This window comes from Cucurbita moschata, unplaced genomic scaffold (assembly GCF_002738365.1).
Source record: "Cucurbita moschata cultivar Rifu unplaced genomic scaffold, Cmos_1.0 Cmo_Scf00029, whole genome shotgun sequence".
NCBI lineage: Eukaryota > Viridiplantae > Streptophyta > Magnoliopsida > Cucurbitales > Cucurbitaceae > Cucurbita > Cucurbita moschata.
In genome coordinates, this window is record NW_019268545.1 from 688,299 (window position 1) to 757,948 (window position 69,650).

General features: G+C 36.9%; 11 protein-coding genes across 13 annotated transcripts in view; 5 read left to right on the forward strand and 6 right to left on the reverse strand.

Moving 5' to 3' along the window:
• The window catches only part of LOC111464011 (7-deoxyloganetin glucosyltransferase-like), a 3,009-nt gene extending 1,998 nt beyond the window's left edge, over positions 1–1,011 (reverse strand). The window contains exon 1 of the mRNA XM_023108059.1: positions 464–1,011. Within this exon, the coding sequence (XP_022963827.1) occupies positions 464–989 (526 nt within the window). The 5' untranslated portion in view covers positions 990–1,011. The remainder of the gene's footprint in view (positions 1–463) is intronic.
• A 4,499-nt stretch (positions 1,012–5,510) lies between these two features.
• LOC111464010 (beta-xylosidase/alpha-L-arabinofuranosidase 2-like) lies at positions 5,511–10,353 on the forward strand. The gene is made up of 7 exons (XM_023108057.1): positions 5,511–6,003; positions 6,622–6,909; positions 7,104–7,273; positions 7,352–7,449; positions 8,039–8,389; positions 8,477–8,887; positions 9,595–10,353. Exons 1-7 carry the CDS (start codon positions 5,515–5,517, stop codon positions 10,164–10,166), a joined length of 2,379 nt encoding a protein of 792 aa, XP_022963825.1. The 5' UTR covers positions 5,511–5,514; the 3' UTR covers positions 10,167–10,353.
• Positions 10,354–10,564: 211 nt separating this feature from the next.
• Positions 10,565–13,252, reverse strand: LOC111464015 (glycine-rich RNA-binding protein RZ1A-like). 2 transcript variants are annotated; one of them, XR_002713968.1, is made up of 4 exons: positions 13,101–13,252; positions 12,706–12,824; positions 11,381–12,404; positions 10,565–11,293 (listed from the first exon to the last, which is right to left on the reverse strand). XR_002713968.1 is itself a non-coding variant. In XM_023108063.1 (3 exons), exons 2-3 carry the CDS (start codon positions 12,814–12,816, stop codon positions 11,898–11,900), a joined length of 618 nt encoding a protein of 205 aa, XP_022963831.1. In that variant the 5' UTR covers positions 12,817–12,824; positions 13,101–13,252; the 3' UTR covers positions 10,565–11,897. The 2 variants fall into 2 exon arrangements, 1 of the variants encoding a protein (XP_022963831.1); XM_023108063.1 differs by having other exon boundaries at positions 10,565–12,404.
• A 1,093-nt stretch (positions 13,253–14,345) lies between these two features.
• On the reverse strand, positions 14,346–19,902 carry LOC111464012 (F-box/kelch-repeat protein At1g22040). 2 transcript variants are annotated; one of them, XM_023108061.1, is made up of 2 exons: positions 19,737–19,902; positions 14,346–16,016 (listed from the first exon to the last, which is right to left on the reverse strand). In XM_023108061.1, exon 2 carries the CDS (start codon positions 15,925–15,927, stop codon positions 14,494–14,496), a length of 1,434 nt encoding a protein of 477 aa, XP_022963829.1. In that variant the 5' UTR covers positions 15,928–16,016; positions 19,737–19,902; the 3' UTR covers positions 14,346–14,493. The 2 variants fall into 2 exon arrangements, with proteins under 2 accessions (XP_022963829.1, XP_022963828.1); XM_023108060.1 differs by having other exon boundaries at positions 14,346–16,239; positions 19,737–19,901.
• Positions 19,903–23,095: 3,193 nt separating this feature from the next.
• On the forward strand, positions 23,096–24,275 carry LOC111464027 (protein SODIUM POTASSIUM ROOT DEFECTIVE 1-like). Its single transcript, XM_023108072.1, has 2 exons — positions 23,096–23,442; positions 23,978–24,275. Exons 1-2 carry the CDS (start codon positions 23,109–23,111, stop codon positions 24,094–24,096), a joined length of 453 nt encoding a protein of 150 aa, XP_022963840.1. The 5' UTR covers positions 23,096–23,108; the 3' UTR covers positions 24,097–24,275.
• Positions 24,276–25,327: 1,052 nt separating this feature from the next.
• LOC111463994 (BAG family molecular chaperone regulator 7-like) lies at positions 25,328–30,864 on the reverse strand. The gene is made up of 3 exons (XM_023108036.1): positions 30,003–30,864; positions 28,363–28,653; positions 25,328–25,801 (listed from the first exon to the last, which is right to left on the reverse strand). Exons 1-3 carry the CDS (start codon positions 30,720–30,722, stop codon positions 25,571–25,573), a joined length of 1,242 nt encoding a protein of 413 aa, XP_022963804.1. The 5' UTR covers positions 30,723–30,864; the 3' UTR covers positions 25,328–25,570.
• Positions 30,865–34,842: 3,978 nt separating this feature from the next.
• Positions 34,843–35,802, reverse strand: LOC111463787 (thaumatin-like protein 1b). Its single transcript, XM_023107691.1, has 2 exons — positions 35,705–35,802; positions 34,843–35,604 (listed from the first exon to the last, which is right to left on the reverse strand). Exons 1-2 carry the CDS (start codon positions 35,754–35,756, stop codon positions 34,925–34,927), a joined length of 732 nt encoding a protein of 243 aa, XP_022963459.1. The 5' UTR covers positions 35,757–35,802; the 3' UTR covers positions 34,843–34,924.
• A 2,496-nt stretch (positions 35,803–38,298) lies between these two features.
• On the forward strand, positions 38,299–39,262 carry LOC111463786 (thaumatin-like protein 1b). Its single transcript, XM_023107690.1, has 2 exons — positions 38,299–38,399; positions 38,502–39,262. Exons 1-2 carry the CDS (start codon positions 38,348–38,350, stop codon positions 39,179–39,181), a joined length of 732 nt encoding a protein of 243 aa, XP_022963458.1. The 5' UTR covers positions 38,299–38,347; the 3' UTR covers positions 39,182–39,262.
• Positions 39,263–39,981: 719 nt separating this feature from the next.
• Positions 39,982–40,957, reverse strand: LOC111463785 (thaumatin-like protein 1b). The gene is made up of 2 exons (XM_023107689.1): positions 40,865–40,957; positions 39,982–40,785 (listed from the first exon to the last, which is right to left on the reverse strand). The coding sequence occupies exons 1-2, from the start codon at positions 40,914–40,916 to the stop codon at positions 40,106–40,108; spliced, it is 732 nt and encodes a 243-aa protein (XP_022963457.1). The 5' UTR covers positions 40,917–40,957; the 3' UTR covers positions 39,982–40,105.
• Positions 40,958–50,723: 9,766 nt separating this feature from the next.
• Positions 50,724–56,414, forward strand: LOC111463784 (thaumatin-like protein 1b). Its single transcript, XM_023107687.1, has 3 exons — positions 50,724–50,802; positions 50,907–51,601; positions 56,288–56,414. The coding sequence occupies exons 1-2, from the start codon at positions 50,751–50,753 to the stop codon at positions 51,584–51,586; spliced, it is 732 nt and encodes a 243-aa protein (XP_022963455.1). The 5' UTR covers positions 50,724–50,750; the 3' UTR covers positions 51,587–51,601; positions 56,288–56,414.
• On the forward strand, positions 55,421–56,368 carry LOC111463783 (thaumatin-like protein 1b). Its single transcript, XM_023107686.1, has 2 exons — positions 55,421–55,513; positions 55,593–56,368. Exons 1-2 carry the CDS (start codon positions 55,462–55,464, stop codon positions 56,270–56,272), a joined length of 732 nt encoding a protein of 243 aa, XP_022963454.1. The 5' UTR covers positions 55,421–55,461; the 3' UTR covers positions 56,273–56,368.
• Positions 56,415–69,650: the final 13,236 nt, after the last annotated feature.

The window sequence follows — 69,650 nt, forward strand, 5'->3', positions numbered from 1 at the left end:
CATGACTACTAAGGTAACGAATATTTTATTTAATTCTTAAATTTTACCATTAAAAAATTGTTTCAACTGAGGAATATTTTAGTAAAAAATTAATTAAAATATTATTATAATCTTTGTGTACTTCGAATCAAATTCCATTCTATTTTAAATTCAGTTATGATTAACACTTCCCTTTTTTAATTTAATTTTTGTTCTTTCCTCAAGTAAAATACTCTAAACATAGATTCCAAAAATATATATATATATATAGTGTTGGATGATGAAAGTCCACGTGAACTAGTTTAGAGAATGATCATGAATTTATAATTAAAGAATATTCTCTCTACTATTGGTGTGAAGCCTTCCGAAAAAGCCCAAAACCAAAACTATGAGAGGTTAGGTTCAAAGTGGACAACATCATACCATTGTGGAGAGTCGTGTTCATCTAACATATATATCTATATATGTATATGATTTTTCATACCTTTGAAAGGCACCAAGCCGAGTTGAACAAGCTTGTCATACTGCATATATCCAAGGAAGCTGCAAGCGCTGGCGGTCCAAAACGAGGCGATAGGAATCCGAAAGCGACGAGCAGCAACAACGGTGAAAGTCATGATCCCATCACCAATAATACAAGAAACCTTGGGAAGGTCATGGCTAGAATTTGAGTTGATATCTAAAATGAGATCGCAGAGTGGAGCCAAGCAGTTGTGGGAGATGGAATAGCAGAGTGAGGGCACATCTTGGGCAGCGTCGTCGCTATCAGACGATGGCATGCCATCAGGGATGGCTCTGAACTGAAAGTGGGGCAAGCGGTCTAAGGAGTTGGCGCCTTGGGATTTGAGGAGGCGGCTGTGGTTATGTTGTGTGTTGACGAAGGTTATGTGGAAGCCTTTGTGGTGAAGGAGCTTTGCGAGCTTGAGCATTGGAGTTATGTGGCCTTGGCTTGGATGTGGGACCAACATTGCATGAGGTTTTTGATTCTCTACCATACCAAATGAGCTCATCTCTCTCCTCTTCTAATTTTTTTCTTTTACTAGTTTGGGTTGAGTTTGTTTTGTTTGCATTCTTTTATAGGAGAAATTGTTCGACATGATATACGGGAGGAATTTTGTATCGTTAATGACACGACACCAAAAAGTTAAAATATGGGTAACAGTTATATATAGGTAGAGATATCTATTTAACCTGTAGACTCGGGATGGGAAACTCTATCTTAAACATGTTGAGAATTATTGGGAGGGAGTCTTACGTTCGCTAATTTAGAGGATGGTCATGGGTTTATAAATAAGTAATGCATCTCTATTGGTATGAGGCTTTTTGGAGATCCGTGATTTTTAACATGATATCAGAGTCGTGCCCTAAATCTAACCATATCAATAGAGTCCTCAAATTTCGAACAAGCTAGCCTCGAAAGAATAATTAAAATTTACTCATGTATCGAATAAAGGGTGTACTCTGTTTCAAGGTATACTCTCTGTCATTAAGTCGTTATATTCTTAAAAAGGCTTTGGAATAGAATATGGGCTACAAATGGCTCTTTTTTTTATACTCCTTCAAAAGTGAGAATTTTCTACTTCCCTTGTCTCTCCTCGCACACTTTCAAGTTTAAGTTAATATAAATAACTATAAAATTAAATTAATATGTAGGCTCCACTTCAAATCATATCGGAAATTCCCAAATAGAGATGTCTATTTAAAATCTCGGAGCAGGATAAGAAATCACAGTTTCAACTTCTCCCGGTTAGCTAATCAAGGCTGATTCTACCAAAAAGAAATTTTGATATTTAAGAACATCAAGATCGGTGCTCTCCTTGAATCACTTAAGAGGTTTATGCAGATGCACTAATCTAAACATCAAGTTCTTGATTTTATTATTGAGAGGGAAAATATTGATGATTTGCGGTGCGCAATCAGGGACAATCGCAATAGAGACCAGAAATTAAAACTTTCGAGACGTGGGCTTACAAGAATGATATACCTAGTAGAAGGTGATCCAAATTCATCCATCGTCCTATGTTCCGGATCTCTATCACTTTTCTTATGTTCTTCCTCTTCCTCGTGCTCTGACTCACTCTTCTTCTATTCTTCCTTTCTTCCTACTCAAATACCATGTTAAGAATTATGCTCTATACTATGAGAAGCTCTGATACCAGGTTAAGAATGAGAAACAAAAGTGGGATTGAAAGTTTAATCTTCATTAATCTTCACAACGTTTAAATAGAATACAAGCTACAAACTAAATCCTAGAAATAAGAAAAATCCAAACGAATTACTACTTTCTAAGCTTCTCCTCAAGGTTTTAAAACGCGTATGCTAAGGAAAGATTTTCACACCTTATAAGAAATGTTTCGTTCTCCTCTCCAACCGATGTAGGATCAGACAAACACCCTCGAGTACGTCTGATTAAGTTGACTACATGCTCCTCAAAACTCCGATAGGAACGGTGGATCTAACTAAGTTCTTTTTTAAGATTTCTTCAATTGTACAATTTAATTTGTTGATATCAACCTAACATGTTGGACCTTCATCCTATAATCATTTATCCATTCATAATATAATTTTTCTTTTATAGATCCATTCATTTAATCTTATCAAGAACATCGAATTTATCGGAATATAACATATAAAGTTTCATCGGATTATATTATTAAATTAGTATGTTTCCTTATTTCCAAAAGAATATTTATATAAAAAAAAAATTTATTTATTTATTTATTTTTTTGACATCAAACAACAGTGAGACTCACAAGATTCATCTCACCTATCCACTTTCTCCAAACATAACACACAAAAAAGGTCACATTTTTACAAGCTGTGTGACTCAACCCCCAACCTCTAACTTAAAAACTCCCTTTAATTATATGAAAATAAAAGATTTAAATGTCTATATAAATTTATAATTTAAATAATTACATTACATCGTAATATATATCACTAGTGAATACATGAACGTCAATTACTGATGTAATAATCAATTGATTTATATTTAAATTTATAATATTAACTACAATAAATGTAGTCGTATATTTTAGAGATGTTCATATGAGTCGATAGTTCGACCAATTTGGAGTACCCAATCCAAACCATAAGAATGGGTTGATTGTTTAAAAAACTAAAAATTTATTCAATTTGCAAGTTAACATTTTTTAGGTCAGGTTAATCCGACCAACCCAAAATAGGGTTGTAATCCAACTCTTTCCTACTATTTAAAAGATTAAAACTTGTCACATTCCCACTTTAATGACAGCTGACTTGCGATTGTGCAACACTCACTTCCCAGCAACAAGTGAGTTAAGTCTATTCGTTCTTGCGTCGCCTACAGCCAAGCGACATATGCTCGAGCCTCTGGCACCGATTCAAGAAGAAAGTTTTAAAAAATGGGGGCAGAGAGATTTCGAAATAGAGTTTTGAAAGCAAGATTTGAGAAATTGAAATTGGTGTTATATGTGAATGTAAGCAAAAGGCAACAACAACGGGTTACTGCATATAACTATCGGGTAGTAGGGATGAGATTTTAATTATTAATGTAACATGGGTTACGAAAAAGTATAATTTTTTTAAATGATTGGAAAAAAAAATATCAACCTAACAACCGTATGCGAAAATAGAAGATTGGGTTGCAGACTCTATTTGAGTTGATGGAGTAGCTAACTCAACCCACTCAAAAAAAAATTGATCCACCAGATTATTCCAATTCAACCCAACCCATGTACACCCTTTACATTCGGACGAATCTCATCTATTATGTCGTCTAAGTCAAGCCCATTTAAAATAAGTTTATCCAGTGATCCGTACATAGCAAATATACCTAGATGACTCAGTCGCATAGACAATAATAGCTTCACATCAATGCCTTAACTACGTGATTGAGACTTATACACCCCACTCTTCCGTATGATTTACACTTCCAGTCCTTGAGTAGGGGGGACCATTCTAAAAGGTTCTTCTTCTACCACGGAGCCCACCAAACGATGAAGAAGTTGAAACACTTGAAAAAAAAGAGCGCCTAGACGTTGAGAGCGTATGTTGTGATCGTAAAGCAAATCCCGAGTAGGGTTTAGATGGTTTGCAAGTGGCATCAGTGGGGTTGGCTTGGGTGTGCAAGTTGGAAAGCACAGCCCAAACATCTGTCCTTAAAATCTGTCACGTGAACTTTCCCTAAGTCAGGAAAACAGCTCATATCAACCAAAGTTCTTACATTGCTGCCTAATCTTTTAACTTTATCCTCAACCTCTCCTCCAATCATTCTCTCCCTCTATATATTTTTTTTATTTTATTTTATTTTATTTTATACTATTATTAAATATTTCTAAAATAATTAATAAAGAAAACCCAGCCCTAAACCCACCGACTTTTTCTTTTTTTTCATTCTTCCGATAAATTACATTTTAATCCCCGACTCGGGTCGGGTCAATTTTAATCTCGTTTATGGAGCTCTAAACATTCCATCGAGTTCTTTTTTTAATAAAAAAAAATTATATATATATATATATATTTTTTGCCTATAAATTTAGTAGTATGTGCACGTACCTTTTTATTCTGTTTAAAAATTACGAGGTTTCGTGAGTTTTTTTTTTTTTTTTTTGCTATGTAAAATATTTATAAATTTTGTACTTTCGTTTAAGAAATACTCTAAACTTTAAATTTTTAATAACACATGTAAGTTCAAATAAGACACGGTTAGATTTTGTTTTAGTTATTTTTTATTAAAAATTTTAATATTTTTTGAAAAATTAAAGAAAGTATAATTAAGTACATGGTTAAAAAATATTTTCCAACTTTTAAAACTTGCCTACTTTTCTATTTTTCATTTATAAACTAATAAATATCATTTATAAACTAATAAAGGAGGGAGTTGATTTATCAGTTATAAATAAATGATTATTGTCTGCATACTAATAGTAAAAGCATTTTAAAACTATTACCGTAAAAGTAAAGAGTATTAATGCAACTTTTATAAGTTTGCTTTGAAACCGGTATCAAATGGTTTTCGTCCATATACCCATGTTTAAAAATATCAAGAATATTAATAAGGTACACAATACTCTGTTGACATCTAAGAATTTGTCGATCTATTGGCATGACTCTGATATCATGTTAGATGAATAGACTCTCCAGTACGATATTGTCCACTTTGAGCATAAGCTTTTATGGGTTTACTTTGAGCTTCCCCAAAAGACCACTTTGAGCGTAAGCTCTCGTGACTTTGCTTTGGGCTTCCCCAAAAGACCTCAATAGAGATAGTACTTCTTGATTATAAACCTAGGATCATTTCCTAAATGAACCGAGGGGACGAAATCTGACGCTCTTCATCTTTTTCTTTAAAAAATGGAGATTTGCTTGAAGAAATTTGGTTTATTTTAATGGAAGTTGTTAATCTATAAAGTGAAAGAAGAAACAAGATGATTAATTTAAGCATTTTTCTTCACTTTTCTTCTTCCAAATTATCCATCACGGGTTGCAAAAAAGCTTGTTTTGATTCAATTTGGCGCGCTTACACGATTCCCCTATCTCTTTTCCTATAAAATAATGCACCTTCCCTGTCCATTACAGATACCCTTTTCATCTCCTTCACTCACTTCCATGGCCTCCCCGCTTCTCCAAAACAGAGCATCAATGGACTCTGTTTTTACTTTCTCCTTCTTTTTGTTTTTCTCTCTCTGTTTCTGCCGGAGCTCCGGCTATTCGGCCACGGCGTTTGCCTGCGATGCCGGAAGCAATCCGGCCGTGGCGGGGTTTGGGTTCTGTAATGGGTCGCTTGGGTTTAAGGAGAGAGTGGGGGATTTGGTGAAGCGGCTGACGCTGCCGGAGAAGATTGGATTTCTTATCAACGATGCTGGAAATGTGAGCCGGCTTGGGATTCCCAAGTATGAATGGTGGTCGGAGGCTTTGCACGGCGTCTCTTACGTCGGTCCGGGGACTAAATATTCGAATGTGGTTCCTAGCTCCACCAGCTTCCCTCAGGTCATTTTGACGGCGGCTTCCTTCAATGCTTCCCTGTTTGAAGCCATTGGAAAGGTATCACTCACATATATTGCTCCTTCTTTCTCTTTCTCTAACTCCCTATCTGGACAATGTCGGTTACCAAAATGCTCGCAAGCTTTCAATAGGATTCGAATCCCATCCGTCATAGAAAAAAGAACGAATGGATCTTGTAGGATTCCCGAGAAATTCTTCAATTTCTTTGGGAAGTGGATGATTACTGAGGAATACCCAGAAAAGCATTTAGGGAATCGATTTGATTCTATGTCTGTTCGTTCCGTTTGAAAAAAGGAAGGATCCCAAAGAATCGATCTTTAAATGACTTGGATGTTGAGGATGGTTGGTAAGGAGTTCCACGTTGGCTAATTAAGGGAGCAATTAATTATGGGTTTATAAGGAATACATCTATGTTGGTATAAGGCCTTTTGAAAAAACCCAAAGAAAAGCTACCAGAGCTTGTGCTGAAAGTGGACAATATTGTACTATTGTGGATTGTCGGGATTCCTAACATAAGTTACCCTGTTTTATATCAGCAAGATGTGCGACTCGGAATCTAAATGAAAAAGAAAAGAAAACAAATACCCACCAAGAATGAAGAACAGAATCAGTAAAATTTGAATGAAATGAAACCATTTTGACTTGTTGCTTGTGCAGGTAGTTTCAACAGAGGCAAGAGCTATGTACAATGTGGGATTAGCAGGACTTACCTATTGGTCGCCCAATGTCAACATTTTCAGAGACCCGAGATGGGGCAGAGGCCAAGAAACTCCCGGGGAGGACCCTCTGCTCTCCAGCAAGTACGCTGCTGGCTACGTTCGAGGCCTGCAGCAGCGGGACGATGGCGATCCCGACCGGCTTAAAGTTGCTGCCTGCTGCAAACACTACACTGCCTATGATTTGGATAACTGGAAAGGCACAGATCGTTATCACTTCAATGCTGTGGTAATAGCTCACTTTCAGTAACGGTCCAAGTCCACCGCTAGCAGACTTTTCTTTGCAGGCTTTTCCTTAAAGTTTTTAAAACGCGTCTGTTAGGGAGAGGTTTCCACACCCTTAAAAAGGGTGTTTTGTTCTCCTCCCCAACGGACGTGGGATCTCAATGGCCCATTTCTGATGGTTTCGTGTTTTGATTAAAGGTGACGCCGCAAGATTTGGAAGATACGTTTCAACCGCCGTTCAAGAGCTGTGTGATCGATGGCAATGTGGCTAGTGTTATGTGTTCTTACAATCAAGTTAATGGCAAACCAACCTGCGCTGATCCAGACCTCCTTGCTGGGGTTATCCGAGGCCAGTGGAAATTGAACGGGTATGTTGGTTTCTTCTCCTGTTTCTTTTCTTTCGTGTCTTTCTGCTAATGTCTTCCAATAACACTGTATAACTGCAGATACATAGTTTCGGACTGCGATTCGGTCGATGTGCTTTACAATTCACAACACTATACCAAGTCGCCCGAGGAAGCTGCAGCTAAAACTATATTGGCAGGTAAATAGTATACTATCATGTCACGACTCTCTACAACCGAAAGGTCTCGTATCAATGAAGATGTATTCCTTACTTATAAACTCATGATCATCCCCTTAATTAGTCGAAGTGGGACTCCTCTTCCAACAATCATCCCCTTGAACAAAGTACACCATAGAGCCTCCCTTAAGGCCTATGGACCCCTCAAACAACCTTCTCTGAATCGAGGCTCGACTCCTTTGGAGCCCTCAAACAAAGTACACCATTTGTTCAACACGTGAGTCACTTTTGACTACACATTCGAGATTCACAACTTATTTGTTCAGCATTTGAGGATTCTATTGACATGGTTAAGCTAAAAGTGACTACACCTTAGGAATCATGAACCCTCCACAATGATATGATATTGTCCACTTTAAGCATAAACTCCCATGGTTTTGCTGTTAGTTTCCCCAAAAGGACTCGTATTAATAAAAATGTATTCCTTATAAATCCATGAACAATCCCTCGAAGTGGGACTCCTCTCCCAACAATTCTCAACATTCTCATGCATAGAACTTGAAAAAGAATGATTCATTGAGATCGGATACTTACCCAATCGATTTAACAGGGTTGGATCTTGACTGTGGTAATTTTCTCGGGAAACATACCGAAGCAGCAGTTAAGGCGGGGCTCGTGAACGAGGCAGCCATTGATAAAGCAGTTTCAAACAATTTTCAAACATTGATGAGGTTAGGCTTCTTTGATGGCAATCCCAGCAAGCAGCTTTATGGGAAGCTTGGTCCAAAAGATGTTTGCACACCAGAGCATCAGGAGTTAGCCCGAGAAGCTGCAAGACAAGGCATAGTTTTGCTTAAAAACACCCCAAAATCTCTGCCCTTGTCTGCCTCAGCAATCAAATCTCTGGCAGTAATTGGCCCAAATGCCAATGTCACAAAAACCATGATTGGAAACTACGAGGGTACACTATTGTTTAAACTTTCATCTTCTAATCTACCCACTAACTTGATCAGCTCATTCAAAAACTGCACCCTATTTTGACATGCAGGCATACCTTGCAAATATACAACACCTTTACAAGGCCTATCAGCCGTAGTATCCACCACATATCAGCCGGGCTGCATCAATGTGGCTTGCAGCTCTGCCCAGCTAGATGAAGCAAAGAAGATAGCAGCATCAGCAGATGCCGCAGTCCTCGTAGTAGGATCGGACCAATCGATTGAAGCCGAGAGTCGAGACAGAGTCGACCTGAATCTTCCAGGAATGCAGTCAGTTCTAATCACAGAAGTGGCCAAAGCATCAAAAGGACCTGTAATTCTCATCATAATGACTGGTGGAGGCATGGATATAACATTTGCGAAGAACAATGACAAAATTACAAGCATCTTATGGGTTGGTTTCCCTGGCGAAGCTGGGGGTGCTGCCATAGCTGATGTAATCTTTGGATCCTTTAATCCATGTAAGTCTACTTCTCAACACTTTAATCATACTCCAACCATAGAATTCGCTCATTTCAAAGTGACTAACATGGGTGAAACAATTAACGGTTGAGGATGGTTGGGAGGAAGTCCTACGTTGGCTAATTTAGGGAATGATCATGGGTTTATAAGTAAAGAATACATTTCCATTGGAATGAGGCCTTTTGTGGAAGTCCGAATCAAAACCACGAGAGCTTATGTTCAAAGTGGACAATATCATACCATTGTGGAGAGTCGTGATTCCTAACATGGTATCAGAGTCGTGCCCTTAACTTAGTCATGTCAATAGAATTCTCAAATGTCGAACAAAGAAGTTGTAAGCGTCGAAGGTGTAGTCAAAAGTAACTCAAGCGTTGAACAAAGGGTGTACTTTGTTCGAGGACTCCAAAGAAGGAGTTGAGCCAGGGTAGAGGTTGTTCGAGGACTACATAGACCTCAAGGGAGGCTCTATATTGTACTTTGTTTGAGAGGAGGATTGTTGGGAGGGAGTCCCACGTTGGCTAATCTAGGGAATAATCATAGGTTTATAAGTAAGGAATACATCTCTATTGGTATAAAGTCATGAAAATTTATACTCAAAGTGGGTAATATCATATCATTGTGGAGATTCGTGATGTTTAACATTAACAACTGCAAATATGATGAGAGAAAAAAATTTCAAAACTCACAGAAGCATTTTATCAAACAGGTGGTAGACTACCCATGACTTGGTACCCACAATCATACGTAGAGAAGGTTCCAATGACGAACATGAATATGAGACCAGATCCTTCCAGTGGATATCCAGGAAGAACATACAGATTCTACACAGGGGAAACAGTATATTCATTTGGGGATGGATTAAGTTACTCAGATTACAAACATCACCTGGTCAAAGCCCCAAAGCTCGTATCGATCCCCTTGGAAGAAGGCCACATTTGCCACTCGTACAACTGCCAATCGCTCGACGTCGTCCAAGAGCGTTGCCAAAACCTGGGATTGGATGTTCATCTGAGAGTGAAGAACGTGGGGCAGAGAAGCGGAAGCCACACAGTTTTTCTGTATTCATCGCCGCCATCAATGGACAATTCACCCCAGAAATACCTTCTGGGCTTTGAAAAGGTGTCTCTGGGAGCCGGCGGAGAAACGGTAGTTCGCTTCAAAGTGGATGTTTGTAAGGATTTGAGTGTGGCCGACGAAGTCGGAAGCCGGAAAGTTTTGTTGGGCCTCCATGTTCTCCATGTAGGAACGGTGAAACACTCGTTGAACGTTAGGATTTGAATCGACCGGCTTTTCCTCCTCCGCCGCCGCCGCTCCCGGTGGCTGATTATGATTTGTTTTCTTATGCATTTTGGTCGGTGGACAATCAAATTGTAAAATAAGTTGAGGGAGTTGTGTTAAGAATTTTCTCAATTCTTATTGAAAAATGAACAAAAGAACTGATGGAATGGAAATTTGGTGAAAGTGGAGAACAATTGCACAAGGTGTCGTTAGGTTACTTTAAAGACGTTCGAATTTCGAACGTGCAAGTTCATTGCTATGTTTTACGATGAAATTTACAAGAGAATATGTTACGATGACGGCAGCAACTCTAGGTTAATAAAAATCTAAGTCATTACCGGACTTACGTGACTCACCCAAATCAATATGCTATAGAGAAACGAAAGAACATAGATCAATAGATCAACACGTTAGTTACATTCCTTAGAGAACATGTTTGAACCCTTACTCAAACATTTCAGTTTCGTTCTTCATCATAGAAAAAAAAACATCCATTCCTGGATGGCAATTCATACAAGAACACAGCTATGGAAAATAAATCACGAGGAAGGACGACTATTTCGCTTCCTCGGTGTCGCCTGTAAAACATTCATCATGACAGCAACTGAGGGATGAAAATCGAGATACATATGCGTAAATTACACAAGACAGTTTCCTTTGATCGCATTTGAAAATAGAGCTATCAATGGATTTGAAACCAAACTGATCCCGAAGGTGAAAGGGACGGGACGAGACGATCATTATAGAGACTCCAAACAAACTTCGAACGAAAACCTTGGATGCAAAGAATCACATATCTGAATCAATCTCCCCAAACAAGACCAAGAACAAGCAAGCAGACCCAGAAAGAAGGCAAGAACACCAAAAGTCTCCCCCAACAAGGCAGAGTGGAAAAGATGAGACAGCAGTTGCCAAACTCATCAAGAGCTTCCAAACAACGTGCCGAGCATTTTAGCACGAAATACCCCTCGACCATAAGCCAGCAGGACGTATTCGTAGATTAAGTGAGAGTTTATGAACAAATTTGCTTGAGCATCCCAAAGGCTTTGGGTAAATTTTAAGTTTAAAGCGCCCAATTAACAAGAAACTGTATTATGCACCCAATAAGACCATATAAACGAAGCATGCTGCCAAAAAGTTCACGACATCAATATAACACGACATAAAGGTGATAGTTCATATTAGGACAGTAAGGCTGAAAGAAGTGCAATTACCTGTAAGACAATGGGAACAACGTTCTGTCAAAGTTTCCGGGTCAGGACACAGATCTCTAGTAGCAGCTTACCGAAAGCCAGGTCCTCTCGATACCCATCGAACATCAAAAACCAGGTCTAGTTGTATACTAAAAGAAAATTTTCTAGATGAAATGTGCAGCAGTTTATGCAATTCCCTGTGTATGTGTTCATAAGTAATCCAGCAGCTACAAGGGCACTCAAAGACCATAAAACCAGATTTGAATGAATATGTCAAGAACACATTAGATACCACACCACTGTACCATGATACCAAATTCATCACATAGGAACACAAACATCTCAATATTAACGTCAAATTCTGCTCTTCAGAACTCTGAACTGTAAGAGAGACAATCTGTAGAAAGAAACAATAACAGCAAGATCCCACCATATAAGCTTCATTTAATGTGGAAACAACACGAGTAATCAGTACGAGGCAGCTATAAGAACCAGTGAAGTTAAGATGACTACACACCCCAACAGATAAGTCACAATTCTATCCAGAACGAGAACCACCAGAACCACGTCGCTCATATGGCCCAGAGCGGTCACGACTATATCGATCATTTCCTGAACCTCCTCGATCACCGGTACTACCCCGATTGCGCCCACCAGATCTATCTCCATTTCTATCTGGACCATATCGACCACTGCCACCACCACCACTACCATATCTGTCATCCCTACTTCCATATCTACCTCCTCTACCACCTTCACTGGGACATTCCCTAGCAAAATGTCCAGGCTTCCCGCATTTAAAGCAATCTCCACCGTTAGATCCACGTCCACCTCCAAAATCCCGACCTCGATCACGACCACGTGGACGATCACCATCATGATCTTTACCTGAACCTTGGTTTGGCTGAGCCTTATCAACTGTAATAGTCCGGCCATCTAAATCAATTCCATTCATGCCTTTGATTGCCTCTTCCATAGCTTTTTTCTCATCAAAAGTGACAAATCCAAAACCACGAGAACGTCCAGAAAACTTGTCAACAACTACCTGTGAAATGGATGATGCATTATCAAAATCACAGGTGACTATGGAAAATCCTAAGGAACAGAGACCTTAAGCTATCATCCAAATTATCAAATGCAACAAGCACCAACCTTACATTTTTCACATTTCTATCTACAAACACGGATCAATACAAGAATGAAGAATCATTATTCAAGGAGCAGCAAGCAATATCCATCCGGAGTAAGAAAATTGGAGGACTCACATTCCAGCAGAAAGAATTAAGACTATAATCAGCTAAAAAAGGATGACAGAAGAGTAAGCGCAAGAAAAACAAATCAGATACCTTGGCCTCGAGAAGATGGCCAAACTTTTCAAACGCATCTTTCAAACCTCTGTCAGATGTTGACCAAGAAAGGCCGCCAATAAAACAGCGATACTCCACCTCTTCCGCCATTATGCAAGCTTCATCGAAGAGCCATAGTCAAATCAATTGAATTTCCCGAAGTGGGAAGAGTGGCGAACAATTCGAAAAACCCCGAGATTAAAAGAAAACGCAAGTAACTCATTGAAATCCAACGGATTTAAAACAGAAGAAAATACTCAAAAACTTTCTCGATCCGAAGAATCAAAATAGCACAATTAACCTGATTAAGCAATTGGATACATATCAATTCGATACTCTTATCCAGATAAATTGAATTATCAGAATCATAAAATGTAAAGAGAGAAAAGAATTACCAGAATTACGCTAACAATTTCTGAAGAACAAAAGCCTTACGAATTCGATTCGCTATCGAGAGAAGCTACAAGAATCAAAAAAATCTAAGAGCCGAAGTGACGGTGAGATTGTTAAACGGGTTGTAGGCCGAAGAGCTAGCCATCGAATTGAAGGCCTTCGCGGGTGCATTGATTTATGAATCTTCACGGTGGGTCATTTTAGTGGGCTCCCCTTACTTTATTGGGCCTAATGGGTAGGCCCAAATTAAATTTCCCTTGTGGTGATAAAAACTAATTATCATTTATTTAATTATCTTGAAGTCCCAAAATTATTATACATCATTAAATATTTTCTACCAATTATGATTTAACTATAATAATAAAAATTTAATATAGTGGATCTTAAATAATTTTAAAAAATAATAAATCAATATTACTTTCATTTATATATATATATTTTCCGAGTTAATTTAGAAACTATTTAATATATATATATATATATACTCTAGAATGATTTTTAATTTTATGGTACTTTAACGAGGAATATCAAGTATTATCGTAGAGCAGATACAATATTTCTTTCGTAAATTGAGTAAATGTAAACCAAACGTATATTATAATAACTTTTATTCGTATAATATTTAGTTAAAACGAGCTTTTTGTAAGTGTGACCCATCATTTTACATATTACATGTTTATCCTAACAAGTGTATCTTTCTCAGGAGTTAGTTGTCAACTTCTCCCTACCCGATAGTTATATGCAGTACGTCGTGTTGTTGCATTTTGCTTACATTTCCATATAACACCAATTTCAATGCACCCGCGGATTGTCTAAAACTTTCTTATTGAACCGGGGCAACTTTCTTATTGGTCGTAGGCAACACAAGAACGAATAAGCTTAACCCCCAATTTTCTAAAACTTTCTTATTGAACCGGGCCAGAGCTCGAGCATACATCGCTTGGTCGTAGGCGACACCAGAACGAATAGGCTTAACCCCCAATTTTCTAAAACTTTCTTATTGAACCGGGGCCAGAGCTCGAGAGCATACGTTGCTTGATCATGGGAGACACAAGAATGAATAGGCTTAAATCACTTGTTGTCGGGAAATAAGTGCCGCACAATCGCAAGTTCACTGCCATGCCATGAAAGAGACATTTTAAAGCGCTTTACGTATAGGAATGGTGCAAAAGCAAAAGGGTCTTATAATACATTTAGAAATGGATCTGTAAACTTCATTCCCAAAATCTTAGCTTATGACCTTAGAATTTAAGCAACACAAGTAGATTCTTAAATGGAGAATATGATATTATATCCACTGATAATCAAGAATACACAATACTTTGCACAATAAAAGAAAATAACCACATTCCAAGTATTTATAATTATACCCAAACTATAACTATATACCACAGACTATATAACAAGGGTCTGGCAACTAACCAGTTCGGCCGACCCGACCGTTCGAGTGGCTATCACCTTTGTAGAGTTTTCTGATTCTTCTTCTAACTCGTGCACTTCGTGGAAGCAGATATCTTGCGAGGACGACGAGGACGACGACAATGCAGCCACATGGTGATTTCTCACACCGGCTTGCATAACGGTTATGTTGTTATTTGCATCTTTGGTGATGACATGAAGTTTCTGGGTTAACCCTGCGAGTAAATAAGGCGACTCTGAATCCGAAAAGTCGTGAATGGGAATGTCTTCTGCCACGACTTTCCAGACATCGGATTGCGAATCATACACCTTAACCTTGGCATTGTCGAGAGAACTAGAAGGATCCAATGCATAGAGTTCCCCGTTGACCGTTACGCTCAGTTTCGTTCCAGCTTGCCTTGCAGGCCATCCTTCGCCCATGCCCATCGGCATTTCGACCCAGGTATTCACGTCTGGGTCGTATACTTCTCCTCCAACGTCGACAAAGAAAGGCCAGCAGTATAGACTTTGAGGCACGAACAATTTGCCCTGATACGATGTTAGTCCTGTTGCAATTGGCTTGAGTAGATCGGCGAGAAATGCAGTAGGCAATACCTGAGCTTTAGCAAAAGGCATGCTTGGCACTTCAGACCACACGCCAGTATTCGGATCATATACTTCAGCAGATTGTAGGGGCGATAAACCACCGTTGCCCCTCGTGACCCCTCCGACGACATAAAGCTTGTTGTTTAAAACCGTGGTTTTACAATAGGCTCTACCGATCGACATAGGGTACGCTTCGTTCCATGCATTTGCAACAGGATCGTATCGCCAGACACACCTCATTGCTGAAGCGCTAGAGAACCCACCTAAAACATACAGACACCCATCGATCGCACCAACAGCACAACCACAGAACGGCATTTGATCTAAAGCGTCCTTCCTTCCGAGCCAAGCCATTATAGCATCGGCTATTCTCAAACTAGAACCTGCCATATTCCATATCCGTTGCCCGGTTAAACCCTTCCTAGATTCATCTTCTATAGAAACAGTAGGCATTGGGGGCAACTTCTGCCATCGTCTAGCCTGCGGATCCAAAGCATACCACACAAGTTTCCCATCCTTAACCTTTGTCAATATGTACAGCCACTCCTCAGCCGTTCCGAGTTCCTGTCGGAGATGGAAGAGTTGATTGCTTGTAATGGCTTGTTTCCAGGCTCGAGAGACTAACTTAAGACTCAAGTAATGTATCCTCGGAACTCTAGCTAGAATCTGGATAGATATCTCATCAGGAAGGCTGGAAATCAGTCTCTGGTTTTCCTCCCAATAGTTTGACATCAATTTTTGCTTTTTGCACGTTTCGACGGGAACAAAATCATCGGGGCCATCAACTCTAGCCCCAAAAATGTTGAGACTCAACTTAGCTCCCATCGAGAAGGTTTGGCCGATTCGGTGTACAGAAATAAAAAATCTTCTGGACTAAGCAAGACAACTACTACCATAGGCTTTCCACATCACTTCTGAAAGGCATCATAAATGGAATCAAAGAATCACCAAAGGAAACCGACAAAAGACACGTTAAGATAAAACACGAGAACAAGCAATTTCCAGCAGAACAAAGAAACCAAGAACTAGACCATGCTATTGATGAAAATGAATGAAGTCAACTGGAGGGAAGCGGTGAGAGAGAGAGAGAAGAGATGTTGCACAACTTCAAAGATGTTTGAAGAATTCTGAGAAATACTATACGAAAGATAAAATAAAACTATTCAATATGCATGCATAATAGGAAGCATAGATATCATACCATTATGAAAAAATATAAGACATGAATTTCACAAGTCAAGTAGATTGAAAATTTTATCTGTTTGCTTCAAACACATTTTCATACCTACGAGTTGAACATATATTTCGAAGTAACTGATGCTTAAGAAAAAAGATAACTCAGGAATGATATTCGCTCGTCTCATTGATATGCAAAAGGCAGGACCAAACACCTCGCCCACCCATATCATTCTTTTGCACAACCAAAACGTTGTCCTTACTATTTTAGCAGGGTTGCCAAAGCTAGACTACCAAAATGCAATAAGACACTTCTAATCTCAAGGACCCAACACAGGATTGCCAAAACTCGAAATCTGAACTGCAACTCTTTTCCTCTCCTCTCATAATTCTATGTTGTCATTCTTGTCCTTCCCTATCCCATTTCCTTTTTGTTGGCTATAACGAAGAGAAATTTGATGCTAAAATATTCTTTTGCTCTCCCCTCCTATTCTTTCGTGTTCCTCTTCTCCTACCAACATTTCGTATATCTAACATAAACAAGTGAAAGCAATATAAACAATTGAAAGCAATGATACAGTAATTGCAGATATATTTTTTTAAAAATAAGAGAAATTAACCATTGGAATAATGAAAAATGACTCGTGCTCAAAAGTACAAGACACAAAAGGGAAAAAAACATAAATAAAAAAATAAACAAACAGAATCAACAAAGCTAAATAGAATTAAATGCTTCCCAATTTAAACAAATATCTTGCAAGGAAAAAGCTGAAAAAAGCTTGGAAAGATAGCACCATTGTGAAGCTTTTAATTTAGCCAACTCAAACCGATCCAATCATGATTTCTGATGATTTTAAAAAATATGACGATTACTTTCCAACCAAATTTCCAAAATGAAGGCCTTTACTGCATTAGGTCAGAGTAATTGAGCTTTAGGAGGCAAAGATGGGCAAATAATGTAGATGAATAGTGTTCGACTTTGAGTTATTGGTGAAAACCCATTTCAAAATACAAATTTGTAACACTGAATCCTGCAATTATTGGGATAAGAACATTCAAAGAATTGATGATTCATGGATTCAGCTGCTTCAAAACATAATGGGCAAATAGAAGGCAGCACAGTTGAAGATGACATCTTTTTATCAAGAGAATCTGATGTATTTAAGATACTCTTCAGCATGATCCACATAAGAACGTTTACTCTTTTGGGACTATTTGATTTCCACAGTGCTGTATAAAATACCTTGGGCAAAAAAGAAGGGAAAGCAAGCTTCTTGTCAAGAGACTTGACTGAAAATAATCCTGAAGAATCCAATAGAACATGTACGTGAATCATCAAAATCATCCAAAACAACCTTAAAAAGAGTTTAGTTCAACAATCTCCTCATCCTTTAAATTTCTTCTTACAATAATCCTTGAAGATCAACAAGAAGAATTCCAAAAATCTAATATAACTCAATTTGAGTGAAGAAATCTTGAAAAGAAGAGCATAACATTCTTTGAAAACCAAAAAATTGAACCATATTTCGCCCAAAAGAAAATTATGGTTCCTTTACGAATCTTGAAATGAACAAAATTCTCCACCTCTTTCCAAATTTTTTAAATGTAAGCCTCGATTGGTGAACCTTGGGGAATTGACCAAGGAAATTTAAGGACCCGCCACAAAGCCTTCCAGGCTAAATGACTCTGCCTGTTCCCCTTGAGTCTACTAACACTCGGCTTCGAATCAATGAGAGTAAATATGACCCTTGTCCTTTTTAATAGAATGCATTGGGGTTAAGGGCACTTGTAGAAATCCTTGAAAAGTGAAATGTGGGAGATGCGATGGAAATCTACTTTTGAGAGGATAAATGGGTGGGGGATAAACCCCTCTGCTCTAAGTTTCACCATTTAAATCCTTTGTCCTCTATAAAAAAATTGCCCGGGGTTGACGTTCTTGATTCAAATGGGGCTCTCTCTCTCTCTTTCAATTGGCTTCGTCCAATATCCAATAGGGAAAAAATGGACGTCTTGGCTATCTTATCTTTGAATGAGGAGTTTGAGCTTAGGTCAAGGAGAAAGGGTATCTACTCTTGGACCCCACCAAGGGTTTTTCATTGTAGTTCGTTCTTTCCACACTTGTTGTTTCCCTCCACATCTAATAAGTCTGTTTTTTTCATCTCTATAGAAGGTGAGAATTTCAAAGAACGTTCAATTCTTTGTTTGCCAGGTCATCCATGGAAGAGTTAACACTTTAGATAGGCTTTTGAGAAAGATGTGTTCTCTAATAGACAAATTAAATGCATTCTTTGTTGGAAGAGAAAGGAAGATCATGATCATATTCCTTGGAACTGCGACTTTACTCGAACTATCTGAAGTTTCTTTTTTGACGTGTTTGGCTTTCAGTTTGCTAGGAACAGAAGCTATAGAGAGATGATCAAGTTCCTTCTCCATCTACTTTTTCGAGAGAAGTAAAAAAATTTTGTGACACACAGGAATTTGGGTTGTGTTGTGGGGGTAGTAAGGTGAGAGGAATAATAAGACAAGAGGGATGGAGAGAGACCCTAACCATGTTTGGTATCTTGTTTTCTCTTCGACCACGAGCGTGAAGGCTTTTTATAATTACTTTTAAGGTCTTATTGTATTTGAATTGGATTCATTCATTTTTTTTATGAAAGTTCGGTTTATTATCCAGAAAGTAAAGCATCCTCTCTTGAGAAACCCACAGTGACACTAATCAACTTCCTTCCACCAAATATTGGCCACACAATACAATGAAGAGGAAATCCTATGCTTATGAATTCTAGTAGTTCCAAAATCACCTCTATCTCGCTTGGAGAAGAACAGAGATTCAGAAGATTTCAACAACTCAACCAAAGATTTCCCAGACCATCAAAAATGAAATAAACAGAGAGGAATGGCTGACTAAAATTACATATCTTCCACACAAACTCGCTCATTCTTGCACCAAATGCAGTAATATTTCTTATCAATGCAAGAGCTACAAACCTCCATGATAAAAATGAATAACCAAACTAGAATGGGCATAATCCACAAATTGTTTTGATAATTACTCACATTCATTTGTACTGATCGCATGCTTATATGGAATAAAATGACATAAATTCACACGAGAAAAAACCACAAACAAAATTGGAAAATGTATTTAGAGACAAATAAATAAAACACGGAGGAAATCAAGAAAACAGGAAATTTCCACCCTAACCTACATGGTCACAAACTCAATTCAGCTATTAGCTATGAAATTGAAAGCCAAAAACAATCAAAGGAACCTAAGAAAAGCCCCCAAATCCCAAAAATTGATCAAAATCCCATAATAAAAGACGAGAAACCCCTGAATTCAAAAAATCGAACAGTATCCCAAAATCTGCCGCATCGATCGATCTCATTCAAACAAGGAAAAGAAAAGGAAAATCAAAAGAACAGAAAAAGGGAAAAGAAAAACGAAAATCAATTACCAAGAATGAATTGGAAGACGAAGAAGAAGTGGGGGTCAAAATTGGATTGTGATAAAATCCGATGCTCTCTCTTTCACCGTCTGTGAAGTGAGGCGGATGTGTGTGTGAACAGCCGAGATCATCACCAACCATAGGCGGATCAGCTGCAACGCGCTCCATAGTTGAGAAGAATCTGAGCCGTTGAGCGAAGAGCATCCCACCAAAGCCCGATATCTTCGCCTCGTCGCCTCACGTTTTCAATATGACGTCACCTTTAGACGTGGCTTATTCAAGACGTTACTCAATAATATATTATATAAATTGAAAAATTCTATAAACTCTTAGCTTAAATAAATAAAAACTTATAAACTAAATTACAATTTCTATTTATTATAAATTTTAAAGTATACATTTTTATTATTATTATTATTAATTTTAATTATTTTAAAAGTAATTTTTTAAACGCTAAATTAATAAAAATATCTCTAAATTTTCATACTGTTTATAGAAAATAACCAAAAAAACACGTTTATTGTTAGTATTTTGTTAATTTTAAAAAAATGGAATAAATGACTAGAATAACCCGAAAAGTTTATTGGCAACTGGTCGGCACGAAGTTCTTTATCATGCTCAAAGACGAGCCGATCGTTTGTTAGGGACGGTTTATAGACCAGCAAATTACCACAAATGGAATGAGAAGTAGGTCCATGTAAATGGTCGATATCTCGCAAACAACAACTCTCCTTCCCCATATGGAGTTTGGAACTCAAAGACAATCATTGAGTGAACTGTATCTTCTTTGTGTTAGTTGACCTAAGTCGTACCATTACTGTTGGGATGGGGCTCGGCCTTCGAACCGTACGTGAGACGAGTTTCTGCCTCATACAACTCAGGCCGAAGACCGGGAAAAGTTTAGGAGAGTTGGGGAAACCAAGCAGCTACCGATCGGGGAAAACCAATCCTATAGCTCTCGCACTTCCTGCTCTTTCTAATATCCCATTTTCTTTTGGGATAGGCGGCTAATACTAATCTAATAAGTTCAGTCGCCGTCGTCGTCTGACCAATTGGCTCGGACACCAGACCACTCGTGCCCGCCCCCATAACCACACGGGCTCCCCCTAAATGGAATGGCTCTCTTAGTTACGCTACGCCTTGACCCGAGTCCCCATGTCCGCTCTTCTCCGCCCGCAACCCAAGAAGTTGGCAAACACTAACTAAAAAAGTTTACGGTTAGGTTCATTATTTAATAAAAATTGTTTAGCTAGACTCGATCATCAACCAAGTTTATGTCTAAAAAATGTCTCATCCCAATCTAGTTCAGCCTACCACACTTCTAATTTTATTTATAATTTTTTTTAAAAAAAAAATTAAATTAATTTTAAAATTAATTTATTCATTTTTTTTAATTTGAAATTAGTATTTCATCCTTTCCTTCCTTTGTTTCGTAATTTTCTTTTTATTTATATAGAAAATAGATAATTTCAATAAATAATTACTTAATTTATTTTAAATATTAAAAAACCATGTGAAAGTAAAACACGTCTCCATACTTTAAATATTACATAATTTGTTTCTAGAAGATGAATAAAATAAGGATAACGTAGCAATTAAAACGTGATTTTTAATTAAAAGAAGCTGAAATCATCGATGAAGCTGGCATAGAGCTTCGATCGACCGAGGGATAGAATTGAAGATGGTCCCCGTACATTTGTCTGGATTATTTCCAATCGTACTTTCTTCGATTCTCTAACAGGTCTTCTAAAACTTCTTTCGCAGCGGAGTATCTTCATTATTTTGACACTCATATGTCCAAGTCTATTATATCATAGACTTGAACGGGAAATAGAGCAATCAGTCGATCCTCCCGGTACTCCTTTGGGCTCTGGGGGCACAGACCGTATATGGCTGTCATATACGGACCAAAGTAGACAATATTGGCTAGCTGTGGGCTTAAGCTGTTACACACTCTCAACAACAATAGCTATGTTCATACACACTGTAGTAGAGTATAAAGTTTCAGATTTTGTGTCACGTGTTACCATCATAGCACTCTTCACAGTATTCCACAAACTTCTTTCAATCTCGAGACATATCGTTATCCTTTAATCTCAAAGGATTAGATACACCTTCCATTTTAAATTTAAAATTTCGAAACCGTTCCCGAACAAAGAGACATCTTCTTTTCCTCGACAAAATACACCTTTAAGATATTTTCAAATTTAAAATTTTAAAATAGTTTGTCCATGACGAATAAAAAGATGCCCTTGAATCCAAAATCATAGATTCAGTGGGCTATCTACTAGAATATTCTCGGTATCTTCTGATGAATTTGTACCGTCTGTTTGAAAACGTTATTTTTTTCTACAATTCTAACACGTTACATTTGGTCTGTTTGGAGATTTTTCTCGATTCTTTGATTTTGATTGGCCATGTATGTTTTGGCCGTTCGAGTAAAAGTATTGCATAATGAAATCCCGGTTTATTGTCGGCTAATATTTTCACGGACAATTATTTTAAAATTAATTTTTTAAATTTTAGAGATTTATTTAAAATAAAAAAAAATAAAAGTAAAAAATGGAATGCCGTGTTTAATTGAGTCTAGGGTTGACCTAGTATAAAATGGAAAATTGATAAAGAATTAGTGACGTGGACAGCTCTAATTGTGACATTCCAACTGTTCTCCAATTCCTTAAACATGTCTTTTCTCTCGAGCACATTGTCTGTCCAATTTAGCTCGGATCTTCACTACGACTACGCTTTGAATGTCACTTTCGAGACCTACAACTTTTTTGTTCGATACTGAATATACTATTGACATGACTAAATTAAGATAAGGCTATAAAAGTCGGGAGAGGTCCGCTTCTCTCGTGGATATATGTAGCCCAATATGCCACTCCACTCCATCTCTGTAACGACCTAATCCCACCGCTAATAGATATTGTCCTCTTTGGACTTTTCTTTTCGGGTTTTCTCTCTTCTGTTATGGAGAGGTTTCCACACTCTTATAAAGGGTGTTTCGTTTTCATCCACAATCGATCTGGGATATCACAATATCTCCAAGCAGCATGCCAAACAACTCGACTGTTCTAACATTGTTGTAAACTTTCTACCTAGACTTGAGACGAAAGGTCGCTAACCCTCGAGAAATGTTAATCCTTGCTTCAATTTGAACCGAAAAACGCCCTCTAATTTTATACGTGTGTGGTCCAACCAATCACCATCCAAACCCAAGAAAAAAGAAAGCACTAGAGAGCAATGTGCCATTTCTGCCACTCTCTCTATGATCGCCATTAACCTCTGAAAGAGACATCTTCAACAAATTCATATGATAAAACTGCCTCTACCCTCATTCTTCAAACTCCACCATTAACCATGAAGAAACTAGGAGGATTCATGTGCCAATCTCCGGCCGCCACCGCAGTATGCATCCCCGCCGATCCTCGGTCCGCAGTCGTGTCAAGAAGAAGCCTGGCTAGAGCCAACAGCCTTAAGAATGCCAATGCCAATGGCAACCGTGTGAGGTTGGTGAGCAATGCTGTGAAGTACTCCAAGCTTCGCAAGTCTCCGAGCGCGGGAACGACGAACGACGTGAAGAAGCCGGTGACACTTATGCTTTCCTCGCCACCGCCCCCACCGGAGAATGTCTTCCATGTGGTGGTTATGAAGGTGGCGCTTCACTGCCAAGGCTGTGCTAGTAAAGTTAAGAGGCATCTCACCAAAATGGAAGGTAGAAAATCATATTTATAAACTATATATATATAGATATATATATATATATATATATATATATGCATACACACATACATATATATGTATGTGTGTATGTGTGTATGTGTGTATATATATATATGTATGTGTGTATATGTATGTGTATATATATATATGTATGTATATATATGTGTGTGTATGCATGCATATATATGTATGTATGTATGTATATATGTATGTATGTATTATATGTATGTATGTATGCATACATATACATATATATATATATATATATATTTGTATTATTTATAATGACCAATATTTTGAAAATTAAGAAACAATTTAAATACTAAAAAGAAATCTTTTTAAAATTTATTTTTGTGATTTGGAATTTGATTAAAAAATTAAAATTATAGTAAAAAATTGAAAAGAAATAAACCAATATTTAAAGGATAAAAAATAGTGATAAAAGGGCTAAAAAAGGAAATTTAAGGAAGAAAATGACATTTATTATTATTATTATTATTATTATTTACTAAAATTGTAATTGACAGGAGTGACGTCATTCAGCATAGATCTAGAGGCCAAGAGAGTGACTGTGATGGGACATATTTCACCGCTGGGTGTCTTGGAGAGTCTTTCTAAGGTGAAAAGGGCTGAGTTGTGGCTGTGACACAGTCTGTGACTGTGAGGGAGAATATGATTGAAATTACCAAAGTGGACACCAAAAGTTAGAAATTTGTACGGCACTCAGGAGGAGTTATGTGTAAATTTATCGTTTTGTTGGACAAATTAGTAATTTTGTTATTTATTGGTGGTCCTAAATTCTAGTGGGTGGTGATGTTAATTGGTTTTCATATAATGATAGTGATATTTTTATTTTAAAAAATTATTATATAAAATTTATAATTAATTAATTTAATGATAATAATACTCATTTTACAAATACTTGTAATTATTATTTGATTATTAATTATTTAATTTTTATCAATACTTTGGTATGGATGACTAATTCCATAAATTAAATACCAATAAAATTTTTTTTCATAAAAATTTAATAATTCGATCGTATTTATAAAATAAACTTTATGAAAATGCAGTAAAAAGAGCAAAACTTGGAATTATTCGAATTTAATATGATCAATCTTACTTGTGCACTGATTCAAATCTCAAATTATTATTATTATTTATTTATTTATTTATTTATTTTTTTACGTTAGATATTTGATCAACAAGATAATTCATTGGAGGGTTTCTTAGCGTTTTGAGGTTCTTGGATATTTTAAATCAAGAAGTCTTATTATTCGATAAGATTCTTAGATCGAATTTCCAAGAGTTGTAATAATTTAGGATGAAATTATCTTGATTTTGGAGTTTTAAGATTTGTGATCTAGGGGTTTGCATATCACGTCGAGTTCTCATATCCGCTTGGTTAGGGTTTTCATATTACAACCAATCTATATTTTAAGCCTCAATCTATAGCGAACTCGAGTTCGAACAACATACATACATACTGTAACAACCCTAGATTTCTACTAACCTATAGTCGCTAAGTCTCATTTTATTCATAATGTTCGACTCAAATCTATATTATATTCATGAACGGCTGAAATATCTGGTTACATAAACTCTTTCGTGAAATTGAGTTTAGGCCTATTGCAACCCTTATACTTTGGTATGATGATATCAGTGTCCAAATTGGTCATCTCGGGTTTCATTCTCGAAAAAAAATATGTCGAAATGGATGTTCTATGTTCGTGATCAAGTCCTTCACGAACTTCTCCAAGTTGGCTATGTGCCATCTTTTGAGCAACTTAAATAGCTATTCTCCATTGCTGCAGTCATGATCAAGATGCCATGGAAGTTGAAATAGAAGAAAATGGGAAAGAAATTGCAGTAAAACACAGCAGTCCAAAGGTTTCATATGACATAGATAGATATCAATCCAAATAGCAAAGATTAGGTAAAAATATAGTTTGGACATAACACAAGCATAAACACTTCATCTTCTACATGAACGTTGTTACTGCATAATCAAAAGCTCAGCTCTGTAAAACATACCGAAGGTGTAAGGCCGCCGCTCCATCTTCAACAGGAACCGTTACTCGAAACTCGAAAGAGGCAGTAGTATGAGAAACCACGTCTCTTTATTCAGAGGCCTCATGAGCATTGACACTGTTCTCTGCTTGATCGATCAACTCGACTACCTGGGCTACACCAGCTGCAATTTCCTTATTGATGCTTCCACTAGGCATATCGAACGTTCTTCTCCGAAAGGAAATCGATCTTTTAACAGGTTGGGGATCGACCACCTCAAGCATGGCTTCTAGCTCGATTACCATTGACCTCTTTGAAGTTCGCACCATCAGATCAACTCCCTACAAAAGAAATGCAATGTATCAATCCCTTACATTTGTATGTCTCAGGTCATTGTTTATTTATCTCGCAATCAACTGAATAAGTATATAAGCTTTCATGTTTGACAAGAAAAGTTTTAGATTGTGCTTGAAGAAACATATGACCGACTCCTAGAATGACGCAACTGGAACTTGTAATTAAAACAAGAGCCTAGAAACTAAGCTAGCTACAAGATATATATATATATATATGTATATAATGGTAATAAAATATAAGCAGCGACTTCAATCCAAATAAAACAAAAACTAAAGATGGTTACAAATTCTTTAGAAATAGATGCCCAAAAGGAAGCAACAAATTTAACAGAAGACCAAACCTCTCCCCAGGACTTCTCAATATCATTAAAAATCTCTTACTTCTCTCAAGTCAATTAAATTGCAAAATAGCAAATAAAGCAGAGAGCCAAACGACAACGGTAAGATCCCACATCAGTTGGAGAGGAGAACGAAATATTCTTTATAAGGGTGTAGAAACCTATCCCTAGCAGACGCGTTTTAAAAACCTTAAAGACAAGCCCAAAGAAGACAATATCTGCTAGCGGTGAGCTGTTACAACAACCAGTATCACGACGTGGAGGAAGGAAGAGCACCTCCCTTCACCATAAAACAACTATTTGACAACCAGACCAGAGAAGCCGTAAATGAAACAGAATGCAAACAGTTTTAAAATCATTTGGATCGATTTTACGAAGCAGGTTTTCTTCGGAAGTCAAATATCAAACCGACCCAAACCAAACTGTGAACTTCTCCTGGGAAGCCTAATGCCTCAATTTCTTGAATTTGATGAAAACTCTTTTTATTTAGTTTAAATATAAAATAAATTAAAATAGTTTTAAGCTCCTAATCAATTAGGAAATGAGCATCTTTTTCAAGAACAAAGATGAAAAAGAGAGACCATTACTCAAAGGGTATAAACTCGAAAAGGAGAGAAAAAAGGAAAAGAAAAAGTTTGTGACTGAAACTCATCCTCCATAACCTTCGATAAACTCTAGATGAGAGTGCTCATCTCATGACCACTTTTCAATTTTCAAATGCAAGTTTCAAAAGTTATCCATTTTTCATTGCAAAACTTTTGTGTTACCGCTCTTCTACTTACAACAATGCCTTATAGCTCATAAAAGGACCGATGACCACCAAACCGTGAAGATACTTTTCTAATGTTTCCTTAACATCCTTCCATTTATAATGAGCAAACTGTTGGGAATCCAAAAATCAATCACTAAAATTTGTAAAGACTACTTCTTTTTCCTTTCTTTCTAATCCAAACTTCAAAATCTTTTATTTTTTGATCTAATGACGTTGAGTTGAAAGAGAATAAGGTGAGAATCCAACAAAAACGATTCATCTTCTTACTTAACCGAAAGATCTCAAACTCACTCAGCATGTCTAAAGAAGTGAGATGTTAATGGATACTGCATAACGTCAACTAAACTTCCTCAAACCAAGAAGTTGCTTGTGATAAACAACAATGGAGAAAAGGCTAGAACCTTTTTTTTTTTTTTTTTTTTTTCAATCTTGAAAAGATCCAAGCCAAAAGGATTGATGAAAAAGAAATCCTTTCAGACACTACAGCTTCTAAAAAGCCTTATACTCTACAAGAGCCTCAAATAAAACTAGAATTTTCATTCATAAGAAGGCTAAAATGGATGAACCCTAAGATGGATGAAGGCTAAGAATGGATGAACACTAGGTTCGGAGAATAGAAAGAGGAGAGGGGAGAGAGCAAACCTTTGCTTGTTTGAACATTTCATTTTCGATCCTTTGTTAGATCGAAACAAAATAAGAAACACATAAACGATACAAGTATTTTTACCTTAAAAAACAATTGATGCTGCAGGAAGGAATCTAACTTAAAAGTATGAATAGTAAGAAATCCATATGATACAACAAGGAAACAGGGTATATAACAAGTTGAGCAACATCGGTCAAAACATTTGAAAGAACAAATCAAAGAACATGAAACTAAAACAGACAGATGAAACAAAGAAATAGACAGATGAACCAAAGAAATACTCTACATGAAGTAAGCGATGTAGTTTCTTTCAAGGAAAGAAGGAAGATAATATGCTGGTTAATACTCAAGTGAGAGATTACGATCAAGTCAAACTGTCAAGAAAACAATTAATTTAGGACTATTGAAATCTAAAGCAAAGAACAAGACTACAGGGATCTTAAAAGGCGCATTACTCTTTGAATAAAAAACGTTGTTCTAAATAACAAAACACGAAGAGAAATCAAATAATAGTATACAAGGTCTATAAAAAGAAATGAGGGTACTCCTACATGCTGAGAAATACATGATTATTCTTTAATGTAGGATTATACCCACTAACACCAACAATTGTGATCATTGTAATAACAGGATAATGAAACGTCTTACACGTTAAAAATATATATCATTTTGTAGAACAAAAGTCAACATTTGAAAAGGAATTAAGATTAATATAGTTATAATATAATATATTAACAAACATATACTTCACGTGCTAATTTACTAGTAGAAAGAAGAGAGAGATATTCACCTCAATAGCATCGACAGTGAGGAGCAACACAATTATTTTTTCAGTGAACCTCTGGCGCTCCTCTGCATCCCGAGCTAGCCGCTGACAGTAAGCAAAGTTATTGAAGGATTCTCTGATCTCCTTCAACTTTGTCTTGGCAATTGACAGATCTCTAAGAGCACGGAGAACCTTTGACCTGTGAATTAAGTATTCTCTGAAACTTAACTGAATGATAAGAGCTGCTTCTTGAGGAGACAACTCCTTCTTCTTACCCTTCTTATTCTCCACAACTCTAGTTCTCTTCGCAAATGCCTTGCACCACAAAAATACATTTCATAAGTTCCCTATATATTTCCTGTAACAGTAAAACTTGACAATAGAATTCTGAATTGAAAAACTAAATGAGACAGGACGGTTGGCGAGTAGAATGGAACACCCTTTATAAGGGTGTGGAAACCTCTCCTTGGGAAAGCCCAAAGAGGACAATATCTGCTAATGGTGGGCTTGAGCTGTTACAAATAGTATCAGAGCCAGATACTGGGCGATGTGCCAGCGAGGAGGCTGAGCCCCGAAGGGGATTGGACACGAGGCGGTGTGCCAGCAAGGACGCTGGGTCTCTAAGGAGGGTGGATTGGGGAGGTCCCACATTGATTGGAGAAGGGAACAAGTGCTAGCGAGGACTCTGGCCCCATAGGGAGGGTGGATTGTGAGATTCCACATCGGTTGGGGAAGAGAAGAAACACCCTTTATAAGGGTGTGGAAGCCTCTCTCTAGCATATGCGTTTTAAAAACCTTAGGAGAAATACCCTTTATAAGTATATGCACTTAGCTGCAACATTTTTAATGATCGACTAAGTTGAAACTGCAAGCTTAGAAAACTAAACATGGAGCTGAGTTCATTAAATATTTAGAAAGTTGCATATTAAAGACTTTTTTTTTTTTTTTTTTTCGCTTTTTCCGGCCCTTTGGCTTGTCCGTTTTCTTTGACTGGAATTTTGCTTTCGGCTTTTGAAAATGATCCCTTCACTTCACCAGAGGGGAGTCATCCTACACACGTAATCCAAGGATCGATTGATTAAATGCACTCAAAAAACCATTCGACACTTAAGCGAGTAGTTAGCTGGGGCATTTCAAGAGAGTTTTCAAATAGCCAGATACGATCGTTAGCTGGGGCATTTCAAGAGAGTTTTCAAATAGCCAGATAAGAAAGGATCGGGTACAATCAGAAACTATTTACCTAATCAATAATAAGTGGGGTCTGGAAGAGGCTAACAAACTCCATCCTCTACCACGTTTTCAAGGCACAAAAACTTCCCACCTTTTCTTCTCTATTATATACTTGAAGTAACTGGCCAAAAAAAAGGATGTTCCTTTCAGTAAAGCTTTTGAATTCAACCTACAGAAACAGATCTATATCTCTTCAAATTGATCGAGTATTTGCTCCTTGCAATATGATTTTACAGGAAACGAATCCCTTCATTAGTTTTAAGCGTCCATTGAAAAGGCAATCCAAGCTCAAGCAATTCATCAATCTTGTTCATATAAGAATTACCAATTTCCAAGGCAGAAAAACAAACAAGAAAGAGAAACAACGATAAAATTCTACGAATACCACCAGATTTTGGAACTATTATGAAAAACTTATCAATTAATGTCGATACCTGTCTTAAGACAACAGCTCCTTGATCTTCAGTGTCGTCAATCTCAACCACACGCGTCTCATTCCCGACTTTCTTCCCCTTCTTTTTCTTCTCATCCTTCTTTTCTGTACTCTCGTTTCCATTTCCAGTTGAAACCTCCACAGTGTATTTCCTGATTGGATCTCTCTCGTTCTTCCCTTTAATCTCAGCACTCCACTTGTAGTTCTGCAAAACTCCACCATTGTTGCCCTCCTTGATCTTCTTCCCATCTTTGATCTCAGCTACCAGCTTATACTTCCGATCGACGCTATTCTTCTCCACTCCTTTAATTTCCTTCGTAAACGAGTACTTCCGATCACCATAACCACTAACCCTCGCTCTACTCAACCGATCAAACCGCGCCTCGAGCTCACTAACTCGATCGCTCAACTTCTGCAACAAAACCTCATCTCTCGATTTCTCAACTCTCCGAATCCGCCGGTAAGACGAAACCAACGGCGCCTCATCGATCCGAACCAGATCGGCGAAGGAATCGAAGACATCAAACGCGGAAGGTCGAACACGCCGATGGCTCAACAAGTCGAAGGCGAAATCGAAGTCATCCACTTCTTCAACAAAGGAATGGAAGGGGAATGCGAGAGGTTTGGGGAGGACAATGGAGGTCTCAGCCTCGGTGAGTAGAAGAGAAGGACAGTGAGAGTAGTAGCGGTCAATCAGCTCGAATCTGCTGAATCTGCTCATGGTTTCAATAGGTCAGAAGAATCGGTGAGAGCTGAGGAAGCTGAGTGGAAGAGAAAGCGAAGCGTAAGGGAAACGCCTCTGAAAGTTAAGCACGACGGCGCGTTGCTTTCGGTGGACAGTCTGAAATGGTGGGCTTCAACTCAGGCGCAGAAAGAACAAGACAACGGTTTGAAAGGATCGAGGGAGGGAGAGAAATTCGTAAATGTCAGTTGAATGTAAGTACTTTTTGGTAATTTCAGTAATCTCGATAAATATTTGGTATTAAATTAATAGCTTAATAAAAGTAGCATATACTTTATATTCCATCAAAATAATTAATACTTTATTTTAAAAATATCTTTAAACCAAAAGAAAATTAATTAATACCCTTAATTTTTTTTAAAATTTTAAAACTCTTTATTATATTTAAGAAATATTTAAAAAAAAATTATTGCCGTCAAAATATGAACTTGACTTTTCATAGATTATTTCTAAATTTTTTAACGTTACCTTTTAAAAGTTTATAAATATTTTTAAAATGTGATATTAATAATAATGATATTTTTTGAATTTTTTTTAAATTTAAATGTGTTTTGAAGCTTTTTTTTTTATAAAAAAAAATTAAAAGTATTTTTGAAATTTTTTTAAAAAAATTAAAAATTTTAATAAAAGTCTCGAAAACTCTTAAAAAACATTTTTAACATTTTTAAAATAAAATATTAATGATTTTTCATTATATATATAGGGAATGATCCTGGGTTTATAAGTAAAGGAATACATCTCCACTGGTATGAGGCATTTTGGTGAAGCTCAAAGTAAAGCCACGAGATGTTATGCTCACGGTGGACAATATTATACCATTGTGGAGAGTCGTTGATTCCTAACATGGTATCAGAGTAATGCCCTAAACTTAGTCGTGTCAATATCCTCGAGGGGAGGTGTGTGTCGGATGATGAAAGTCCCACATCGACTAATTTACGAAATGATTTAGGAAATAAGGAATACATCTTCTTCCTTTTGAGGAAGCCCTCAAAGGGGACAATATAGTAATTTAGCCTAAATGAGTTGTTTTTATTTTTATTTTTATTTTTAAAATTGGGGGTATAAATTCAAATATTATAAAATAGATTTTAAAAATTAATAAACAAAATGATATTTAAATAAAAGTTTTTGGGAGATGACGTGTAAATATAATATAATACATTGAAATAAATAAATAAATAAAAAAAGGTGACGTGTCGAAGAAGATGCTCTTCCATTATAGGAAAGGTAAAAGCGGAACATCTTCATTACCAATTTAGCATCATCATTGCCTTTATGTAATAATAATAATAATAATAAATAATAATAATAATTATTATTTTTATTTGAAATAAACTTTTGGTTGTTAGATTATTCTTTATTTTAATAAAATAAAATAAATATAAGCACATATAGTTTCATCTTAACAAAATATGATCTCAAAATAACAGGGGTCAAGGTCGGCCAGTGAGACGATGGGGGATAAGCTTCATCGTCGAGAGGGAAACAGCCCGAATCACCAGCTAAGGCTCCTAAATGACCGCTCAGTGATAAAGGAGGTAGGGGTGCAGAGACAGCCAGGAGGTTTGCCTAGAAGCAGCCACCCTTGAAAGAGTGCATAATAGCTCACTGATTGAGCGCTCTTGCGCCGAAGATGAACGGTTAACCAACATGTTAACTAATCGATTACGATAAATTGAATCGGATTTTGCAATTTTTTCTTCTGCAGTACCTCGACGTGACATGAGCGTGAAAGGAGTTCAAGAATCAATTTTCTTTTTATAAGGGCTAAAATCATTTATTTTGGCTTTTTGACCCCATATTGTAGGGTGGATCTCGAAAGATATGAAAGATCTCCCTCCAAGCCGTACATACGACTTTCATCGAATACGGCTTTCCACAGAATTCTATATGTATCTATGAGATTGAGTATGGAATTCTGTTTACTCCCTTTAAATTGAGTATCCTTTCCCTCCCTTTCCAGCTAGGATTGGAAATATATATATATATTAAAATTAAAAATAAATAATTTACAATTTTGGTCAACTATTGTTGAGTTGACATTCGTAACTTGTAGTTGTAGGCATTAAATATAGAATTAAAAATTGCTTATCAATGTAAATTTGAATTTGAATTTGAATTTGAATTTGAATATTTTTTTTATTGTATTAAAGAATGGGTTAAAAGTGTTCTGGGATCGAAATAAGATTCGTAACTCAATCCAACAATCAATTTTTGGTTGGGTTAGATTTGATTGTCGATTTGATTTTTTTAAAATTATTTTAAAAATCATATTTATCTACTGTATATGTTACATTCATAACTAAATTTTATAAAATTTAAATATCAAATATTTACAAGTCACAACTGATCACTAACATTGGTGTTAAAATATTGTTAATCTTCGTAATATTTTTAAAAGTAGGGTAGGGTTGGATTGTAATGACTTACATGTCTCCCAGTCGACTTTAACGACTTGGATGACTCTCTTTTGAGACTCTTGATTACGTTCTAAAATTTTGAACCGTTTTAGAGATGCTTTTAAAGTAATGGAAGCAATTTAAGGTGATTAAGGTTTTTTTTTTTTTTTTTTTTACCAATTTAATCTATTAAGTTAGTTTTTTTTTAAAAAAATATATTTCAAGTTAAATGTACGAGGGTCCATAAGTAGAATCAGACCATGATGAGTAGGATTAGGCTACTACTAGCTAAGTAAAATTAGTGATATCAGCATAGGCCAACATGGAATGTAGACTTACTGTTGAAATGCCTACGAACTAGGTTGAGTAAATTTACATGATCCATAAATGTCGTGTAACTTGTGGTACTTTGAGCGTTGTGGTAGTTAACTAGGTTCTTAGAGCATCTTGACAGTTTATATCTTGGACTCGAGCTTCCAAGACTTTCTAGACTAGCTTGTGGGGCTAAACTGGTTATGGTTATGGGAGCACTGTGGTTCAACTCCATTATCGATTCTCATGATCCATGAATGTAAGTCTATTGGAAATGTCTTGACCTTGGTAATCGTGAAATCGTACGAGCTCTAATGACTTTTTCTTCACTCAGTTCACCTATACATACTCGTACATAAATCAATGAATAATGGTCCTTAACTCATATATGAGTTCTTAGCATGATGAAATTTTTATACAATGTAAAGTTTTTAAGTTCTCGGAGTACTTCAGTTATTTGTAACACATCTACCATACTCATCATTCAGCTCATTCAAACTCTTTAATCATGCATTCTTTAGTCATATAATTCAGTCCTATAAGTACGGCTTGAAATAAATTCTTGTAGATGTTTACTTGTTCGTGACCGCCTAAGTTGATTCCATTCCCGCTCATTCAATGCCCCAAATTCTAACAAATTCTTCAAACAGGTCCTAATTCAAATCATATTAGGATTAACATCGAAACCAAATCGAAAAACAGTCAAACAGAGGTCGAATGGAAAGAAAAACCACTCACAACGTACCTTCATGCGTGACTAAAAGGAGTGCTACGTGCAGTCCCACATGCGGGTACTCAAGTCCAGATGCTCAGTGTCACAATCGCACTCTTGCGGCAGCGGGACAACAATTTTGCTACACAAATTCATAGAATGTATCATTATGACTGGTTACAGTTATATTTTATATTTTTCTTAAGCCATTGAGATTATTTTATGAACTTTTCTCTTTTTGTAGTTCGAGGAAATTTCCTTCTTAAGACCCTTAAATAAATCCATGAACTTGAAAAATAAAAGAAAAAGTTAGAAGGTTTGTACCTTCCTAACCCGGTGTTGTAATTCGAGTACGAGGATCACGTGGAAGCCTTAGTGCTTGCAGGTTAGGTGATCAAAATCTTTATGGTTGTGAATGGTTTTAGATTCGGTTTTGGAAACTTGTGATAACTAATCATCTATGTACATAGGCATTGATCCGTCTCTAAACGATTTTAAGTATGTTTACTCTATGTGTATGCATATTTAACTCCGGGATGTGATAACTATAGCTCTTGTCTTCCCGGAGGACCTTTGGATGGACCCATTGCTAACATTGCCTCTGCCATTGCACTTGGGCAGAGCGTGAAAACGAAAAGTAAAATCATAGCGGTTCGGGTAGGGAAGAAAAGATCCGTGAAGTAAATAAGATGGATTTTATTCATTTGAACATTATTTATTAGTGATTTATTTGATTGAAATACATGGTTTGTGGATGATTATGGGCAGAAGGTAACTTCATAGTTGGGTTCAGCGCTGCATGTGAAAGTGCTGTTTTCATCGTCATAAGCATAGCTATAAGCCTGGGGGCATTGGGACTCGAAGATCTTGGCAGAGTCGCTTGGTTGACATACTTTTGGGTCGTTAAATTCGGCAGTGCAACAATCCTTTGGGAGGTTAGATGCGAGGCATGAGCTCTTACACCCAATCACGATCCCATCAGCCGTCCTGACTTGCAAATGTAATGGGCAAACTCCATTGACATCTGCAGAGCATTTGGGGGACACACACTGTCCTGTTCCACCATTTGTAGTTATGGACATGGGTAAGTTGAAGCCATCCACAAGGCTGATATCATAGAAATCTAAGCCTCCGTTTGGTGCCAATGTGAATTCAGCTAACGTAGCTGGTGGAATTCCTCCAGCGCCATTGCAGTCTCTAGAGCCAGAGGCACAGTCTCCCGTTTCACATGAAAACCTTGAAGAGTCATCTGTGAAGCAGCGGGTTCGAGCCCAAATTCTGCCAGTCCATGGTGTAGGGACATTGAGAGTCTGGGACTCTGTTGAAGCTAATTGAAATCCAGTCATGGCGAGTTGGGGTTGTCCACTACCGCTGGTTAATGTAGCTGGCCATATGGTATGTCCACAATTGTTTTTAACAACAATGGTAGCTGCATGGGCTGTTTAACAACACCATCATCAGACACAAGGGTATCTATTTTGAAAAACACAACAAAAATGAGTATTAAGGTAAGGTGATTATGTATTATGTATACTTACAAGAGGACAATAGCAAAGCAAGAGTGAAGAGGATTGCTTGGATGAATGCCATTTCAAGAACTTTCTTCGATTGCTAATTAGTATTCTGAATCGTGTTCAAAATGGGATATGGGTACCTCCCTATTTATACTAAAAGTGGATGAATTTGGCCAAGTCAAATTGTAAAGGCTGCTATTTAAGTTGACCATGTATATTAAATTGAGTATTCATACGTAGTTTTTGTAATGCACATAATAAGGCCATGTCTGCCCGGATGTATATTCTCATTAACTTTTGACTCATAAAAGCTGCCCAACTTGCAATTTCTATAATACATATATTCATGTCTGCAAAATATCACTCGTTAAACATAAATATGTTTAACAACGATTGTACGACATTTTTTCTTATCTGACGAACAAGTATGTCACGTGAGGAGCAAACTGTATGCATAATCTTGACATATTATCGAGTCTTGAAACAAGTTTGACAAAAAAATGTTGTATGAGACGTGAGCAAAAGAATGTGTTGAAAATTATTTGAAAGGAAGCAATGTTATAGGCTACAAGCGAATAAGAAACAACCCCAACTTCAATAGTATATGACCTAAGTACTCCCTAGAATACATTTTGGGGTATTTTAATCCTGGCAGGTGTAGGCATGATTTGGTGAACGATTATACACCATTTTATTGACGTGACTGGAATAGTAAAAACCTAACCACAAATGAAAGCAATTAAGAAGGGTTTGGAACAAACATACGTCCATGGACAATACGTCCTAGACAAGTATGATTGGAAAATTTGTTTCACAACCACGGACAACACGTCTTGGACAAGCATGACCATGACAATGAGCATGCGTATAACTTCCCTGCCCGAGCGATAAGGGTGAGTTTTTACCCATTTTGACCTTTGTTCGACTGCTTTCTAGTCTAATTTCAATACCAAGCCTATCATAACTTGAATTAGGGCCGGCCACTAAAGTTTCTAAAATTTTGGAGTGTTGGAAAGTAGGAAGAGAGCACGAGCAAGACAGGCATGACCATGCCTAAGTAAGTAATCATTTAGATTCCCTTAAGAAATACTTGTAAGAATCATTAGAATTTGCTAGCATGCAAGCATAATTTGCCTTATGTACCTAGAATATGAATATTTTAGGACATTGAAAAGATAATCCTGTTAGCATGATGTTTCAAATGTCTGAAATGCCGTTTAGAATGAGATTTTCTAACTGCATAGTGTATGAGATTTCTCTGTTGGGCTAGATAATATGTAATGAGAATGAGATCTATACTCTACGTGATTGAATGAATTATCTCCATGTTGAGTTTGCACGTATGTTTTGAGAATGTGACTTGTGCTATTATACGTCGTGCATATGGACCCACGTACGTGCATATGGACCGACCAAGCAGGCTCATATACGTACCCCCTGAGCCTACCATGGTTGGGCTTAATGCATTACACGTCGTCGGATGTCACATAAAAGGAAAGACCTGCATGATATCATAACGAACATAAATATCGAATATACGCGTTCATATAACGTAACATAACAAAAAAGTATCTTGATGCACACAACAACATACATGCATAAAGTCCCCATGATTTACATTCAAAATATAACATTAACATCATTTATTTTCTCATTTCACCATGAAATATTTCATACTTGTATTATGTATACACGGTAAACATCACATAATCCATTCTCGAGATAACATTTCTTCCATACATTTCATTTTACTCGTAACATTTCTTACGATCACACCAACAAAATTAAAATCATATAGACAACAACCTTATCTCTAATTCTCCTTTCCTTCCATGTTCATTTCTACCTTAATTTTACATTCCATAAAATTCCTAAGCAAACAAATAGAGAGTTATCATTGTAATTTTCAAATTTTTTCTAAATTTTTTTTGTCATTGGGTGAGAAGTAATGTAACACGTCTCAGTATCGCATGAAACTACAACAATATTGTTGCTTTATAATAACGGTTAAATGTAGATATCAAATTTTGTAAGTCTCTTAATAACCATTAAATACAAATTCAATTACTCTTACAACTTATCCCTCATATATCTAACAATCATTCAACTTTTAATAATTTCTACTAAATTTAAATTCAATCAGGAAACTTTCAACTTTCCATGATTAAAAAACTATGAAACTATGAAACAAAGAGCCATAAAATAAGAATTTCTTAATTTCTAGCACATTATTAAAAAGAAAAACATGTTTTTTTTTTGTTTTTTTTTTTTTTTTAAATATAGTTTTAAAAATTAGGGAAACAAATTGGAAAAGAATGGTTGGCGGCGTGGAGAATGAAGGAATGAGTATTGTGGGAAGAGATTTAGTTTGAAATGAATTATATGAATTTGGGTATTATAGAAATTGCAATTTGGGCAGCTATTATGAATTTATGGTTATCCATAATTATACATTTCGGGCAGACATGGGTTTGAATGTATATTACAAAAGTATGCATGAATACACAATTGAATATACATGGTCAACTTTGCAATAGACAAAATTAGCAGCCTTTACAATTTGACTTACCCAAATTCATCCACTTTTAGTATAAATAGGGAGGTACCCATATCCCATTTTCAACACGGACTCACCATATTACTTAGCAATAGAAGAAAGCTCTTGAAATGGCATTCATCCAAGCAACTCTCTTCACTCTTGCTTTGCTATTGTCCTCTGGTAAGTATACATAATACATAATCACCTTATCTTAATACTCATTTTTGTTGTGTGTTTTTCAAAATAGATACCCTTGTGTCTGATGATGGTGTTGTTAAACAGCCCATGCAGCTACCATTGTTGTTAAAAACAATTGTGGACATACCATATGGCCAGCTACATTAACCAGCGGTAGTGGACAACCCCAACTCGCCATGACTGGATTTCAATTAGCATCAACAGAGTCCCAGTCTCTCAATGTCCCTACACCATGGACTGGTAGAATTTGGGCTCGAACCCGCTGCTTCACAGATGACTCTTCAAGGTTTTCTTGTGAAACGGGAGATTGTGCCTCTGGCTCTAGAGATTGCAATGGCGCGGGAGGAATTCCACCAGCTACGTTAGCTGAATTCACATTGGCACCAAACGGAGGCTTAGATTTCTATGATATCAGCCTTGTGGATGGCTTCAACTTACCCATGTCCATAACTACAAATGGCGGAACAGGACAGTGTGTGTCCCCCAAATGCTCTGCAGATGTGAATGGAGTTTGCCCGTTACATTTGCAAGTCAGGACGGCTGATGGGATCGTTATTGGGTGTAAGAGCTCATGCCTCGCATCTAACCTCCCAAAGGATTGTTGCACTGCCGAATTTAATGACCCAAAAGTATGTCAACCAAGCGACTCTGCCAAGATCTTCGAGTCCCAATGCCCTCAGGCTTATAGCTATGCTTATGACGATGAAAACAGCACGTTTACATGCAGCGCTGAACCCAACTATGAAGTTACCTTCTGCCCATAATCATCCACAAACTATGTATTTCAATCAAATAAATCACTAATAAATAATGTTCAAATGAATAAAATCCATTTATTTACTTCACAGATCCTTTCTTCCTTGCTCGACGCGCTATGATTTTACTTTTCGTTTTCGCTCTCTGCCCAAGTGCAATGGAAAAGGCAATGTTTTCCTTGGGTCCATCCAAAAGGTCTTCCTGGGATAAGAGCTATAGTTATCACATCCCAGAGTTAAATATGCATACACATACAATAAAGATACTTAAAATCGTTTAGAGATGGATCAATGCCTATGTACATAGATGATTATTTATCACAAGTTTCCAAAACCGAATCTAAAACCATTCACAACCATAAAGATTTTGATCACCTAGCCTGCAAGCACAATCTAAAACCGAATATGCCTATATGAATAAATTTAGGAAAATGATCTAGTAATTTTAGGAATAAATTTTCGAAAATATTTAGGTATTCTAGAGAAAATGTTGAGAAATTTTAGGAAGATTGTCTACTATCTAGTATAAATATGAAATCACAAGCAATACAAAGTAGTAGTTTATACCGGGTGTTTTTTGGAAATCTCTCCTTGATTGGTTTTAATAAAATGTGTGAGTATTTTCCATAAAGAGAGTTGTGTTCAACTGAACTAGCACGAGAATGATGGGAGAACATATCAATTACGAGGATGACTAAATAATTGATTCAAAATTCTTAAATCACATGATTGACAATCGTGCAATGGAAGCGGGGTGGCCCTCAGAGCTGATAATGAGGCATAGAATGAGGTAGAAAAAGGAGCAAATATATTTGAAGTAAAGATTATTCATGGATTTTATTCATTCAATAGCATTGAACATTATTTATTGGTGATTTATTTGATTGAAATGATTGTAGAAATAGTTTAGACATATATATGGTTTGTGGATGATTATGGGCAGAAGGTAACTTCATAGTTGGGTTCAGCGCTGCATGTGAAAGTGCTGTTTTCATCGTCATAAGCATAGCTATAAGCCTGGGGGCATTGGGACTCGAAGATCTTGGCAGAGTCGCTTGGTTGACATACTTTTGGGTCGTTAAATTCAGCAGTGCAACAATCCTTTGGGAGGTTAGATGCGAGGCATGAGCTCTTACACCCAATCACGATCCCATCAGCCGTCCTGACTTGCAAATGTAACGGGCAAACTCCATTGACATCTGCAGAGCATTTGGGGGACACACACTGTCCTGTTCCACCATTTGTAGTTATGGACATGGGTAAGTTGAAGCCATCCACAAGGCTGATATCATAGAAATCTAAGCCTCCGTTTGGTGCCAATGTGAATTCAGCTAACGTAGCTGGTGGAATTCCTCCAGCGCCATTGCAATCTGTAGAGCCAGAGGCACAGTCTCCAGTTTCACAAGAAAACCTTGAAGAGGCATCGGTGAAGCAGCGCGTTCGAGCCCAAATCCTACCCGTCCATGGTGTAGGGACATTGAGAGTCTGGGACTCTGTTGAAGCTAATTGAAATCCAGTCATGGCGAGTTGGGGTTGTCCGCTACCGCTTGTTAACGTAGCTGGCCATATGGTATGTCCACAATTGTTTTTAACAACAATGGTAGCTGCATGGGCTGTTTAACAACACCATAATCAGACACAAAGGTATTGATTTTGAAAAACACACAACAAAAATGGATTATGTATACTTACCGGAGGAGAATAGCAAAGCAAGAGTGAAGAGGGTTGCTTGGATGAATGCCATTTCAAGAGCTTTCTTCTATTGCTAATGAATATGATGAATCGTGTTCAAAATGGGATATGGGTGCCTCCCTATTTATACTCTTCTATTTGTTGTTCAAGAAATGGAAAATGTTAAATTTTGTAAGGGCTGCTAAGTTGAAAATTGGCCAAGTCAATTTGTAAAGGCTGCTATTTGGTTGAGTACATATAATACTTCTAAGTTGACCATGTATATTCAATTGAGTATTTATATATACTTTTGTAATATACATTCAAACCCATGTCTGCCCGAAATGTATAATTATGGATAACTATAAATTCATAATTAGCTGCCCAAATTGCAATTTGTATAATACCCAAATTCATATCATTCATTTCCAACTAAATCTCTTCCCACAGTACTCATTCCTTCATTCTCCACGCCACCAACCATTCTTTTCCAATTTGTTTCCCTAATTTTTAAAACTAAATTAAAAAAAAAAATAATCAATAAATAAATAAATAAACATGTTTTTCTTTTAAAAAATGTGCTAGAAATTAAGAAATTCTTATTTTATGGCCCTTTGTTTCATAGTTTTTCTATTGATTTCATTATGAAATAATATATGAGAGATAAGTTGTAAGAGTAATTTGAATTTATACTTACTAACCGACGTACAAATTTTAAAATCTACGCAATAATATTGTAGTAGTCCCATTCGATAACGTTTTCTATGTTACACGTGTTATATTGCTTGTGATCATTTGAATGACAAAAATTGCAATAACTCTTTAAATATAGGAATTTACCAAATTTAAAATTCAAATAGAAATGAACATGAAAGGAGAGGGATCTAAGAGTTGAAATGGCTAGATATAGAGAGGTTAGGAGAATTAGAGATAAAGTTGTTGCCTATGATTCTAATTTGGTTGTTAGTGATCTTGAGAAAAAAACATTACAAGAATGAAGACATTTATAGCTTTTAAAAAAGCATTTTCTATTTAATGCAATTAAAAAATGAAAGGAAAAATAATAAAAAAAACGAAAGCTAAGAAAACTTAAATAAATAAAGTCCCGAAAGAGAAAAAGTAGGGAAAAGAAAAGAAAAATGGAAAAGGCCAGCTTATTGTGAAACCCTAAAATCTAATTGCAATAAATAAGAGAACCAAATCTGGTAGTGAATTGGTTCTTAGGTATGATTTAGTTCAAAATCTTATGCCCATTTGAGCTGTCATTTCCTCTCTCTCTTTATGTAGCTTCTTTTTGAGATTTTGTTTAGTAGTATGAGATTTGGATTGGGGATTGAGATATTATAGTAATTTTTTCTCTCAATCTGGTGATGTATGAGTGTATGAGTGAATTTTTTTTTGCTGCTGCAATAACCTACTCCACATTGAAATTTTTTGCTACTGCAATGACTTTTCACTCCACATCACTAAGGCAAGCAACATTTTAAGGGAAAAAACACATACGAATACTAATATATATTTGCAGCAAATAACATACACTCCATCAATGATCAACATTTCAATGATCATACTGAATAAACACATAGTCCATTGGTGACCAATATATATATTATTCTGCTACAAAAATAAATAAATAAATATATATATATATATATGCTCCGGTAAGGAAAATATTGATAGCTAGTATGAGTTAAATTTCTACTAGAGCAAGCAACATTTTTAAGAGTATATGTGATTTTTTTAGAAGAATTGTATATTATAAAACTTGTATTAAAATTTGGAGGAAATAATCACGAGAATATATTGAATCTTGCCAGATAAGTATGGAAATTAGAAAAATAATTCAATTTGAGTATCTTAATTTGTTTCCTTGGTTATGGATTTTTTTTTTAATTTTTATTTGCTTGATTAGTCCATTCTTAGGCATTAGACAAAGTGCCAACAAAGGGTGGTTTAAGGTTTAGCCAACTTCTTGAAATTAAAGGTGTTGAACAACTGTAAGTTACCTTATTCTCGTCTTAATTTTATAGAAAGATTTGGATGTACTTGTTACACTAAGTTTTTACCTTTGGTGACTCTTTATTATCATATATATACTATATTATGCTCCAACTTTAAAGATAACACAAATACACCAGAGTTATCGATATCTTCTTTTCTTAAATAGTGATTGTAAACCAAGTTATCGACAGTCCAATTGATCATCCTATTAAGCATACCAGAGCTTTCAAAATGTTCAACAAAGATTGGTTGTATTTGAATCGGTATGAGAATATAAGTATCAATACACTTTATTTTTAAGACACATACTTAACAAAATTGACTTTGTCTAATAGTGCCACCTATGAGTACATGGAAGGAGCATGAAAATTTCTACAAGAAATGAAGAAAAGAAAGCAGGATGCCAAAAAGTTTCTATGTCCATGTAAAGAGGGTAGGAATATGAGACATTATGATATCCAAACCATATATGAACACCTAATAATTAAGGGAATGGACTCTACATATACTGTTTGGTATCATTACAGAGAAATATGTGAGGAGGATGATGTTGAAAAAGAAGTCGATGATGCTCTTATGTTGGAAGCAACCATCTTATATAAGAGCACATATATGAGGAGTACAAGAATGATTCTTTTACATCAAGGAAAGACAAAAATATTTCTCACAATATTCAAGAGGAAAACCCTCCACTGTACACAGGATGTACAAAATATACAAAGATATCAGCAGTTGTGGCATTGTATAAACTTAAGACATATAATGGTTGGTCAAATGCTAGTTTCACAAGCCTGGAACTTTTGTATGACATGCTTCTAATTGATAATGTCATCCCAAGATCTATTTATGGAGTTCGAAAATTGTTGAAGGAATTTGACTTAGACTACCAAAAAATCTATACATATGTCAACGATTGTTGTATATTTAGAAATGAGAAAGAAAAGTTAGAAAGTTGTCCTCAATGTAATACTTCAAGGTGGAAGGTTGATAGACAAACGAATGCAATCAAGCAAGGTATACCTGCTAAGGTATTAAGACACTTTCCTATCATTCCGCGACTTAAACGAATGTTTAAAATATATGACGTGGGTGAAAGTTTACGATGACATTCTCAACATAAAAGTACTATGGAAAGATTCGACATCCAGTTGATTCTGTTGCATGGGAGTTGATTGATAAAAAGTGGCCTGAGATTGCTATGGACTCTCGTAATCTTAGGCTAGGCCTTGCTACAGATGGTTTTAATCCATTCTCCAACATGAGCGGTCGATATAGTTGTTGGCAGTCATGCTTGTTACGTATAACTTTCCTCCTTAGTTATGTATGAAAAAGGAAAATATAATGTTAACATTGTTTATTTCTGGCCCTAGACAACCAGGAAACGATATTGATGTCTACTTACAACCTCTTGTGGAAGATTTGCAACATCTATGGAAAGGAGTACAAGCCTATAATATAAGAGGATGATTTACAACATCTATGGAAAGGAGTACAAGCCTATGATATTGTAAGTAAAACATATTTCAATTTAAGAGCAATTCTCATGTGGATATAAATGATTTTCCTGCATATGGAAATCTTGCTGGATGCACCACAAAAGGTAAATATACATGTCCAATTTGTGGAGATAATACTCGGTCTCTTTGGTTGAAGAATGGAAAAAAAAGTATTCATATATGGGTCATAGACGATTCTTGTCAAATTTGCATCCATATCGAAGGAAAAAAAACATGGTTCAATGGAAAAATAGAAGAAGAATTACCTCCCAAAATTGTAACAAGTAGTGCAATTTATACCAAACATCAAGACTTTGAAAATTGTTGGGGAAAATGTGAAAGCTTAAAAAGAAAGAGCAAGAAACAATACACAAGTCAAAGGTGGAAGAAGCGATCCATCTTCTTCGATCTACCATATTGGAAGGTTGACAAACTCTAAATTTATGGTGTATTTTATTGAGTTTCAAGTCATTAAGTTTCAAACTTTGGCCACTAACAATTTGAAATGTAATTTATTGGGTAGGCATTACCAATACACCACAACTTGGATGTCATGCATGTAGAAAAGAAAATATGTGAGTATTTTAAGTACATTATTAGATATAAATGGAAAGTCAAAAAATGGAATTAATGCAAGAAAAGATTTACAACTTTTGAAAATTTGGTTAGACCTATATCCTCAAGAGCGAGGTGATCGAACTTACTACCTCCTGCTCCATATACATTGTCGAAGTTTGAGAAGAAATTATTTTGTTCAAGGTTGTATAATATAAAGTTGCCTGATGGGTACAGTTCCAACATTTCAAAGTGTGTTATCATTACAAGATTGCAAAGTGATGGGATTGAAGTCTCATGATTGTCATGTATTAATGCAACAACTTTGATCTGTGGTGCTTAGAGGCTTGTTCCCCAAAGGTCCAAGACATGCAATATATAGGCTATGTTCATACTTTAATAGACTATGTCAACATGTCATTGATTGAGAAATTATGTTACAACTTGAAAAAGAGGTAGTGGACATTTTATGCCTTCTTGAAAGGTACTTTCCACCTTCATTCTTTGATATAATGATACACTTGGTTATCCATTTGGGACGTGAATCTCGTATATGTGGTCCTGTTCAATATCGTTGGATGTACCCATTCGAAAGGTGAATTATTTGCTTCTTATATCAGGTTGGAAGTAATTGTGGTCATCTTCATAATCTTTATGTCTCATTTAGATATACGAAGGTATTGAGAAGTTATGTACGGAACAAAGCACGACCAGAAGGATGCATTGCAGCGTGCTATGTAGCGGATGAATGTGTAGACTTTTCAAAAAGGTATTTTAAACACTCGGTTGAAGTTGCACATAATGAACATCATAATCAAGAATATGAAAATGATGTCATTCTAGAAGGTCGTCCTATATCAGTTGGGACTTCAATTACATTACCCGAAGATGTACTAGAAAATGCACATCGATATGTCTTGTTCAACAAAGCAGTGGTGGAACCGTTTATCTAGTGAGTTAAGTTGTGTACCATTTATTATTTGTTTTACATAAATCAATATTAAATTGTAATTCATCTTGTCACATGCATATGGATGAACTCATGATCTTAGATCACATACTAGCAAAAGATTCTAGTCTACTCTCGAAGATTCTTGCAAAATAATTTCTATCATGGTTAAAATCTAAGATAATGTAGCATACTATTCCATGAACAGTTGAAGGTACAAAACTACAACACAGTCTAACAAACAAGTAGTTATTTTTATTCTTACCAGATTCAAATAGATTCATCCGATGTAGTTTACTCTGACTTGTTAAAATGGCTTGCAAATGGACCAAGAAAATGTGCAATGGCTTACACGGGGTACATCATTAATGGACAACGATTTCAGATAAAGAGTGTAGAAAAATCAACCCAAAATAGTGGTGTTTCTGTAGATGCTAGTGCGAAGGATAAATCGCAAGTTATGGACGTAGTTGCACACTATGGGGTCTTACAGAAAATCATCTTGTTAGATTATTATGCCTACCAACTTCCAATTTTTAAATGTGATTGGGCAAATGTTCGTATTGGAGTAAGAATTGAGGAAGGGTTCACTCTTGCTAACTTACATCAAAGTCAAAGCATATTTGTACGTGAGCCTTTCATCTTGGCCTCACAAGCCAAGCACGTGTTTTATGTTAGAGAAAATGATACCTCAAATTGGTATGTCTTATTAAAAGGACCACACAAAGGATTTCATGACTTTGATATGTACGATCATGAGTATAGTGGTACGATGGTTGTCAATGAACAAATTCAAAGTACATTGGAAGACATTGATGAAAATGATGAGATCACTTATGCAAGAGAAGATTGCGAGGGCGTTTTTCTTTAATGAACAATTTGGGACATTGTATAAATATTTTTTGTGAACCTATTATACTCCATATATAATATTTATTTTGTGATGATCCTTTGTGATTGGTGTGTAATTGCATTCTTGATTTTATTTTCATTTCGTGCATAATGATTATCTATTAATTTTGGTTTCACGTTCCAATGGAGGGAGATAAGGTACCACCTCAAACTTTAGAATACAAAGAGGAAATCGGTTGTCTAAAAGTCACTCGAAGAAAAAGGTCTCATCATACTAAACATTTTGAAAAAAGTACGGGGATATTGATATTACTCTACTTAAAAAATGTAGATTTAGAAAGATCTGTAGTGATAAAATGTTGCATGAAACTACAAGTTGAAAGGGTTGAAGGAGAAAAACCACGTGTACCTGACCACAAATCTCCTATTATTGCCCTCCCTGAACCCTTTTCACCTAACGGTAATGGAAAGACATTGAAACCTAATCATATTTCAATTCCTACAATCGACTCCCCAGCTGCTCACACAAGATTAGCAACCCGTAGGCAATTTGAAGTTTGTAATGAAAATAGAACTCGAAAAGAAGATCATGTAAGGATGAAGAGAATAGCTGTTGGTGGATAATCTAGAGTGAAACTTGTTTTTAATAAATATGGACAACCCATGGGGATGAATTTGTAGGATTTGCTTCTTTTCTTGGTCCATTGTAAGGGAGGTTGTACCTGTGACATTAGAGAATTGGAAGAAATTACATACAAGGCTAAAATTAGTGTTATGGAAGTCTATTGAAGTTATTTTAATTGTTTATCTAGTTTTAATCATTTGTATAATATTACTTCTAACCATTTGGTTCTTCAGTCAAGTATGTTGTGAACAACTATTGGCAGAAAAAGTTTATTTTTCAACAAATGGGTAGATTATGGAGGGCTCGAAAATCTCGTATGGTAAAATAAATTCGCAATGTCCCAACAAAAGAAGCACTACTGCAACTTATGCCAGATAATTTGCAATATGTAGATGATTGGATGGACTTTGTCAAAGAAAAAACGAGTGCAAATTTCATGGTAATGAATATTTATATATCGAAAAACTTACCTATGATATTTTTGAAGTTATTATATACTTTGATATAACAAAAACATATGTTGTCTTATTGAGTAGTTGAAAAGTGAATAGTTTAAAGCCATGAAGAATAGACAACTCCCTCGTACATGTAGTAGGAAAGGATATGCCCGTTTGGCTGAAGAGATAGTAAATATCAATATTGTAGTTTTATTCTACTCTCATGTTATATGGGTGAATTTAGTATATTTATTTCATTTTGCATAAGAAAAGTTCTTTGGATCCAACTTCGATCTCAAGGATTATGTTATGGACAAAGGCTCACACAAAGAAGAATGGATAACTAGTGAATTCACAAGTTGCTGAGACACTCGTATGTTAAACTTGTTTGAAAATTACTTATTTTTAAGTTTGCAAGTATTATGTTTATTGATATCCTTTGTTTATGAAGTATGTGAAAGGGGCGGTTGAAGTGGTTTCTTATTGGTATGAGCGGTTGAACAAACAAATAATTATGGAGGGGATGAAAACTTTTGAAAAAAAGTACTTATTCGATTTTTTTTTCTTATAACATGTGTTAAACTTATTTGAAAATGACTTTTTTTTATACCTTATTGGATATGTGAAAAGTTTGGAAGTATTGTGTTCGTTGATATCTCTTGTTTATAGTGTATATGAAATGGGCGGTTGAAGTGGTTTTTTATTAGTACGAGCACATTGAACATACAACGGACTCTGTTGAGATATTTTTGATCATGTCTGTTAACTTATAAGATGTGTGAAGCAACTATGGACCGTTGACATTTTTTAAATGTAAGAATTGCATTATGTATTTGATATACTTTCTTGGTAGGAGCGCATTGAACAAGCCGAGATTGAGACAAAAACTTCATCAAATAATACGTGTTGATGATGCCTTGAGTAAAGTTCTTGGACCAGATCGTGGGCATGTAAGAGGACTTGAATTTGGAGTGACTCATTCTAAATTGTCTCTTGTCTCAACAAGAAAATAGATACATGACTCTTGAAAAAGAATATTTGAAGATGAGAGAAGAATTGCTGGAAATGTAATCAATGTTCTTAAGTTTTATGAAGAAACAGGTACATTTTTTTTAATTAAGTTATATAAATTTCACCTTCATTCTATGGTGAGTTTATTCCATATATATTTCAATTGAAATTTTCATAGATTGACCTAACCGAGGAAACCTCTAATGATATTGGAAGTATACCAAAATCAACAAACATCCATTCAAATTTGACAATACCTTCTCTTACACTAAGTTGATTTTCTAATTTAATGAATAAAATTATTGATTTCATTATTACTATCAAATTTTCGATGCTTTTATTTTTCTTCTTGTATAGCATTAATAATAATACTCAAATTAAGTGCAAGTTACTAAATTGACATGACTCAGGAGAGATTGTATGAAGTTATAGTATAAGCTATAGCTTCATACTATATTATAGCATCCATTAGTTATAAAAAAACGCTATAAAAAGTTTTGGACTTTTAATAACATAGACTATCACGACGTACAAAACACGCTACAAAAAGTCTACGATAACATTTTTTGTAAGCTATTGTACTTATTGTTTGTTGTAGTAAAATCTCTTACAAAATAAACATTTACTATTGGTTGTTGTCCCGATGCCCTAATTTTAGTGCTCGAACCTTATGTCATGTGCCAACCTATAATCGTCCTAATTTTAGCACCATATTCTTAACTCAGTACATTCATACATGTTCAAATAGGGAGATATCACAATCAATCATGTGGAGTAAAGTTTGCATTCTCAAAACACATGCAAGCTCAATAGGACGATAACTCAATCCATCACCAAAAGAACAAATCACATTCTCAAAACATACATGCAAACTCATTAGGGAGATAACTCAATCAATTAGATCTCATTCCCATTACAGATTATCAAGCACAGTTTATAAATCTTATTCTAAAGGGTATTTAAGACAATTGTAACATCACGCTTATCTTTTCAATGATCTAGATATGCATATTCTAGTAATATAAGGCAGATTAGGCTTACATGCTAGCAAATTCTAATGATCCCTACAAGTATTTCTTAAAGGAATCTCAATGGCTACTTACTTGGCCATAAGTGTCTTACCCGTGCTCTTTTTCTACTTGCCCAACACTCCAAATTTTTTGGAAACTTGAGTGGCGGGCTCTAATTCAAGTTATAATAAACTTAGTATTGAAATTAGACTAGAGAGTAGTCGAACAAATGTCAAAATGGATAAAAACTCACTCTTCTCACTTTTGCATGGAAGTAAACTACACGCTCATTGTCACGATCATGTTTGTCTAATGCGTGTTGCCTGTGGCTTTGTATCAAATGTCCCGGTCATACTTGTCCAAAACGTATTGTCATGGTTGTATGTTTGTTCCAAATCCCTTTTACTTGATTCCATGTGGAGTTAGGTTTTTACTATTCCTATCATGTCAATATGAGAGTATATGATCGTTCACTAAAATCATGTCTACACCCCCTAAAGTTAAAATGCCCGAAAATGTACTATAGAGAGATGTGACAAGATATAAATTTTTTCTACGTGGGTTATATGCTATTAAAATTGTGGTGGTTTCTTATTTCTTTTTAGCCTACACCATTGCTTTCTTTCAAAATTTTGAAATGAATGATATTTTGCAGACATGAATTTGGGTATTATACAAATTGCAATTTGGGCAGCTATTATGAATTTATAGTTATCCATAATATATACATTACAAAAGTATGTATAAATACACAATTGAATATACATGGTCAACTTAGAAGTATTATATGTACTCAACCAAATAGCAGCCTTTACAATTTGACTTAGCCAATTTTCAACTTAGCAGCCCTTACAAAATTTAACGTTTTCCATTTCTTGAACAACAAATAGAGATTATAAATAGGGAGGCACCCATATCCCATTTTGAACACGATTCAGAATACTAATTACCAATCGAAGAAAGTTGTTGAAATGGCACTCATCCAAGCAATCTTCTTCACTCTTGCCTTGCTATTGTCCTCAGGTAAGTATACATAATGCACACATCACCTTTGCTTAATACCCATTTTTGTTCTGTGTTTCTAAAAACAAATACCTTTTGTGTTTGATGATGGTTTTGTTAAACAGCCCATGCAGCCACCATTGTTGTTAAAAACAATTGTGGACATACCATATGGCCAGCTACATTGACAAGCGGTAGCGGACAACCTCAACTCGCCATGACTGGATTTCAATTAGCTTCAACAGAGTCCCAGACTCTAAATGTCCCTACACCATGGACCGGTAGAATTTGGGCTCGAACGCGCTGCTTCACCGATGCCTCTTCAAGGTTTTCTTGTGAAACGGGAGACTGTGCCTCTGGCTCTAGAGACTGCAATGGCGGTGGAGGAATTCCACCAGCTACGTTAGCTGAATTCACATTGGCACCAAACGGAGGCTTAGATTTCTATGATATCAGCCTTGTGGATGGCTTCAACTTACCCATGTCCATAACTACAAATGGTGGAACAGGACAGTGTGTATCCCCCAAATGCTCTGCAGATGTCAATGGAGTTTGCCCGTTACATTTGCAAGTCAGGACGGCTAATGGGATCGTTATTGGGTGTAAGAGCTCATGCCTCGCATCTAACCTCCCAAAGGATTGTTGCACTGCCGAATTTAATGACCCAAAAGTATGTCAACCAAGCGACTCTGCCAAGATCTTCGAGTCTCAATGCCCCCAGGCTTATAGCTATGCTTATGACGATGAAAACAGCACGTTCACATGCAGCGCTGAACCCAACTATGAAGTTACCTTTTGCCCATAATCATCCACAAACCATGTATTTCAATCAAATAAATCACTAGTAAATAATGTTCAAATGAATAAAATCCATCTTATTTAATCTTCCTTCAATAATCTTACTTCAAATATATGAGCTCTAAGGGCCACCCTCCATTGTAGTCATGTGATTTGAGCATTCTGAATCAATGATCTAGTCATCCTGTAATCAATATGTTCTCCCATCATTTTCATGAGCGCTAGTTTGTCTTCTTCTATGACACATATTATCTTTGCATCCTATTCATCCTCAATCTCCTTTTTGGATACTTTTAGTCATGTGATTTGAGCATCTTGAATCAATGATCAGTCATCCTCGTAATCGATATGTTTTCTCATTATTACCCTGAGCTCTAGTTCGTTCTCCTATGACACACATTGCCTCTGCATCCCATTCATCCTCCATCTCCTTTTTAGACCAACAAACCTTCGACATGTGGCCTTTTTCCTCGCAAGTGTAGCAAATATCTCCAATTCTCTTCACTTGAGAGTTATTGTTCTTCTGAGATCTCCTAGGTTGTGAAGTTTATTGATGGTTTTTTCCTTTGTCACCATTTTTATATCCACGTTTGGTAGATAATTTATTGTTCTTCCGACTTTCACTTGTGTAGAGTGCTTCTTCACCCTCTATCACTCTCTAATGTGATTCCTCCCATTTTTTCTCCGACTATGGCCTCCATTTGCGCAAGGCACCATTAGAATCTCCTCTAGTGGTGCAGTTTCACTCCCGCTAACAATCTCCCAAACGTTCTGTCTTTATAAATAGGACATCATGCATGTTGCCCAAGTGTTGTAGTTATTGTTGTTGAGTTTCTTGATTCCACCAATGATTTGGAAATCACCCATCGTGATTGGTTATATCACACTAATACAAACAAGTTTTTTCGACACAAAACTTACAATCACAGATTACTCACGACACAAAGAAACTGTTAGATAAAATCTGAGTTTTTCATTATTTAGATTCACACGATTTCATTAGTTGATTGAATACCTACTTGACTATTTGACAAACACGTCGAATGCATTACCAAATTTTTAGACGGAAATTTTGTAGGAAGTGGCCTCTCCCGCCATTTTTAGGATAAGTTATATTTAAATAGGAAATCTGTTCAGAAGATTTCACAACGTGATTTGAAGCACAGTCAAAATTTCAGCAACTCTCTCTCCTTGTTATTTTACGCGTTTTATTTTCTTCCAACAACTTCCCGTCAACGATTTCCTCTCACCGAAAAGAAAATGATTTCCCTGGCCCATTATCGAAAAACAACAGAAACTCACCCATCGTGTTGGCTATATTTCAAATCACCCATCGTGTTGGTTATATCACACTAATACAAACAAGTTTTTTCGACACAAAACTTGCAGTCATAGACTACTCATGACACAAAGAAACTCACCCATCGTGTTGGCTATATTTCAATAATACCAAACAAGTTTTTTCGACACAAAACTTGCAGTCATAGACTACTCACGACTCAAAGAAACTCACCCATCGTGTTGGCTATATTTCAATAATACCAAACAAGTTTTTTCGACACTGCAATCACATACTACTCACGACACAAGAAAACTCACTCATTAATAATTGCAAGAAATCATTTCTAATATGGAAGATCAAACAGAGCTGCAACCACAAAGCATACTAAGAATTTCAAGAGATCAGACACCGTACACCAACCTCGCTCTGATACCATGTTAGGAATCAGACTCTCCAAAATAGTATGATATTATTCACTTTGAACATAAGCTCTCGTGACTTTGATTTAGGCTTCCTCAAAAGATCTCATAACAATATAGATGTATTCTTTACTTATAAACTGATGATTATTCCCTAAATTAGCAAATGTGAGACTCCATTTCAACAATCTGTCTGTTTTTCTGGGTTTGAAAAAGTGCCGATTTTCGAGAAAAGGAATCTTACAATTTGTTGGGAATATCTTATGATAATGATACCCGTCTTGCTAATCTATGGCCTACTTTCTTCTCCATTTTTTTTTTAATTCTCTCCTTGCATATTTCTTTTCGAATTTGGGCCACTTATTGCTTTCTTGACCACTTTTTATGATAAATAAAAAATTTTCCTAAAATATATATATATATTTTAGCCTTTTTACTCAAATTAGTGAGGAATCTTTTCTTTTATCATTTGACATAGACGTTTTTACTCAAATAATATTGTAGTAGTCCCATTCGATAATGTTTTCTATGTTAGACCGTGTTACATTTCTTTTGATCAGTAGATTGACTATAAAAATTAAAAAAAAAAAAATTGCAATGATAACCTCTAAATATAGGAATTTACGGAATTTCAAATTCACTAAAACTGAAGATGAAAGGAAAGGTATCTAAGAGTTGAAATGGCTAGATATAGAGAGAGGTTAGGAGAACTAGGAATAAAGTTGTTGGTGTGATCTTGAGAAAAGAAAATCTCTTACAAAATAAACATTTACTATTGGTGGTTATCCTTATGCCCTAATTTTAGGGCTCCAACCCTATGTCTAACCTATGTCAACATACCATGGTCCTAATTCTAGCATCATATTCTTAACTTAGTGCATTCATACATGCTAAAATAGGTGACTTTTAACTCAGTGCATTCATACATGCTAAAATAGGGAGATACCACAATCAATCACCTGGAGTAAACTTTGCATTTTCAAGATAGACATGCAAGCTCGATGAAAAGATAACTCAATCGATCACCAAAAGCACCATTCCCATTCTCAAAACATACGTGCAAATTCATTAAGGAGATAACTCAATCAATCACTTGGAGTACAGATCTCATTCTCATTATAAATTATCAAGCACAACGGAAAATTTCATACACTGTCATTTATAAATCTCCTTCTAAAGGGTATTTAAGACATTTGTAACATCATTTATAACATGCTTATCTTTTCAATGATCTAGATATGCATATTCTAGCAAATATAAGGCAGATTATGTCAGCATGCTAGCAAATTCTAACTATCCCTACAAGTATCTCTTAAGGGAATCTTAATGACTACTTACTTGGCCATACCTGTTTTGCCCGTGCTCTTTTCTACTTGCCCAACACTCCAATTAGTGGCGGGCTCTAATTCAAGTTATAAAGGCTTAGTATTGAAATTAGACTAGAGAGTACAAAACTCACCCCTTTCACTTTTGCATGGAAGTGAATCGCACGCTCATTGTCACGGTCATGCTTGTTTGGCGTGCTACCTGTGGCTGCGTATCGAATGTCCCGATCTTGTCATAGTCGTATGTATGTTCCAAATTCCTTTTACTTGATTTCATGTGTAGTTAGGTTTTTATTATTCTTGTCATGTCAATACGAGAGTGTACGATCGTTCACCAAAATCATGTCTATACCCATCAAGGCTAAAATACCTAAAAATGTACCAGATGTGATAAGATGTCAATTTTTCCTACCTAGGTTATATGCTATTAAAGTGGTGGTTGATTCTTATTTCTTTTTAGCCTATATCCTTTGCTTTCTTTCAGAATTTTGAAATGAAAGATATTTTGCAGACATGAATTTGGGTATTATAGAAATTGCAATTTGGGCAGCTATTATGAATTTATAGTTATCCATAATTATACATTTCGGGCAGACATGGGTTTGAATGTATATTACAAAAGTATATATAAATACTCAATTGAATATACATGGTCAACTTAGAAGTATTATATGTACTCAACCAAATAGCAGCCTTTACAAATTGACTTGGCCAATTTTCAACTTAGCAGCCCTTACAAAATTTAACATTTTCCATTTCTTGAACAACAAATAGAAGAGTATAAATAGGGAGGCACCCATATCCCATTTTGAACACGATTCATCATATTCATTAGCAATAGAAGAAAGCTCTTGAAATGGCATTCATCCAAGCAACCCTCTTCACTCTTGCTTTGCTATTCTCCTCCGGTAAGTATACATAATCCATTTTTGTTGTGTGTTTTTCAAAATCAATACCTTTGTGTCTGATTATGGTGTTGTTAAACAGCCCATGCAGCTACCATTGTTGTTAAAAACAATTGTGGACATACCATATGGCCAGCTACGTTAACAAGCGGTAGCGGACAACCCCAACTCGCCATGACTGGATTTCAATTAGCTTCAACAGAGTCCCAGACTCTCAATGTCCCTACACCATGGACGGGTAGGATTTGGGCTCGAACGCGCTGCTTCACCGATGCCTCTTCAAGGTTTTCTTGTGAAACTGGAGACTGTGCCTCTGGCTCTACAGATTGCAATGGCGCTGGAGGAATTCCACCAGCTACGTTAGCTGAATTCACATTGGCACCAAACGGAGGCTTAGATTTCTATGATATCAGCCTTGTGGATGGCTTCAACTTACCCATGTCCATAACTACAAATGGTGGAACAGGACAGTGTGTGTCCCCCAAATGCTCTGCAGATGTCAATGGAGTTTGCCCGTTACATTTGCAAGTCAGGACGGCTGATGGGATCGTGATTGGGTGTAAGAGCTCATGCCTCGCATCTAACCTCCCAAAGGATTGTTGCACTGCTGAATTTAACGACCCAAAAGTATGTCAACCAAGCGACTCTGCCAAGATCTTCGAGTCCCAATGCCCCCAGGCTTATAGCTATGCTTATGACGATGAAAACAGCACTTTCACATGCAGCGCTGAACCCAACTATGAAGTTACCTTCTGCCCATAATCATCCACAAACCATATATATGTCTAAACTATTTCTACAATCATTTCAATCAAATAAATCACCAATAAATAATGTTCAATGCTATTGAATGAATAAAATCCATGAATAATCTTTACTTCAAATATATTTGCTCCTTTTTCTACCTCATTCTATGCCTCATTATCAGCTCTGAGGGCCACCCCGCTTCCATTGCACGATTGTCAATCATGTGATTTAAGAATTTTGAATCAATTATTTAGTCATCCTCGTAATTGATATGTTCTCCCATCATTCTCGTGCTAGTTCAGTTGAACACAACTCTCTTTATGGAAAATACTCACACATTTTATTAAAACCAATCAAGGAGAGATTTCCAAAAAACACCCGGTATAAACTACTACTTTGTATTGCTTGTGATTTCATATTTATACTAGATAGTAGACAATCTTCCTAAAATTTCTCAACATTTTCTCTAGAATACCTAAATATTTTCGAAAATTTATTCCTAAAATTACTAGATCATTTTCCTAAATTTATTCATAAAATCATTTTCTTAACATAAATATAATTACTCATATAATACAATGTTTGGGCTTAACACTATTGAGCTAGTGATTATATTTCAACAAGGTCGTCTTCTTCTATGACACATATTACCGGTACCTCTGCATCCTATTCATCATTCATCTCCTTTTTGGATATTGTCAGTCATGTGGTTTGAGCATCCTAAATCAATGATCCAGTCATCCTTGTAATCGGTATGTTCTCTCATCATTACCCTGAGCTCTAGTTCGTCTTCTCCTATGACACATATTTCCTTTGCATCCCATTCATCCTCCCTCTCCTTTTTAGACCAACAATCCAACATGTGGCCTTTTTCTCGCAAGTGTAGCAAATACCTCCGATTCTCTTCACTTGAGAGTTAGCTTAGCAAATACCTCCAATTCACTTCACTTGAGAGTTATTGTCATTCTTCTGAGATCTCCTAGGTTGTGTAGTTTATTGATGGTTTTTTTCCTTTGTCACCATTTTTGTATCCACGTTTGGTAGATGACTTATTGTTCTTCCGACTTTCACTTGTGTAGAGTGCTTCTTCACCCTCTATCACCCTCTAATGTGATTCCTCCCATTTCTTCTCCGACTGTGGTCCCCATTTGCGCAAGGCACCGTTAGAATCCTCCTTTGGAGGCACAGCTTCTGTTAGGTTTTGACATAACTAAGCCAGAAACATAAACCATGGAAGTTTGGAGTGATAATATTATTGAATACTGAATTTGACTTTTATAGCTTTAAAAATAATCATACAAACTAGCCACAAATATTAGAAACAAAGGTTGGAACAAATCTAGTAAACTGATCTGGAAAATATTTAAACTAAATACTAAAAATACTCCAACTATTTTGACCTAATCAAATTCTTCTAACAATCCCTTCCTTCAACTTATTCTTCTGCACACCAAGTTCTTCACACACTTCCAAAATGCTTCTAATTTTAGAGGGGACCACAAAATAATAAATTAACAATTTTTTTTTTTTTTTTTTTGTAAGATCTCTGAGAAGTGAAATCTTACTCTTATGTGTTTGGAACGTCCATGTACAACTGTATTTTTGGGTAGCTTAATAGTTGAAGTATTATCCCACATTGGCTTTGTTCTTTCTTTTTTAGAGTGACCCATCTCTTTGAGTATCCTCCACATCCAAACAGCTTGACATGCACAGGCACTAGCAGCAACAAACTCAGCTTCTGTGGTTGATAAGGTGACTATAGACTGCTTACGAGAAGACCAAGCTATCGCTCCTCCACTCATCATAAACACATAGCCTGAAGTACTCTTGCTATCTTGCATGTCTCCAGCATAGTTACTATCAGTAAATCCAATTAAATCACTAACTTCTCCCTTTCTATAAAATACACCATAATCTACTATAACTTTTAAGTACCTTAAAACTCTTTTAGCTGCTGCAAAATATTGTTGTGTTGGACATGCCATAAAACGATTAATCAAACTTACAACAAACATGAGATCAGGACGAGTAGCTGTGAGATACATCAGACTTCCCACTATTTGTTTATACAAGGTTACATCTACTTTTGCACAATTTTCATCTTTGCAATTTTCTGTCCTAGAACAATGGGATAACAAACGTAATTGTAATTCTCTATGCCAAATCGATTTAAAACTTTAGCAGCATACTTTCTTTGACATATAAAAATACCATCTAATCTTTGTATTACCTCTGTTCCAAGAAAAAATCTCATCTGATTTAAGTTAGTCATATCAAACTATTTCTTCATGAAATGTTTAAACTACTCCAATAATTCTTCATCGTCTCCAGTAAATAAAAGATCATCAACATAAATGCTTACAATAAGAATTTTACCTCCCTTTCTCTTGATGAAGAGTGTCTACTCATTGGAACTGCTCTTGAATCCTAATCCTTCCTTGATGAAGTAGAATTCTATTCGACTAAACCAGGTTCTAGGTGCTTGTTTTAATCCATAGAGGGCTTTTTGGAGTGTACACTGTTGTTTTCCGACAATCGGAGGGAAATCCTTTTCTGGTGTGAGAGAAAATCGTTTGACGGGAAGAGAGAGGAAAGTCGTTGGAAGAAAATCAAACGCGTAAAAATAAGAGAGAGAGAGAGAGAGAGAGAGAGAGAATTGCAATTTTATTGGCTAGAAAGGAGGTGATTTTATCTTTCATATGTAGTCAACTTTCTTGTCCCAAAAGGATGCTTTTGGAATCAACCGATTCCGAAATCGATTTTCAATAGATTCACCTATTTAAACAATTAACTATCCTAAAAATGCTAGAGAGTGACCAACTAAATCTGTGCCATTTCTTTTGAAATGGCCGCTTACAAAATTGGTAATCCATTCGACGTGTTTGTCAAATGGTCAAAGGAAAATATTTAATCAAACTAATTAAAACGTGTAAACCTAAATAAGGAAACCAACAGGCTTTTATCTAACATTCTCCTCCTAAAACATGTGGTCAAACTAATTAAAACGTGTAAACCTAAATAACCCGACCTCTTGTTCGAGCTGGCGCGCCTGCCAGTCCAGGTGGTTCACCTCTTCCTAGTAGGTCTTCCATCTTCCGATACCTGGCCAAGAGGTTGACTGGTTGCTCTATCTCCAACTCTAGGATGTAAAGGCGGTTTGCCGTGTACCGAACTTACGTGAGCAACCGTCGTCGATCATCACGGATCCTAAGTAGCCCGCGCTTGATGGAAATGTGGTAGCCGGCCTTATCGAGTTGACCCAGGCTCACAATATTAGCCTTGAGCCTGGGAATGAAGTAGACGCCGGTCAGCTTGTGGTGCTTGTCTCCCTTGCCGACGAACAGGATGGTGTTTTCGACAACGGAGCTGTCGCCGAATTTCACCGTCCCGCGAATCCCCGAGTCAAGCTCGGAGAATGCAGACTTGGCCCCGGTCATATGGTTTGTTGCCCCCGTGTCGAGGACCCATCGCCAGTGCTCTTGCTGCTTGCCTCTTTCACCGATTTGAGCGAACACTCGCTCCTCCTTCAATTGAATTGGCTCCCCAGTCGGTGCCCCTTTGTTATGCACAGTTGGAGCTCTTCCTCGGGTTCGACACTCACCGAAGCAGTTATGCCATCGTCGATTACCTCCGTGGATTTGGGATCGGAATTAGGGACGTCAGGTAGGACTGATGCAGTCACCACGAAAAGGCTGCTTGCCTCTTTCACCGATTTGAGCGAACACTTGCTCCTCCTTCAATTGAATTGGCTCCCCAGTCGGTGCCCCTTTGTTATGCACAGTTGGAGCTCTTCCTCGGGTTCGACACTCACCGAAGCAGTTATGCCATCGTCGATTACCTCCGTGGATTTGGGATCGGAATTAGGGACGTCAGGTAGGACTGATGCAGTCACCACGAAAAGGGTCGGCTCGTCCTCCTCGGATTGAGTCAGATGGGCCTTCTCGGCCGTCTCCTTGTTCCTGAGCTTGCTCCAGCAATTCTTGCTCAGGTGACCTCTCTTCCCACAGTACGAGCACTGGATTTGAGCGAACACTTGCTCCTCCTTCAATTGAATTGGCTCCCCAGTCGGTGCCCCTTTGTTATGCACAGTTGGAGCTCTTCCTCGGGTTCGACACTCACCGAAGCAGTTATGCCATCGTCGATTACCTCCGTGGATTTGGGATCGGAATTAGGGACGTCAGGTAGGACTGATGCAGTCACCACGAAAAGGGTCGGCTCGTCCTCCTCGGATTGAGTCAGATGGGCCTTCTCGGCCGTCTCCTTGTTCCTGAGCTTGCTCCAGCAATTCTTGCTCAGGTGACCTCTCTTCCCACAGTACGAGCACTGGATTGGCCCATTGCTCTCGCCGGTGTCGTCACGGAGCTTTAGGCGTGCAAGCTATTCCTCTCCTCAGTGAGGAGTAGACGACCATCATTGTCGACAGTTGAAACGGTATTTTTCTATTCCTCCTCAGTGAGGAGTAGACGACCATCATTGTCGACAGTTGAAACGGTATTTTTCTATTCCTCCTCAGTGAGGAGTAGACGACCATCATTGTCGACAGTTGAAACGGTATTTTTCTTCCGTTGCTCGACATTACGCAGTCTTTCGGTCACCTCTTCCACCGTTAGGTCGCACTCGCTGTACACCGACCCGACGAAGTTTGATTCCCTCCCAGGCCGATTGTGCGGTGCATCTCTGGGGGCACAGACCGTAATATGGCGGCGAACGCCAGCCGATCCTCTCGGTACTCGATCGTTTCTCTTTCCTATGGCTTGACAGCGTGCCATAACCCTTGCGCCTGTAGGTTGACGCGCATCAACAAGGTCCACACGTTGTAGTTGGACCTTGTCAACATCGGATACTGAACGATGGTGGTCGTTCTCTCCCTGATCACTCACTCAACGACAACTCGACGCCGACGTCAACCTCTTCGTGGTGGTGATGGAGATGCCGTCACTTGGCGGCGACGTGGAGGAGTGAGTGAGTCTGCTCGGGATGGACCCCACGATGTATTTATTTTTGCGCTTTGCATTTTCTTCTACTCAAACCTAAGACCTGTGCGTTGTTAGGTTGGTGCTCTAACCACTTGAGCTATTCAACTTGACTGTTGATAAGGTTGGCTCCTCTGCAATGGTATAACACCGATGGTTTCAATCGGGCTCTGATACCACTTGTTGTTTTTCGACAATCGGAGGGAAATTCTTTTCTGGTGTGAGAGGAAATCGTTTGACGGGAAGAGAGAAGAATGTCGTTGGAAGAAAATAAAACGCGTAAAAATAACAGAGAGAGAGAGAGAGAGAGAGAGAATTGCAATTTTATTTGCTAAAAAGGAGGTGATTTTTTCTTGTCAACAGATTCACCTATTTAAACCATTAACTATCCTAAAAATGTTGTAGAGTGGCCAACTAAATCTGTGCCATTTCTTTTGAAATGGCCGCCTACAAAATTGGTAATCCATTCGACGTGTTTGTCAAATGGTCAAAGGAAAATATTTAATCAAACTAATTAAAACGTGTAAACCTAAATAAGGAAACCAACATGCTTTTATCTAACACACACTATCTCCTCACTTCCCTTTTTCTCATAGCAATTTGGTTGTCCTCACTTCCCTTTTTCTCATAGCAATTTGGTTGTTCAACAAAAATATCTTCTTTTAACTCGCCATATAAAAAAGCTGATTTGGCATCTAACTGATAGAGTTTCCAATCTTTTTGGGCAGCAAAAGCAATGATCATTCTCACAATATCCATTATGGCCACAGGTGCGTACACTTCCGTATAATCAATTCCATGCTCTTGTGTGTAGCCTTTTACAACCAATCTTGCTTTGTATTTATTAACTTCTCCAGACTTATTTAGCTTGGTTTTATAAATCCATTTCATTCTTATTTTCTTTGCTCCAGGCGGTAGAACCACCAAATTCCATGTTTGATTTTTTTTAATGGATTTGATTTCTTCATCCATAGCCAATCTCCATTTTGGGCTGCCTAGATACCCGAAAACCGATTTTCCTGAAAAAGTAGAAACGGTCAACAATAAGATACAAAGCGGATTTTGATTAAATGGGCTTGAAGTTCCAACTCGGATTTTGATCTCTACTAGGTTTCTCTCCAACTCGGTTTCACAATTCCATTGCCTGAACACAGCTTCCTCAAAATTCACAGGATTTGAAATCATCAAGAGTGCCATATTTTCTTCATCCTCTTCAGATAAGCCTTCACCGGAATTATAATCGGCTAACCATACAGGTGGATGTCGATTTCTCCCCTCCCTTGTTGTCAAATCTGGTGCAACAGTTACTGGAAAATTGTTTTTAACAACTGGTTCAGTTGTTTCTTTCGTGATTTTTTCTTATTCATTTTCAGCAACCGGTTTAATTGTTTCAGCAACCGGTTCAGTCGTTTCCTCTTTGATTTCTCCTCCTTCGGCCGTGTTCTTATCAATTTCAATATTTTTCCCCAGTCCAATTTTTATGTTGCTCTCCATTTGCCCATTTTTTAAAATAGAGATGGAGTCTGATGTTGCTTGCCTTTCATACATGCCGCACAGGTGGTGTTTGGAGCTACAATTTACGGCAGGTCTTTCACCATATTTTTGTGTTTCAAGTGTTAGGTCATGGAGTCCACTCTCTTATTTATAGCTTGGTCAACGACTATATCCGGTAAAGCTATATTTGGTAAAGCTAAATCTGGTAAAGCTATATACAGTAAAAATAGCTATATATAGTAGATGGTTAAATCTGGTAAAGCTATATATAGTAAACTGAACTATATATATACCCCGTCCAGTAGAGCTTTGAATATGTAACTTTCTATTCTCTGTATTCTCTCTTGCTGTACATACTTGAAGTCATCAATACAAATTTCTTTAGCCAGAGTTCTCCTTGCATTTTCTCTCTCCTGTTCTTTGCGTTCATCTAGATCGAGTGTGTGCGTTGTTGTGCGATCCTAACAACTGGAATTGAGAAGTTCGATGGATCCGATTTCAATTTCTGGAAGATGCAAATTGAAGATTATCTGTACCAGAAAGATCTTCACGAACCTCTGTTGGGGGTGAAGCTGGATACCATGACCACGGAAAAGTAGAAGCTCAAGGATCGACAAGCCTTGGGGCTGATCCGGTTGACGTTATCCAGAAACATCGCGTTCAACATTATCAAGGAGAAGACAACGTCAGATCTATTGAAGGCACTGTCAAATATGTATGAAAAACCATCGACTATGAACAAGGTGTATTTGATGCGTAGATTGTTCAATCTACAGATGTCTGAAGGTCGACCTGTTGCTGATCATATAAATGAATTCACTATAATCATAAGTCAACTGAGTTCGATGGAAATTAATTTCGAAGATGAAATTAAAGCGTTGATTTTGATGTCATCCTTACCCGAGTTATGGGATACTGTTGTTGCCGCAATCAGCAGTTCCCGAGGATCTGATAAACTGAAGTTTGGTGAAATTCGAGATGTAGTTCTCAACGAAAGTATTCGCAAACGAGAAATTTGAGATTCATCAGACAATGCTCTCAGTGTTGATCGAAGGGGAAGAAGTAAATCAAAAAGCTCAAACAAACATGGGCGATCAAAATCAAAGAATCGGGAAAATCTCTAAACAAACCCAACGTAACGTGTTGGAGCTGTGGGGGAAAAGGACACTTTCGAACAGATTGTACAAAACTAAAGAAGAAGCAGACTCATAAATCTGAAGATGATGATGATTCTATATATACAACAGAAGATACTGAGGACGTTTTAATCCTTAGTGTGGACAGCCTAGCTGATTCCTGGATTTTGGATTCAGGTGCATTGTTCCATTCATCTCCAAGTAACAAATTGTTTCGAAATTTCAAATCAGAAAATTTCGGGAAGGTGTATCTTGCCGACAACAAAACTCTGGAGATTAAAGGGAAGGGAGATGTCTCCATACAAACTCCAGCAGGAAATCAGTGAACATTACAAGATGTCAGATACATTTCTGGTCTCAAGAAGAACCTGATCTCTATTGGTCAGTTGGATAGCACAGGCTATGCAGCAGAGTTTGGAAAGAGTTCGTGGAAGATTGTTAGGGCACCATGGTTGTTGCACGTGGCACAAAATTCGGAACTTTTTACACTACTGCAGAGTGTATAAACATGACTACTACTGTTAAGAGTGCTTCCAATTCAAGTCTATGGCACAATAGACTTGGACATATAAGCGTCAAAGGAATGAAGATGCTGACTGTGAAAGAAGCTTTAGAAGGCTTAAAATCTGTTGATATGGGTCTTTGTGAGAGCTGTGTTATGGGCAAACAGAAACGAGTTAGTTTCACAAAGGCTGCCAGAGAACCGAAGAAAGTGCGGTTGGAAATGATCCATACAGACGTTTGAGGACCATCTCCAGTTTCATCACTTGGTGGATTAAGGTACTACGTCACCTTCATCGATGACTTCAGCAGGAAGGTATGGGTTTACTTTTTGAAACACAAGTCAGATGTATTTACCACATTCAAGAAGTGGAAAGCTGAAGTTGAAAATCAGACCGGCTTGAAGATTAAATGCCTGAGGTCTGACAATGGAGGAGAGTACAACAAATCAGAGTTTAAAACATTTTGTGCAGCTGAGAAAATTAGATTAATAAGAACAATTCCTGGTAAGGCAAGACAAAATGGTATTGTAGAAAGGATGATCAGAACATTGAATGAGCGAGCAAGAAGCATGAAGATTCATTCTGGACTACCAAAGACATTCTGGCCTGATGCTGTGAACAAAGCAGCATATTTGATTAATAGAGGGCTGTGAGTACCCTTGGAGTTCAAATTGCCTGAAGAAGTATGGACAGGAAAAGAACTCAAGTACTCTCACTTAAGAACTTTTGGCTGTACTGCGTATGTTCATGTTGATCCAGAGAAGAGAGATAAACCTGATGCTAAGGCTGTGAAATGCTACTTCATAGGCTATGGCTCTGACATGTTCGGGTACATGTTTTGGGATGAGAAAAATATGAAAATCCTAAGACACTGCGATATGACCTTTGATGAAAATGTCATGTACAAGGACAGAGAGAAGATAAACTCTGAGACTACGAAGCAAGTGGGAGTTGAACTTGAGTGGCAGGAAAATTCACGCAGTGATGTTACAACAGAAGCTCAAGAAACTCCTGATCCTATTGCTGAAGAACTAGACGTGGAGCAAGTTACACTTGAGCAGGTGTTCAGGAGATCATCCAGAACTATCAGAGCACCAGATAGATATATCAGCCTCATGCATTATCTGTTGCTGACTAACGAAGGAGAGCCAGAGTCCTTTGATGAGACCCTACAAGTGGAAGATTCAACCAAGTGGGAGCAAGCCATGGATGATGAGATGAGCTCACTTGAAAAGGATAATACGTGGGTGCTGAATGAGTTGCCTACAGGAAAGAGAGCTCTGTTGAACAAATGGGTGTTCAGAATCAACGTTGAACCAGATGGCAGAAGGAGGTTTAAGGCTCGGTTAGTAGCTAAAGGATATTCACAAAGAAAAGGCATTGATTATGCTGAGATCTTTTCTCCAGTCGTGAAAAACTACTATCCGAATTCTGCTGAGTATTGTTGCATCGGAGAATTTTCACCTTGAGCAAATGGATGTAAAAACGGGGTTTTTATATGGAGATCTAGATGAGGAGATCTATATGCAACAACCAGAAGGATTTGCAGCTCCAGGCAAGGAGCACATGGTGTGTAAGCTCAATAAGAGCTTGTATGGACTGAAACAAGCACCGAGACAATGGTACAAGAAGTTTGACTCCTTCATGTGCAAGAGTGGTTTCCACAGGAGTGAAAAGGATCAGTGTTGCTACCTCAAGAAATACATTGATTCTTATGTGTTTCTACTCCTGTATGTGGATGATATACTAATTGCTGGATCAAGTATGAGGGAGATAAACCACCTGAAGGCAAGCTTGTCTTCAGTATTTGAGATGAAAGATTTGGGTGCAGCGAAGCAGATTCTTGGGATGAGGATTTCTCGAGATAGATCTGCTGGCACATTAAATCTATCCCAAGAGTAGTACATTGAGAAGGTGTTGTCTAAATTCAAGATGAATGACGCTGAACCCAGGACTACCCCCTTGGCAAATCATATTAAATTGTCAAAGGGGCAATCTCCCAAGACAGTTGAGGAACGTGAGCACATGGCATCAGTTCCGTACGCTTCTGCAGTTGGGAGTCTGATGTATGCTATGGTCTACACTAGACCTGACATAACACATGCAGTGGGAGTTGTTAGCGAGTACATGGCAAACCCAGGGAAAGAACATTGGGAAGTTGTGAAGTGCCTTCTGAGATATCTGAGAGGTACATCCAATACTTCACTTTGTTATGGCAATGGCAAAGTAGTTCTGCAAGGTTTTGTGGATGCTGATCTGAGTGAAGATGTAGACTCTAGCAAGAGTACATTTGAATATATCTACACTATAGATGGAACAATAGTGAGTTGGATGTCCAAGCTTCAGAAATGCGGTCCCTTTCATCTACTGAAGTTGAGTACATGGCAATAACTGAAGCTGGAAAGGAGATGATATGGATGACAGACTATCTAGAAGAATTAGGCAGGAAGCAATGCAAGAAGATCCTTTATACAGATGGTCAGAGTGTCATACAGTTGGTGAAAAACCCAGTCTATCACTCAAGGACAAAACACATTAGAAGGCGATATCATTTCACTCGCAGGTTAGTGGAAGAAGGCGATATGTGTTTAGAGAAGATAGAGGGTGCAAAGAATTCAGCAGACATGATGACAAAATGTGTTGATGTTGGAAAATTAAGGTTATGCAAAGCCTTAATTGGTATGGTGGAGTGATCGTTTGAGAATGAAATTTTTTATTCACTGGATCAGTCTCCAAGTGGGAGAATTGTTAAGTTATGGAGTCTGCTCTATTATTTATAGCTTGGTCAACGGCTATATCCGGTAAAACTATATTTGGTAAAGCTAAATCTGGTAAAGCTATATATAGTAAACTGAATTATATATATACCCCGTCCGGTAGAGCTTTAAATATGTAACTTTCTATTCTCTGTATTCTCTCTTGTTGTACATACTTGAAGTCATCAATACAAATTCCTTTAGCCAGAGTTCTCCTTGCATTTTCTCTCTCCTGTTCTTTGCGTTCATCTAGATCGAGTGTGTGCGTTGTTGTGCGACCCTAACATCAAGGTGCACAAGCCTTTGTAGCTGAGATGACCAACGATGGTGCCAAAGTGTTGATTGATCCGTATTTGAAACTTGGAGGCATCTTTCTTCATTTGTTGTGGTAGATGGTTCAGTACGCAAAATAAACTGCCAATTTGCATTCATAATTGACTCTACTATTTTTCCTTTTTGTGGATGATAAATGCTACATACACCATCTTTAAATAGCACTGCTACTCCTTTTTCTTGTAGTTGTCCAATGCTGAAAAGATTATTTTTGAGTTCAGGTACCCAATACACATTACTAATAGTGCAACGAACCCCAGCCAAAGTTAATTTCATTGCACCCTTTCCCATAACTTTCATACTTGTATTATTTCCAAGTTTGATAATGTGGGAAAATGTCTTGTCTAAGCTTGAAAATATACCTTCACTTGCACACATATGATTTGAGCAACTAGAATCTAAGAACCAAGCATCACTCCTTTTTGCTTCATGTCTTTCCATATGAGCCATTAATAGTCTTCCAGCTCCGGATAATTCAATTCCTTATTCATCTTTGGACATTTAGATTGAAAACGACCCAAGTCATGACACCTATAACATTCAACAATTGCTTTGTTGAAAGTTGATCTTCCTCTTCCACGTCCTCTGCCCCTGTAACTTCATCTTCCTCTATTACTTATTTTCGTTCGTTCTTCGACTTTTAGAACTTGTTCCTCTCCATTAATGTTGGATCTTCGAAATTTTTGTTCATGCACCACTAATGAACTTTGTAATAAATCAATGGACATGTTATCAGTATTTTTGGATTCCTCAATGGATACTCCAACATAAGTAAATTTTTCAGTCAAGGTACCCAGAATCTTTTCTACAATTGTCTTGTCTGACATATCTTCTCCATTGCTTCTCATCTTGTTAGAGATTATCATCACTCTTGTAAAATAATCTATGATACTTTCATCCTTGTTCATCTCTGGGATCTCAAATTCTCTTCTTAATGCATTAAGAAGAGATTTCTTCACTTTTTTGTTTCCACCAAATTTTCACTTCATTGAGTCCCAAACAATTTTGGCTGGGCGACGATCCAAGATTTGTTCAAAGACAGTATGATCAATTGCCTGGAACAGGTAATGCTTTACTTGGTGATTTTTGAGTGTAACATCATGAAGGTGGCCATTTTGTGCCTCAGTCAGGATTGTTCCTTCCTCTAGTTCCGAGAAACCAACCTCTACCACACTCCATAGACCCTTTGCTCTGAGCAAATTTTCCATCCGCTCACTCCAAGTGACCATCGAAGTGAGGGATCTTCGTTAAAGTTCTGTCTTCACTCATACTCTCTCTATTTGATCACTAAAAAATTGCGGCTCTTGTACCAATTGTTAGGGTTTGACATAACTAAGTAAGAAACCTAAACAATTGAAGGTTGAAGTGATAATATTATTAAAATACTTTACACATAACCATAAATAGAAACTAACCACAAATCCAAATGGTACACAAATCTAGAAAATATTTATACTACATACCTAAAAATACTCTAACTATGTTGACCTAATCAAATTCTTCTAATAGTTTCACTTCCGCTAATGATCTCCCAAAAGTCCTGTCTTTATAAATAGGACATCATGCATGTTGCCCAAGTGTTGTAGTTATTGTTGTTGAGTTTCTTGAGTTCTCCAACGATTTGGAAATCACCCATCGTGTTGGTTATATCACACTAATACAAACAAGTTTTTTCGACACAAAACTTGTCGTCACAGACTATTCACGACACAAAGAAACTCACTCATCGTGTTGGCTATATTTCAATAATACCAAACAAGTTTTTTCGACACAAAACTTGCAATCACAAACTACTCATCGCACAAAAAAGCCCACTCACTAATAATCTCAAGAAATCATTTCGGATATAGAAGATCAAACAGAGTTGCAACCACATAGCATATTAAGAATTTAAAGAGATCAGACACCCTACACCAACCTCGCTCTAATACCATGTTAGGAATCAGACTCTCCAAAATGGTATGATATTATTCACTTTGAGCATAAGCTCTCATGATTTTGATTTGAGCTTTCTCAAAAGATCTCATAACAATATAGTTTACTTATAAATAGATGATCATTCCCTAAATTAGTCCACGTGAGACTCCATTTCAACAATCGTTCTGTTTCTGGGTTTGGAAAAGTGCAGATTTTCAAAGAAAATCTTATGATATGTTGGAAATTTCTTTTGATAATCATATGCGTCTAGCTAATCTATG

What these genes read in the sequence shown, in the direction of transcription:
- LOC111464027 (XM_023108072.1), top strand. Translation starts at nt 23,109, where the DNA reads ATGTGCCAATCTCCGGCCGCCACCGCAGTATGCATCCCCGCCGATCCT. An exon ending in GCATCTCACCAAAATGGAAG is followed by an intron (nt 23,443 to 23,977) that starts GTAGAAAATCAT and finishes TGTAATTGACAG; the next exon opens with GAGTGACGTCATTCAGCATA.
- LOC111463994 (XM_023108036.1), bottom strand. Translation starts at nt 30,722, where the DNA reads ATGAGCAGATTCAGCAGATTCGAGCTGATTGACCGCTACTACTCTCAC. An exon ending in GAGCTGTTGTCTTAAGACAG is followed by an intron (nt 28,654 to 30,002) that starts GTATCGACATTA and finishes TTGTGGTGCAAG; the next exon opens with GCATTTGCGAAGAGAACTAG. An exon ending in TCACTGTCGATGCTATTGAG is followed by an intron (nt 25,802 to 28,362) that starts GTGAATATCTCT and finishes TTTCTTTTGTAG; the next exon opens with GGAGTTGATCTGATGGTGCG.
- LOC111463787 (XM_023107691.1), bottom strand. Translation starts at nt 35,756, where the DNA reads ATGGCATTCATCCAAGCAATCCTCTTCACTCTTGCTTTGCTATTGTCC. An exon ending in TGCTTTGCTATTGTCCTCTT is followed by an intron (nt 35,605 to 35,704) that starts GTAAGTATACAT and finishes GTTGTTAAACAG; the next exon opens with CCCATGCAGCTACCATTGTT.
- LOC111464012 (XM_023108061.1), bottom strand. Translation starts at nt 15,927, where the DNA reads ATGGGAGCTAAGTTGAGTCTCAACATTTTTGGGGCTAGAGTTGATGGC.
- LOC111463785 (XM_023107689.1), bottom strand. Translation starts at nt 40,916, where the DNA reads ATGGCATTCATCCAAGCAACCCTCTTCACTCTTGCTTTGCTATTCTCC. An exon ending in TGCTTTGCTATTCTCCTCCG is followed by an intron (nt 40,786 to 40,864) that starts GTAAGTATACAT and finishes GTTGTTAAACAG; the next exon opens with CCCATGCAGCTACCATTGTT.
- LOC111463786 (XM_023107690.1), top strand. Translation starts at nt 38,348, where the DNA reads ATGGCATTCATCCAAGCAACTCTCTTCACTCTTGCTTTGCTATTGTCC. An exon ending in TGCTTTGCTATTGTCCTCTG is followed by an intron (nt 38,400 to 38,501) that starts GTAAGTATACAT and finishes GTTGTTAAACAG; the next exon opens with CCCATGCAGCTACCATTGTT.
- LOC111464010 (XM_023108057.1), top strand. Translation starts at nt 5,515, where the DNA reads ATGCACCTTCCCTGTCCATTACAGATACCCTTTTCATCTCCTTCACTC. An exon ending in GTTATCACTTCAATGCTGTG is followed by an intron (nt 6,910 to 7,103) that starts GTAATAGCTCAC and finishes TTTTGATTAAAG; the next exon opens with GTGACGCCGCAAGATTTGGA. An exon ending in GGCCAGTGGAAATTGAACGG is followed by an intron (nt 7,274 to 7,351) that starts GTATGTTGGTTT and finishes GTATAACTGCAG; the next exon opens with ATACATAGTTTCGGACTGCG.
- LOC111463784 (XM_023107687.1), top strand. Translation starts at nt 50,751, where the DNA reads ATGGCACTCATCCAAGCAATCTTCTTCACTCTTGCCTTGCTATTGTCC. An exon ending in TGCCTTGCTATTGTCCTCAG is followed by an intron (nt 50,803 to 50,906) that starts GTAAGTATACAT and finishes TTTGTTAAACAG; the next exon opens with CCCATGCAGCCACCATTGTT.
- LOC111464015 (XM_023108063.1), bottom strand. Translation starts at nt 12,816, where the DNA reads ATGGCGGAAGAGGTGGAGTATCGCTGTTTTATTGGCGGCCTTTCTTGG. An exon ending in GCCATCTTCTCGAGGCCAAG is followed by an intron (nt 12,405 to 12,705) that starts GTATCTGATTTG and finishes TCCATTTCACAG; the next exon opens with GTAGTTGTTGACAAGTTTTC.
- LOC111463783 (XM_023107686.1), top strand. Translation starts at nt 55,462, where the DNA reads ATGGCATTCATCCAAGCAACCCTCTTCACTCTTGCTTTGCTATTCTCC. An exon ending in TGCTTTGCTATTCTCCTCCG is followed by an intron (nt 55,514 to 55,592) that starts GTAAGTATACAT and finishes GTTGTTAAACAG; the next exon opens with CCCATGCAGCTACCATTGTT.